At 53.0% G+C, this 53,471-nt stretch overlaps 2 protein-coding genes across 2 annotated transcripts; both read left to right on the top strand.

Annotated features, from left to right (window-relative positions):
* The first annotated feature begins 28,296 nt into the window (after window positions 1-28,296).
* Window positions 28,297-30,637, top strand: DUSP2 (dual specificity phosphatase 2). The gene is made up of 4 exons (XM_004277791.4): window positions 28,297-28,813; window positions 28,901-29,013; window positions 29,462-29,681; window positions 29,799-30,637. The coding sequence occupies exons 1-4, from the start codon at window positions 28,426-28,428 to the stop codon at window positions 30,011-30,013; spliced, it is 936 nt and encodes a 311-aa protein (XP_004277839.1). The 5' UTR covers window positions 28,297-28,425; the 3' UTR covers window positions 30,014-30,637.
* Window positions 30,638-33,374: 2,737 nt separating this feature from the next.
* ASTL (astacin like metalloendopeptidase) lies at window positions 33,375-49,059 on the top strand. Its single transcript, XM_004277827.4, has 10 exons — window positions 33,375-33,378; window positions 34,084-34,203; window positions 34,905-35,030; window positions 36,923-36,984; window positions 38,260-38,350; window positions 38,789-38,906; window positions 39,650-39,831; window positions 42,614-42,695; window positions 42,790-42,944; window positions 48,565-49,059. The coding sequence occupies exons 1-10, from the start codon at window positions 33,375-33,377 to the stop codon at window positions 48,894-48,896; spliced, it is 1,272 nt and encodes a 423-aa protein (XP_004277875.1). The 3' UTR covers window positions 48,897-49,059.
* Window positions 49,060-53,471: the final 4,412 nt, after the last annotated feature.

A 53,471-nucleotide genomic window follows, 5' to 3' on the forward strand; every position in this document is an offset into this window, starting at 1 on the left:
TGCTGGAATGTGGATTTGTGCCAAGGTGATTGATGCGTTAGAGACTCTGAGCATAGCATGAATTTTGAGTTTATGTGTAATTTTTGCCTGTGGGAGACAAGAGGTGAACACGGATGCCCATCCAAACTACGACAGCTCTTTCCTCCACAGTGCTCTCAGATAATCTCTGGAAAGAAATCTGTGCTGGAAGACTACTTGTCAGAGGTCGTATGCTGCCGGTGCACGTGTGTGTGTATAGTCTTACATTTGTTTCTTTGTTTTGTTTTGGTTTTTTGAATATTTATTTGGCTGTGTGGGTCTTAGTCGCAGCATGCATGAGGGATCTAGCTCACCGACCAGAGATTGAACCCAGGCCCCCTGCATAGGGAGCACGGAGTCTTAACCACTGGACCACTAGGGAAGTCCCTCTGTAGCCTCACATTTAGAGAGTTGGTCGCACTGGCCTTCAGCCTGCTGTGGAGGCCTCTGCTCAGCACCCCTGCCATTCTCCAGGCTCTGCGTGAACACTTCCACGGAGAAGCAGCTGAGTTCTTGACTGAGCAGCATTTCTGTTGGCGGATAGCTCCGGCTTTCAGAACGTTCTTTACGTTGAGACCAAGTGGGCCTCATACTGTCTACCGATGGGTCAAGCCCTGTCCTTGGAGCAACACTGAAAACTCTCCCATGGGATAGCGCTTCGTATTCTTTTTTTTTTCCCGTACACGGGCCTCTCACTGTTGTGGCCTCTCCCATTGCGGAGCACAGGCTCCGGACGCGCAGGCTCAGCGGCCATGGCTCACGGGCCCAGCCGCTCCGCTGCATGAGGGATCTTCCCGGACCGGGGCACGAATCCATGTCCCCTGCATCGGTAGGCGGACTGTCAACCACTGCGCCACCAGGGAAGCCCTAGTGCTTCATATTCTTGAAGACGGTGCTCATGTGACAGCTTTTCCAAGGCTTTATGTCACCAGCAGCTTCAAAAATCCTCCAACTTTTTATTTTGAACAATTTCATACATATAGAAAAGTTGAAAGAGTAATAAAAAAAAAACCTTATATACCCTTTCTGTACCTTTGCTGGTTGTTAACAAAGGCTTTATCTTCCTCTCTGTCTACACTTTGCTATGACTGGACTGTGTCCTAAAATTCATATGCTGGGGCCCTAACTCCAACGTGATGGTGGAGATGTGGCCTTTGGAACGTGATAGGTTTAGATGAGGTCATGAGGGTGGGTCCCCATTATGGAATTAGTGCCCTTATACGAAGAGCTGCCAGAGGCTTGTTCTCCCTCTCCACCGTGTGAGGACACAGAGGTTGGAAAGCCAGAGAGAGCTCTCACCAGGAAATGGAATCGACTAGCATCTCGATCTTGGATGTTCAGCCTCCGGAACTGTGAGAAATAAATTTCTGTTGCTTAAGCCACTTAGTCTGTGGTATTTTGTTATGGTGGCCTAATTAGATTAATACACTTTTTCATGACCATTTGAAACTAAGTTGCAAACATATTTCACCCCTAAATACTGAAACATGCTTTTTTTCCCCCCCCTGCGCCATGCAGCATGCGGGATCTTAGTTCCCTGACCAGGGGTCAAACCCATGCCCCCTGCAGTGAAAGCATGAAGTCCTAACCCCTGGACTGCCAGGGAAGTCCCCGAGCATGCTTTCTTATAATAGGGATATTCTGTGTAACCACAATGCCATTAGCACACAGATAAACAATGTCATAATATCTAATAATTCAGTCCATATTAAAATTTCCCGTTGCCCCCTATATGACTCTAGCAAACTCCCCTTAAGTAGTTGTGGCACGCAGGCTCAGCAGTTGTGGCGTACGGGCTTAGTTGCTCCGCAGCATGTGGGATCTTCCCGGACCGGGCTCGAACCCCTGTCCCCTGCATTGGCAGGCGGATTCTTAACCACAGAGCCACAAGGGGAGTCTAGGAAATTCTTTTCAAAATGAAAATATGCTTCATAAAATTTGAGAACTCTGATTTCTAATAAATAAGCTTGAAAAATATCTAAAAAATTAAACTATAACCTCTGGATGGAAGTGATTTTGATGTAAAATGTGCCTGTTTTTACAGACCTCAGTAGTACTTGATAGAGCATCATTCCAAAGGGACTCCCAGGCCACACACTGTCACAGTTGCTTTAATAACCTCATTCTGGTTGATTCTGGTCTACAAATGCATTTAAAATTTTTTTCAGACAGATAACTTATAAATGACCTAACGTCTATTGTTTTTTGATAAATTTATTTTTTATTTATTTTTGGCTGGGTTGGGTCTTCGTTGCTGCGCGGGCTTTCTGTAGTTGGGGCGAGTGGGGGCTATTCTTCGTTGCGATGCACGGGCTTCTCATTGCGTTGGCTTCTCTTGTTGCGGAGCACAGGCTCTAGGCACACAGGCTTCAGTAGTTGTGGCATAAGGGCTTCGTTGCTCCGCGGCATGTGGGACCTTCCCAGACCAGGGCTCGAACCCGTGTCCCTTGCATTGGCAGGCGGATTCTTAACCACTGCGCCACCAGGGAAGTCCCTTATCATCTATTTTTAAAGAGCCTCACCATACCTAAAAAGGTAAGGTGGATGTTTGAAAGTAGTAATTAATGTTTGGGTGTTTTTATGGTTAATGCATTTTACCGTATCTTAAAACTCTGCTGTTTACCATGTCTTAAAACTCTCTGCTCTAACATGAATTAGGATTATGTTCATCCTTGAGGGACAGAAACCCACAATATGGCCTAAACAAGACTAACGTTGATGTTCTTTCCTGAATGTAGCCGGTCCAGGGCTGGCACGGTGGCCCCGTGGTCATCCCAGACTCAGGCTCCTACAGTCATGTCCTGCCCTCATCACACAGAGGTGGATTCAGTTACATCAGAATCTCTGGGGTGAGACCCAAGCATTGTGTTATAATTCTAGATATATTATAGTTTGTCAGTGCTCTTCCTAAAAGGTGGAGCCCAGGACTACACTTGACTCTTCCCTGGCAGGTGAGCATCGTGAAGACGGGGCCTGTGTCTGCTCTGTGCCCGGTGGGGCCTGCTTCCCCTCCAGCCATCACGTCTGTGCTCTGCCAGTGGGAAGGAGAAAGGGGAAAAGAATGTCTCTCCCCTTGAGGATCCTTCCCAGAGTGGCACATCATTGCTGCTTAAAACCACAGGGACCAGAACTTAGGCCAAAGACCACACCCAGCTGCTGAGAAGTAGACTATACTTTGAGCAGCCATGTACCCAGTAAAAATTCAGAGGTCAGGAATTCCCTGGTGGTCCAGTGGTTAGGACTCGGCACTTTCACTGCCAGGGCCCGGGTTCGATCCCTGGTCGGGGAACTAAAATCCTGCAAGCCGTGCAGCGCAGCCAAAAAAAAAAAAAAAAATTCAGAGGTCATTTTGCTGAGGAAGAAGGAGAGAACGGAAATGGGGGCAGCTGGTAGGCTTTGCCAATTTACAGCTAAGACACATCTACAACTTTAAGTGCATCACTTCAAAGACTCTGGACTCAGTTAAAAAGGCAAAAATGCCGGGAGATATTCTAGTTTGCTAGGGCTGCCATAACAAAGTACCACAAACTGAGTGGCTTGAGCAACAGAAATGTGTCATCTTCCCAGTCCTGGAGGCCGGAAGTCTGAGATCAAGGTGTCAGCAGGGTTGGCCTCCCCCAGCTTCTGGTGGTTGGCACCATCCTTGGCTTCCCTTGGCTTCTAGATGCATCCCCTCACCTCTGCCTTCACGCTCACGTGGCATTCTCCCTCTGTGCATGTGTCTATGTCCAGATTTCCACTTTTTGTAAGGACACTGGTCATATTGGTGACAAGCCCATTCTATTCCAGTATAACCTCATCTTAACCTAATGACATCTCAATGGCACTATTTCCAAATAAGGCCACATTCCGTGGTGTTGGGGGGTAAGGACTTCAACATAGGAGTTTTGAGGGGACATAATTCAACCCGTAACAAGGAGAGATCGCAGAGAACTCCATTTCAGAATGACTTTTCAAAAGCAATAACCCCTCACGGAGTCCAGAACGACTTCCCTGCCTGGCCTGGCTCACCTGTCCTGAACTTCACTGTGGCAGCAGCAGGGGGCAGGGCTGCACTGCCCGCTGGGAGCCGTTTCTCAGGCCGCCTGTGACTGCTGGAAGACTTCACAGCTCATTGAAACCAATGGTTCACTGCGGTCTCCTTGGGCACCGCCATCCCTCCCTCAAAGCCTGCACTGGCATCAAGACCTATGAATAAACGAGAGAGGAAGTGGGTCAGACGACCACAGCCTGTGTGGGTGTGTGGAGTTGGTTGGTGGGAAGAGGAGGCCAAGGGCAAGTGGAGGTTTGCAGGCCCCAGCCTGGGCCGGAGTGTGCGCCTGGGAGAGACAGGTGTGGATAAGGAGAGAGCTCCACTTTGCTGCCCTCCAGGCTTCCTGCTCTGAGGGGCCAATACCAGTCCCAAGCTAGGAGGAGGGTTGGCTTCTCCAGACCCAGCCAGGGCTGGCAGGCCAAGTGGAGGACCCCGCTGTTTGATGTTCCATCCTCCAGCTATCATTCCTGCATTTCCTGTTATAATGCTTGTCCGATGGCTGTATTTCTGTGCCTAGAAAGAAGGCAGGATGTGGTGATATTCAGCAAGGAATTACTGAACGCCCACTATGTGCCTGTGACTTTGAAGAGAATTGTGAAGCAGCTGGGCAGATGGCATGGGAGTGGACAGAATTAAACAGCTCAGCACTGAGAACCAACGGTGGGCCTGTTCTGTGTGGTCTGTTCTGTGTGGCCAGTTCTCTGTGGCCCGTTCTGTGTGGCAGGGGCAGGGCAGCTGGTGTGGGTGGGACTCCATTCACAAGACCAACAGATGGTCTGGGACATATTTAAACCAGTGTCGTGCTGATGCATCACTGAGACCTTTTTTTTTTTTAAAATAAATTGGGATTTTATTCCTGGATTATTCTTAATTTTTACATAATATGACTTTTCTTCAAAAGCTTCTTTAGTTTCTTTTTGGTTTTGCTTTTTAATTGAAGTATACTTGATTTACAATTTTTTTTTTTCTTTTTGGCTGTGCCACACAGCATGCAGGATCTTAGTTCCCAACCAGGGATCGAACCCACAGCCCCTGCAGTGGAAGCATGGAGTCTTAACCACTGGCCCGCCTGGGAAGTCCCAAATTTGTTTTCTAACTGGAGTATAGTTGAGTGAGTCAGTGATACATATACTTATATCCACTCTTTTTTAATGACCTATATATATCCATATAGGTCATTACAGAGTACTGAGTAGAGTTCCCTGTGCCATACAGTAGGTTCTTATTAGTTATCTATTTTATATATAGTAGTGTGTATATGTCCATCCCAGTCTCCCAATGTATCCCTCCTGCCCACCCCCCTCCACTGAGAACATTCTTGACACTCCTTTGGATTTTGCCTTCATACTCTTTTATTTTCCAAAGTAATACCTATGAGACTAAAAAGGTAATAAATCTATTTTATACATAAAAATATAAAGAAAAATTATCTAGAATCCTTACAAGTTAGAGATTCAGTGTCTTTTTCCTACTTACTTGCATCTCTACATAATTTTGTGCAGTTTTATCTAAGCATTCATGTACACAGTTTAAAAAGTCAAATCTTTTTTTTTGCTTTTAAAATGTTTATTATATAAGTTTCAGGTGTACAGCATTGCAGTTCAACATCTGTATACACTACAGAATGATCCCTCACCATACACTTGATCCCTTTGCCCATTTCTCCACCTCCCAACCCCCCACCTCTGATAATCAGTAATCTGTTCTCTGTTATCTATGAGTTTGTTATTGTTTTACGTTTTTTTTAGATTCCATTGTAGATTCCATTGTACGAGTGAAATCACGCGGTGTTTGTCTTTCTCCATCTGACTTATTTCACCTAGCATAATACCTTCAAAGTCAATTCGTGTTGCAAATGGCAGGAGTTCATTTTTTTTACGGCTGAATAATATGAATAATGGCTGAATTATAATAATCCATTGTATAAATATACCACATCTTCTTTATCCATTTATCCATCAATGAACACGTAGGTGGTTTGCATATCTAAAAAGCCAAATAGTTCTTACAAAGTTTGTTGCAAAAACCTCTCTCCTATTACTTCCCCCCGCCCCCCGCCCGCCCACCCACCCAGGAACAGCCAGGCTGCCTCTCAAAGGGCATGATACTGGTATTTTCCTCCAGGTCTCTAAATAATGGGCTTATATTACCACACCCTGACTTTTTTTTTTATTTAACATCTTTATTGGAGTATAATTGCTTTACAATTGTGTGCTAGTTTCTGCTTCATAGCAAAGTGAATCAGTTATACATATACGTATGTCCCCATATCTCTTCCCTCTTGTGTCTCTCTCCCTCCCACCCTCCCTATCCCACCCCTCTAGGTGGTCACAAAGCGCCGAGCTGATCTCCCTGTGCTATGTGGCTGCTTCCCACTAGCTATCTATTTTACATTTGGTAAAATATATTCACCTATTGAGGGGCATTTGTATTGCTCCCAGTTTTTTGGCTATTATAAATAGAGCTGCTATAAACATTTATGTACAAGTCTTTGTGTGAATATGTTTCTGAGTTTTTGGGGTTATTTTGGTAAATACCTGGAAGAGGAATGGCTTAGTTGTATTGTAGCTGCATGTTTAAATATTCTTAGGTAACCACCAAACCATTGTCAAAATGGTTGTAATATTTTATATCCCCACCAGCAGTGTATGAGTGTTCCAGTTTCTCCAACTCCTTGCCAAAACTTGTTATGGCCAGTCTTCTCATTATACTTTTAATTTGCATTTCCCTAATGACTAATGATATTTATTTATTTATTTATGGCCGCAGCATGCGGGATGCGGGATCTTAATTCCACGACCAGGGATCGAACCCAGTCCCTCTGCATTGGGAGTGTGGGGTCTTAACCACTGGACCACCAGGGAAGTCCCTTCTAATGACTAATAATATTTAGTATCTATATGTGCTTATTGGCATTCAAGAATCTTCTTCTATGAAGTGTCATTTGAAATCATTTGCTCCTTTTTTATTGGGTTGTTTGTCTTATTACACTGTAAGAGGTCTTTTTTAAATGATTTTTTAAAAATATATTTATTTTATTTTATTTTTGGCTGCATTGGGTCTTCGTTGCTACGCGGGCTTTCTCTAGTTGCGGCAAGCAGGGGCTGCTCTTCATTGCAGTGCGCGGGCTGCTTCTTTAACCACTGTGCCACCAGGGAAGCCTGGTAACTCTATGTTTAACTTTTTGAGAAACGCCAAATTGTTTTCCAAAGCAGCTGCACCATTTTACATCCCCACCAGCAAATTATGGGGGTTCCAATTTCTGCACGTTCTGAACAACACTTGTTATTATCTTTTAATTCTAGTCATCCCAGTGGGTGTGATGTGGTATCTCACTGTGGTTTTGATTGGCATCACCCCAATGACTAATGATTTTGAGCATCTTTTCATATGCTTATTGGCCATTTGTATATCTCCTTTGGAGGAATATCTGTTCAAAACCTCTGTTCATTTTAAATTGGGTTATTTGTCATTTAATTGTTGAGTTGTATATTCATATATTTTAGATGCAAGTCCTCTCTCTGATATATTTGTTGGGAATATTTTCTCCTTGTCTGTGGCTGGCCTTTTGTGTGTGTGTGTGTGTGGCATCTTTTAAATGGCATCTTTTAAAGAGCACAAGTTTATAATTTTGATGAAATCTAGCTTATCAATTTTTTCTTTTATGTTTTGTGCTTTTGTGTTTTAAGAAACCTTTGCCTAACTCAAGGATGCAAAGCTTTTCCCCTATGTTTTCTATTTTTAAAAATTTTATTTATGTATTTTTTGGCTGTGTTGGGTCTTCGTTGCTGCATGCGGGCTTTCTCTAGTTGTGGCGAGCGGGGGCTACTCTTTGTTGCTGTGTGCAGGCTTCTCATTGTGGTGGCTTCTCTTGTGGAGCATGGGCTCTAGGCTCGTGGGCTTCAGTAGTTGTGGCATGTAGGCTCAGTAGTTGTGGCTCATGGGCTCTAGAGTGCAGGCTCAGTAGTTGTGGCGGACGGGCTTAGTTGCTCCGTGGCATGTGGGATCTTCCTGGACCAGGGCTTAAACCCGTGTCCCCTAAATTGGCAGGCAGATTCTTAACCACTGCGCCACCAGGGAAGCCCCTCCCCTCTGTTTTCTTCTAGATAGTTTATAGTTTTAGGTTTTTACATTTAGGATTGTGATCTGCTCAAGTTAACTTTTATGTATGGTGTGAGGTATGAGTCATGTTTGACATTGAGTATATTTCCAGTTATTTTTTGTTCTGTATTATTACATATCAACCCACACTGCATGTTATTTCATATTTCATATGAGGCAGAATGGGAGTGCCATTCCCCTTCTTCCCCTGCTTTTTCTCTCCTCCTCACCCTATCCCACCCTATCCTACACCTGTTATAGGGATGGTTTTCTAGTTTTGGGGGTCTTTTTGTGCATTTCTTTTTTCTAAGAGTAAAGATACATAGAGATTTTGCTAATTCGGGATATATTTTTGACTCAATCCTGCCACATTGCTTTCCCTACATCCTTCTCAACATTTGGTATTATCTGACTTTGACTTTTAATTTTTATTTATTTTTTGCCAAGCTGAATGGTGTAAAAGGATGCCTCATAGTTTTATTTATTTATTTATTTATTTGGCTGCGTCAGGTCTTAGTTGCAGCACGTGGGATCTTCATTGCAGTACACGGGCTCCTCGCTGTGGTGCACAGGCTTCTCTAGTTGTGGCTCGTGGGCTCCAGGGCATGCAGGCTCAGTAGTTGCGGCCCATAGTTTTATTTTTGACTTCTCTAATTGCTAAGGAGTTTAAGTATTTCTTCACAGACTTGTTAACTGTTCAGATTTCCCTTATGTGAGTTGCTGATTATGCTATATCCATTTCTCTATTAGTATTTTTCTGTAATTTGTCTGTTTTTCTCCTTGATTTACAAAAATTCCTTGTAAATGCTAAATTAGAATTCCTTAATAGTTTATTTTATTTATGATATTAAATATAATATATATACAATAACCATTGTCAGTTTTAGACATTGCAAACATTTTCTCCCAACCTATCCCCCATCTGTTAAGTCTAAGGTGTTGTTTATTGAACAGAGATCTGGTTTGTTTCTTGTTTCTTTTTTGGCTGCACCACGCAGCTTGCAGGATCTTAGTTCCCTGACCAGGGATGGAACCCCGGGCCCACTGCAGTGAAAGCACCGACTCCTAACCACTGGACCGCCAGGGAAGTCCCGAGAGCTTTCATTTTTATGTGGTTGAATCCATCATTTTTTCAACTACAGTCTGTACTTTTAAAACCTTTACTCCCTCAAAGTAAAAAAGATGTGTCTTACATACTCATCTCTTAGCTTTAGACTTTTACCTTTTACATGTAGATATTTACTCTGTTAGGTAAGTGCTGTGAATAGGGATCCAACCTTACATTTTCCAGCCTGGTTTCCCAACGCTAGGTGCTAAACGTCGCTAGCATGGCAGTGAGGCAGCCGAGGATCAGGAGAGGGGCACGGGGGTCAGGGGACCCCTGAGTCTGACCTGGGGGTGGTTTTCTCCAGCAGCACTTAGCTGCCAGGGCCGAGAGCTGGATCGAGAGGACATTAGGGCTTTCCAGGTGTCAGAGTTGGAAGGGCCGGGAGGGAAGGGTGTTCAGGGCTTGGTGAGGGCTGGAGTGGACCTGGTAGGCATGAAGTGCTGAGGGCAGCAGCGAGGGTCTTTGGTTCCTGCTGGGCAGTAACTCAGCGCCTGAATGTGATGGGGGGACTTTCCTCCACCCTCTCACCTTTCTTGGAGTTGGCACAGACCAGAGTAGACTGATGGCGGAGGAGGCTCTTAGGACGAGGGCAGTCAGAGTCAGGCCCAGCGGCAGCTGCACTTCCACATGGGGAAGGCTGGGTTGTCCTGAAGGCGCAGCCCTCAGGCCAGGCATGTGAGACCCCCTTCACCCCAGGATGGTGGTGGGCGGCAGGAAGCAGGGGGATTGGATAGACCCAGCTATGACCTGGAAGTTGAGGGGGCAGGGCACCAGGGCCACCAAGAGTGGGTTTGTCCCAGTGGAAGCAGATGTGGAGCTCGCCTGCTGAGGCAGACTGCCGGGCTGGTCAGGAGATGCCAACCTCCTAACACGGTGGCGGAGATGCTGAGCTCCTCGCAGACCTCCCCCGTGCAGCGGCACTGCCTGGAGAGCATCCTCTCCATCAGAAAGAGGCAGAGGAAGAGAGCAAGACTGGAAAGTGCCACCTCAGCCCAGAGGTGACGTTTCCTTGTCTGCACTGAGTCACGGAGTCACGTGGATCTCCCGACTGTGGAGGTTCGGGGGGCCGGGGGTGGGGGGTGAAGGGCGGGCTCTGGGCACCTGGCAGCGGAGGGCTTGTCCACGCAGGATGTTCAATGCTGGTCCCCAGTCAGGACTGGCCTCCCGTGGGCCCACCCTGGAGTGGGAGACATTGATGAGGGGAGACTGCAGGGGCCCCTGGAGGGGCTGGTGGGACTGGCTCGGGGGGAGGAAGGGGGAGGGGAGGGGAGGGGGGTCGGGTCCCTCTGTGCTGCCTGAGGAGGGGCCGTGCACACCGCCCAGGGCTCCCCACCGGGCCTTGTTTTCAGTAATGGATTCCCCTTCCTGCCCCTTCTCACTGAGAGCCTTGCCAAGGGCTCACACAGAGGGTAGAAGGGACCGCAAGAATGAACCAAGGTGGGTTATGGGCAGTGTTTTACTGTCTTCTCCCGTTTTTTTTTGGTCTTCTCCCTTCTTTTCTGTTTGTTCTATGTTGTTGGTTTTTTTTTTCTTTAAAAAAAATTTTCTTTTTGTTGTTTTTGGCCACACCACGCGGCTTGTGGGATCTTAGTTCCCCAACCAGGGATGGAACCCAGGCCCTCGGCAGTGGGTGTGCGGAGTCCTAATCACTGGACACCCAGGGAATTCCCTGTTCTGTGTTTTCTACAGTGTGAATAGATGTCTGGGACAGCTAGGAAAATAACAAATATTGTGTGACAAGTGCGTGCAGGGTGGGTGTGATGGACGAGGCCCCTGTCCCGGGGGAGACAAGACTTGGGCTCTCTTCGCCCTGACTTAGGTTCTCAAGGGCCTCCCAGGCCCTGCTGTGGAGGCCACCCCCTTGGATTCCCACTTGGAAGCTGAGGAAAGCGGGGCTTGGGTCGTTTAAGGGCCTGGCCCAAGGTCACACGCTCCTTCCCCCCGATCTGGGCGCTGGCCTCAGCTGAGCCACATTTGACATGGTAAGACCGTCCCTTCAGGACAGCAGACTCAGGTGTAAAATCCTTCACACCCCCGGGGGTTGAAAAGAAGAGGCCGGTGCCCCTAGAGCAGCGACCCAGGAAAGGCAATGTGAAAACCCAGGAGGCGGGGCTGGGGGCCCAGGGCTTGGGGCCCTGGGTGTCAGTGGGGTGGAAACAGGATGTGAGCAGAGAGGGGGCCGTGAGAACAAGGCGGCTCCCAGCGAAGGCGGCCACCTGGTACAGCGTGTTCTGATCACGGAAAAAGACCCTGGGCTCCGTGGCAGTCGTCACATCCTGGCCTCCACCCACCCACCTGGCTCCCTGACAGGCAGAGTCTGACTCCTCGGCTGGGGGACCGGGTGAGAGAAGCACAGGATTGTGGCCTTTTGGAAGGGTGGGGATTCAGTCTTATAACAAGGGCCCCCAGCTCCCCCAGGGAGGCCTGGTACTCAAGGGTGAAAGCAAAAATGAAGGAGGAACAGGGAGGACAGTTCACTCATCCACCCAGCCCACACTGATGGAGGACCTGCCCGGGCCAAGCCCGAGCCAGAAGCAGGGAAAGTGAAACTGCCAGGGCCCGCTACCTGACTTCAGGGAGGCCCAAGTATTGGGAGGGCAGAAGTGAGCCAGGGCTCTGGGAGGCCCTGGGAGAGGCCCCGGTTTCAGCCGGAGGATCTGAGAAGGCTTCCTGAAGGAAGCGAGGCCTAAGGGGAGTCTTGAAGCCCGGGTAAAGGCATCCCACTCAGGGTCAGCCAGCACAGGGTGCTGAGGGGACACCTGGCCTAAGGTGCGTGGTTCAGTGTCACTAGGGGCTTCTTTTGGCCCACCTGGCCAGAGCCCACCTGCTTGGCCTGCTCAGGGCCTGCAATCTCCCCTCTGGCCTGGCCACTCACCGGCATTACCACCAGCATTCTCTTTCCTAGTCAGCGCAACGCCCCCCTTCCCGCCTTCCCCCAGAAGTCTCTCCCCGGCCCAGCCATGGTGGTGTCACCCCTGAGGCTCTCGCCAACTCAACATCAACCTCCTGGTGGTTCAACGCTTTTCCTTGGTTTGCAACCAGATTTTTCTCTCCTAGAGTGTTTCATACATATTTATGTTTATACAGAATACAGAACTTTCTCTTTTTTATAGAAATGGCATCATACCGCACGACCTTCATTTGCAACTCACCTTTTTCCCCCCTTGTCTTGGAGCTTGTTTTGCATCAGTGTGGTCTTTTCAAAAGGTCTTTTCAAAAGTTCTTAGGGGAACTATACAAACTGTGTATCCCATTTCCCCCGGTATGGACAATGCTGCACTGGGAATCTTTGTATAATTCTCTCTTTCCAGAGTGATACCCAGAATAGGGATTGTGGAGTCAAAGGGCATGTGCTTCCCACATTTGGATAGGTCCTGCGCAGTGGCCCTCTAAAGAAGGGTACCAACTTACACTCCCACCAAAAAGATACAAGGTTATTCATCTACACAACCCTCTCAGCACTGAATGTTTGCCAACCTGATGGGCGAATAAACCCCTGGCATCCCTTCAGTGGGGAGAGCGTGAGTTTCGCATGCTTCCTGGACATCTGTGTTTCTTTTTTTTTTTTTAATTTAATTAATTTATTTTTGGCTGCGTTGGATCTTCGTTGCTGCACGCAGGCTTTTCTCTAGTTGCGGCGAGCAGGGGCTACTCTTCGTTGCGGTGCGCGGGCTTCTCATTGCGGTAGCATCTATTGTTGCGGAGCGTGGGCTCTAGAGCGCAAGTTGTGGTGCACGGGTTTAGTTGCTCTGCGGCATGTAGGATCTTCCCGGACCAGGGCTCGAACCCATGTCCCCTGCATTGGCAGGCGGATTCTTAACCACTGTGCCACCAGGGAAGCCCTATTTACATTTCTTGGTCTGTGAATTCTGTGTAGCTGTTCTTTGATTTTTTCTTACTCATTTGTGGAGGGCCTCACATCTTTGTTTGCCTTCCCCACACTCCCCCTCCTCCTTCCCTGTTTTATTTTTTTCCATGACTGGCATCCAACATATTATATGTTTATTTCTTTTTTTTTTTTTTTTTTTTTTTTATATGTTTATTTCTTCATTGCCTGTCCCTCCCTGCCCTGTTAGAATGTCAGAACCAGGAGGGCAGGGGTTTTGTCGTTTGTTCATGCTAACGTTTCCAGCACCAGGACAGCGCTGGGCACATAGTAGCCACCCCCTAATTAATCTATGAATGAATGAATGGATGGATGAATGAATAATAACCTTTTATCCGTTATTTGTTTTTCAAATATTTTCTCCATGTCTGCTACTTGCTCTTTACCTTCATTTAAGGTGAGTTTGAGTGTAGAGAAAATTTTAATTGATGAGGTCAAATCTTTCAGTATTTTCATATGTGGCTTTTGTGTTCTGCATTTTGCTTCAGGCTTTTTTACCCCAAAGTTATAAAGTTATATGGTGTATATTTTCCCTAAGACTTTTATATTTCGGTAGTATTTTGAATGATTTAGTCCATGTGGAATGTATTTTTGTGGATGGTATGAGATATGGATCAAAAATTTTTTTTTACTTGGACAGCCAGTTCTACTCTTGTTGTATATTGAAGAGTCCGATCTTCACTCTGTTGGTTTGAAATGCTGCCTTTATCATTACTGGGTGTTTGGATTTCTAATAGATTTCACTGATCCATTTGTATATTACTATACCAGAACCACTCTTTCAAAACCACTAGACTTTTTTTTTTTTTTTTTTTGCGGTACACAGGCCTCTCACTGTTGTGGCCTCTCCCATTGCGGAGCACAGGCTCTGGACGCGCAGGCTCAGCAGCCATGGCTCACGGGACCAGCCGCTCCGCGGCATGTGGGATCTTCCCAGACCGGGGCACGAACCCGTGTCCCCTGCATCGGCAGGCGGACTCTCAATCACTGTGCCACCAGGGAAGCCTAAAACCACTAGACTTTTGTAGTTTATTTTTCTATCAAGTGAGACGGGTCTCCCCTCTCTGTTCTTCTTCTTCTTTTTTTTTTTAATATTTATTTATTTATTTAGCTGCTCTGGGTCTTAGTTGTGGCCCGCGGGATTTTGGGGCTCTTAGCTGCGGCATGTGGGATCTGGTTCCCTGACCAGGGATCAAACCCGGGCCTCCTGCAGTGGAAGTGTGGAGTCTTAACCATTGGACTGCCAGGGAATTCCCTACATCTCTTTCTTGTTCCATTGAAAGGGCAGGACCCCCAGAACATGGCACAGCGGCTGTCCTGGGGGGCTCACTTGTCCTGTTCCTCCTTCATGGAGATGATCCCAGAGTGTCACTATTCAGTATGATGTTTGCTGGAGTTAAGAAGACTTGTATTTTTCTGTTTCTATTGTTCTAAGAATTTCCTGTTATCTTGGATGAGTGTCAAACGGTATCAGGTTTTTGACCAGCCTTCTTGGTGTGGTGGAGACTGGGGTGTTGGCTAGGCCCACCGCTGCCCAGGATAACCCAAAGCCTTCCTGGCAGTTAGGTGTGGCCAGGTGACCACGCTCTGGCCATAGGGGTATAAGCAGAAGTGACTGCAACTTCCCTGAAGTGAAGGGAGCCAGAGCAGAGGGAAGGGTGGCCTAGGAGGCCAGCCCACTTTGCCACACTCATGGGCCTGTTGTTCCGTACTTATTTACATTATTACACAGGGACAGCCCTTCATAATTTCCAAAATGCTTTCCTGGATGGCCGCTCATTCAATTCCCACAGTAGCCAGACCAGGGCCCTTCCCCAGGAGGCGGCTGAAGCTGGGGTGACGTGACTCACCAGCCTGCCCGCAGGGGGATGCCCAGCAGGGCTCGCACTGGGAAGGGGAAGGTGCCAGTGCCATTGTTGGTGTGTGAGCAGTTTCTGTTTCATTTGTTAACTGGGCCTGCAGGACCTCTTCCCCACTGGGATCTGTCATGCCCGCTAGACCCAGTCTAGGGGAGCAGCCCTGGCCCCCTGCAGGCTGGCCTTGCCTCAGGGCTTTCAGGCAGCTGGACACTGCCTTGCCCCGTGCCCCCCAGACCCATTCAGCCCCCCCACGTCTCTGGATGCTCCAGTGCCCATTCCGTCCACGGCTGCTCTTCCAGCCCCTGGAGCTCTGAATGGGGAGGTGGGATTTCACTGAGGATGAGCCTGGCGGCTCCTCTGAGACCTGCCCCTCCCCCACAGGAGCCCTGGCTATCAGCTGTCCACAGCCCATGGCCCAGCTTGGCTCTGGTATGGGGCACCTCTGTGGTCAGGAATGGGGCCCTTTGTGGGAGGCTCATGGGGCTCTGCGGTTGGCCCCGGCGCAGGAGAGTTCTGCAAAGGCGTGGGCGGGAAGGAGTGATGCTCTGGGCTGCCGGAACAGGATGGTCCTCACCACCGGCCGCCTGCTGTGGACTTGGCCTTGCAGGACTCACTTCCCCTCTCTGGGCCTCTGTTTCCTCATCTGATGAAAATCCCTGGGGTGAGGACTGGGTAAGGGAAAGGCAGGCAGGACTCTGCACTTTGTGAGGTCCCGCCAACGCAGCAGGGTGGGTGTCTTCCCCTTCCCAGTGAGCGCTGCTGGGCAGCCCCTCTGTGCGGGCGGGCGGTGGGCAGGTGTGGTGAGTCATGTCGCCCCAGCCTCCCTGACCCCGGCCCTATGCCCAGTGGCACCGGTAGGCAGAGAGGGCAGTGGGCTGGCGACAGCTGCGTGTGGGGAGGGGGGTGCTCCAGTGGGCAGCAGGCCCTGGGGGCTCAGCAGTGCTCCTGAGAGGGAGTCAGCTCTCCCCTAGGGTTACCAAGGGGGCTTCCTGGAGGCAGAGGTGAGGTGGGCTCCTCTCTGAGCCAAGGTGGAGGCGGTTCCCCAGCCCCTGGAGGATGGAATCTGGCCCCTCTCCTTTGTAATCACACGTGAGATCCTGCTCCCTTCGGGTGGGTAAGGGGAGTGCCTGCTGTCCACAGGATCAGAGGCTGCCAGGGGCCACGGGGAAAGACAGTGCATCAGGCCTGCTCCCATCCCTGGGGAGTGTCTCCTGCAGGCCTTGGGTCGGGGTGTCGGGGCCCAGGCACACCTTGGCTGTTTTTGGAGTGGCAGGGCCAATGCACAGAGCACAGGGACTTTGTGGGGAAAGAAAGGGCTGGCGTCCCAGCCCGAGCACACTGGGGATAACCTTCGAGCCTCAGTTTTTTCATCTGCAAAACAGGGAGAATGAGTAATTCCTGTCTCTTAAAGTGACGTAAAACTGATAAGGATGTGATGGAATGTGGCTAGTTAGCACATGGTAGGTCACAAGAAGTGTGAGTTTGAAAACATTGCCAAGTGGTTTTTTTTTGGCCTTGCCACGCCACTTGCAGGATCTTAGCTCCCCGACCAGGGATGAACCCAGGCCCCCTGCAGTGGAAGCGCGGAGACCTAACCACTGGACCACCGGGGGAAGGTCCCCACCAAGTGGTTCTTGCTTTCAGCCAGAATGAGGCAATGCCCAGATGCCTGGGGCTGCTGAACAGAGAGTCAAGGAAGCCCCTGGGCTCTCGAGTGGGGCTGCAGAAGGCAGGCACCAGACGTATCAAGCGCCGGTCTGGCCTCCAGGACCTGGGGAATGTGGGAGAGCTTCCGGGTGGCTCCCAGTGGGGCCCATCAGCAAAGTGGACATTCTGGTCTGGAGTCTGAGGCCTGGGCAGAGGGGCCTGGTGGGTGGAGAAGGGGCAGGGAAGGTTACTTCTGGGGCCTGGGGAACTACCAAAAACCGTGCTCTACCTGGTGAGCATCCTGTGCCGGATCCTGTCTAGGTCATGTTTGCCATCCCCCTGCCTCAAGGAGGGGCTTCAGTGCCCAGAGGGAAAAGGCTCTGGGGCAACTACCCTATGGGGGGGCGGGGAAAGTTCTGCATTCTGACCTTGGTCCCTCATGGTGCTGGTTTCCTCTCACCGCTTCTGCCTTAATGGACAAGTGCCTCAGGCTGAGCGTAGGCCTGGCTGGGGCTGAGCTTGGGGTGGACGCTGGTGCCCAGGGAGTGGTGGCTGAGATCCTGCTCTGGCCAAGGCTGCGCACCCGCCTCTGCCCACAAAGTGTGTGTCCCAGGCTGGAGAGGCACCTGTGCTGGTTCTGGAATGGGTGTGGAGCCACAGGGCAGGATGGAGGGTGCTCCCAGAGACCCTGGCACGAGGAGAAATCAGCAGGGGCTGGGTTAGGGCACAGGGAAGTTTTCCCGGAGAAGGTGGTGTCAGCGATCTGGGGACAGGGAACAGCAAGGGCAGAGTTCGGAAGTGGGGATGCAGAGTGGGATGGGGTCATGGTGAGCTCTCAAGGCCAGGCCCAGGAGTGGGGTCTGGCCCGTCACCGCACATGGTCTCTGTGCAGGGAGAGGTGGGCTCCACACCCAGGCAGGCGCTGCCATCAGGGGCCCCAGCCCTTCCTGTCCACACGAAGAGGCTGCAGTCCTGGGGGGAGGGGCTTGCCCAGGGTCACCCGCTGAGATTGGGGCCAGGCTGCCAGCACCAGGGGCTCTGCCTCAGCTCACTACCCCATCCACCTCCCTTGGCCGCCTCTGCCAGAAGCGGTATATTTAGTAAAAAGACTGAAGATGGGAAGCAGCCTGAAGAGGCGGGGAGGAGAGAGGGGCTGAGGGAGGAGGGGAGGGGAGAAGGGGAGGGGGGAGGGGGAGAAAGAGGGGGAGGGGGGAGAAAGGGAGGGGGAGGGGGGAGGGGTAGAGGAGACCCGCCTGAGAGGAGAAAGCCCGAGCATGGGTGAAGGGAGCCGAGAGAGAAGGAAGAGGGGCAGGTGGCTTCCCAGCTGCAGGCCCTTCTGGACACTGCAGGAGATGCCTCCCCGGGGCACCGCCCCTGCGCTTCTGTGGGTCCTTCTATGGGGTCCAGGCAGGGACAGTACATCCTCCCTGGCCCTCCTGTGTCCCTGGCGTCCCTCCCTCGCCCTAAGCAACCAGACCAGCAGTGGGGAAGCTCCAGCTGCCTGGGTTCCTGGCCTAATTACTGTTGTCTTTGGAGCTGCACCCTGGGGCCTGTGGCCTCGTTCTGGCCTCCTGCCCTCCCCACTGCCAGGTGATCTTGCAGCCGCATGATGGCAGGAACACTGGGCATCTGGCCGTGCCTGGCCCCTGCAGGCTCTGGGAAGCTGGACCTAGGTCACTACTGCCTCTGCCTGGCCTAGCCTCCAGGGGCCTTTCCTGTCTCAGACTAAATTGGAGGCCTGCCCCTGCCCCTGCCCCTGGGGGAACTGAGGCAGGCACTCCTTGCCCAGGCCTAGCTGTGTGTGAGTCATGCTGGCGAGAGTTACACTCCAGAAAGGAGCAGGGGCAGCAGGGAGAACCTTTCCTGGATGGGATGCTCGAGAAGGGTCTGCTGAGGACGCGGCCTGGCTCCTTGGGCAGCTCTGGCTGGGCCGCCCTTTCCCTGGAGCCGGGGTTCCTGACTTGGGGCAGTGGATGGGCTCCAAGGGATTGCGTTGGTAGGGATGACACAAAGCCCAGCTCATAGTGAAGTGTCCCTGGGACACCTAGCACAGTGCCTGATACCCAGCGGGGCACTTGCCACTAATATGGGCTGTCTTGTTTAACCTCAAGTGACATCCCCGCCAAAGAACCGCACTGATGATGGGACCACCTTGCAAGTTGTGTGTGAATGTGTGTGAGTGTGAATGTGTGTGTGAATGTGTGTGAGTGTGTGTGAATGTGTGTGTGTGTGTGTGTGTGTGTGTGTGTGTGTGTGTGTGTGTGCGGCTCCAGAGGAGGAATCGCCCCGCTTGGACCCTTGCCAGTAGGAGAGCCAGCTTTTTTCTGTGGCAGCGCAGACAGGGTGGGGCAGCCAGACAGGGAAGGGGACTGTCACATCTGAACTACCTGAGTGAGAAATGATCCTGGGCACTTGTATCCAGACCGGACCGGTGTTCCGTGTTAAACGGGGCGCGGCGCCGGTGGGCAGGGGCATGTCTTGGGGGGGCGGTCAGGTGTGAAGGTTGGCGGGCAGCACAGGCAGGTGGGTGTCTGTGAGATGATGCGGTAGGCCCCGGAGCCAGGGCTGTGGATTGGCCCCTGGAGCCACTGGGGCAGGACCGCTCGTGGAGGGGCTTCTGCGGGCTGTCCTGGGGCTGGGGAAGCCACTTCCCAGTGGCATGTGCAAGTGTCCATGGGTGATGGGAAGGGGCTTGGCTTTGAACATGTGTGATGCGTGTGACAACGTGTGTACAGGGATGGGGTGTGTGTGTCTGTGTGTGCCCGTGGACGTCCAGGGCGACTCTGAGCCGTGACGGCTTCAGCTTTATCAGGAGCTGTCATGTTCAAGGGCAGCATAATCCGATGTGCAGACCTAATCCGCCCTAATCCTTTCCGGGCATTTCCTCTCTGGCTTCTGACCCCCAGCCATCTGTGCTGCTCTGACCCCAGCCTCGGCCCACAGCTCCTCTCTGGCTGTGGCCCTGTGGTGGGCAGCTTCAATTCTCTGCTCTTTGCCCTCACAATGTCCCTCTTCCAGTTGTAAAACCAAGTTGTGGGGTGGCGGGAGTGCACGCAGCAGCCAGCATCCCTCGCCGGCTCCTGAGTCCCCGGTCGTGTGGAGTGGGTGCCCAGGCAGGGCCGGGGGCAGGAGGGAGGGGAGGAAGGCTTGGGCCTCCTCATTCTCCTAGTCAGCCCAAAGCCGGGAGCCCTCCTCTGCTCTGTCCATAATTCCTGTCCCTTCTCCCCGCACCTGACCCTGGATTCCACCTCCACTTGCCCTGCCACCGCTGTGCAGTCACGGTCCCCTGACCTCCCTGTGGCCACAAGCCATTCTCCACCCACAGCTGGAGGGGCTCTTCTGGTTGGGTTGCCCCACTTAATCAAGACCCTCCAAGGATTCCTATTGTCCTTTTAATCAAATCAGACTCACACAGGCCGACTAGACCCAACAGGAGCTGGCTGTGAGGCTGCTGGGACCTGTCTCTCCAGTCATCCGCCCAGCAAGTCTTGGGGCCTGCCAGCTTGTCCCACCCCAGGGCCTTTGTCCCTCCCCTCTCCCCGTACCTCCACTTGCTGGCTTGGACGGCTCTTCCCTGCCCGCTTCCTGACCGACCCCTTCTCATCCCTCAAGTTACAAGGCCACTCCCCCCAGAGGCCTCCCCCTGCTCTATCTCTTTCCCCTCTGGGGCTATATCCACAGCACCTACCCTTATATGATATTAGCTCTTTTTTTTTTCCTTCCAGTTTTATAGACACATAACTGACATACAGCACTGTATACGTTTACAGCGTACACCCTCATGATCTGACTTACATACATCGGGAAAAGATGACCACAGTGAGTTTGGTGACTATCCATCATCTTATATAGATACAAAACTAGAGAAACAGAGAAAATATATTTTCTCCTTGTGAGGAGGACTCAGGACTTACTCTCCTAACAACTTGCGTGTATAACATGCAGCAGCGTTAACTACATTTATCATGTTGGAGGTTACGTCCCTAGCGCTTATTTACCTTATAACTGGCAGCTTGTACTTTTTGACTGTCTTCATCCCCTCCCCTGCCAACTCCCCACGTCTGGTAACCACAAATCTGATCTACTTTTCTGTGCGTTCGTTCGTGTGATTTTTTTGGAAGTATGGTTGAACTACAACATGCTGTTCGTTCCTCTTACACAATAGAGTGATTCCATATTGCTCTGCATTTCAAAAGGATCACCACCCTAGTCTAGTTACGATCTGTCGCCCTACAAGGATGTTACAAAATTATTGACTGTGTTCCTCACACTGTTCACTTCATCCCCGTGACTCATATATTTCGCAACTGAAAGTTTGTACCTCTTAATCTCCCTCACCTATTTCTCTCCTCCCCCCATTATTTATTAAATTTATTAACATTTATTATTATTTTAGTTTATTATTTTTATTTCTATTATTTAATAATAAGTTTTATTTTATTATTAAATTTTAAATTTATTATTTAAATTTACCGGTCTAGTTTCTGTTTCCCCACTGGAAGGTCAGCCCCATGAGGGCAGAAAACTGATGTGTCCTGTTCGTGGTGCAGCCCTAGCCCCCAGAACGGAGCCTGGTTCTGAATACCCAGTGAACGTATGAGTGCTGGGACCCGGGGGAAGCCAGCGGCACTCAGTGAGCCCAGGCCCTCTGAGCTGTGCTGGCAGAGCTCGCCCTTTTTTTTTTTTAGTGAAGAATGCCTTTTATTTATTTGTTTTTTATTTAATTTTTTAAAATTGAAGTATAGTTGAGTTGCAATGTTATGTTAATTACTGCTGTACAGCAAAGAGATTCCGTTACACATATATACACTCTTCTTCGTATTCTTTTCCATTATGGTTTATCACATATTGAATATAGTTCCCTGTGCTATACAGTAAGACCTTGTTGTTTATTCTTTCTGTATATACCAGTTTGCATCTGCTAATCCCAAACTCCCAATCCAACCCTCTCCCACCCCCCTCCCCCTTATATGACAGAGCTCGCTCTTGAACCCAGGACACCTAGCTCCCTGCACAAGTTACAAGGGGGCTCTTCCCCTCACATGCTGGCATGTTTACTCTCTGGAACCATCCTCTGCTCTGGGGACCTCAGGGCATCTCTTCTGCCCTGGAGCAGGGCAAGTTGGGGGTGAAGGGTGCGGCAGGGCCCCATCCTGACACTGACCTTTGTCCAACGTTGTGGGTTTTCAACTGTAATCAACTTCCTGTTTGACGGTTAGCTGAGGGCATAGGGACAAGTCACCACATCTCCAGAGATGCATCATTGGTCTCCCACCGTGAGCTGTGCTCTGTGCTTCCCCATGGCCTGTGCATCCCCAAGGAGTCTGTAGCTGAGCTGAGGAGACAGCACTGATGACCTAAAAATAGCAAGGTCCCGTGAGAGCACAGCCCGCGTGGCCAGAGCCCAGCACAGAGATAGGAGGGCTTGGGTGAGGGTGGAAGGTGGATGGGAAGAGCCTGGGCAGGTGGGGTGGGGACCTGGATTCCAGAGGCAGGAGGGACACAAAATTGTGAGTTCAAACTCTGGCTCTACCACCTACTAACTGTGACAGTTTGGGTTAAGTCAGCCCCTTGGTGCCTGGGTTTCCCCATTTGTATTTGGGGTACCAATCATTCCCACCCCTTAGGGCTCATTGCAGTTTAAATGCAGTCACTCCTGTAAAGGTCTTAGAACGGGGCCAGGCACAGGGCAAGCGCTGATGAGTGTTAGTTGTGTGGTTGTCATGATAAAGAGAGACGAGACCTGGCAGGAGGTGTGCGCTGGTGGAGGGGTGGATGCAGACACAAATGGGCCCAGACACGGGGCAATCTAGTGGTTGAAGCCCAGGTTCCAAACCCAGTGCTCCCATTTACAGGCTGGGTGGCCTTGGTTCAGCCACCTGTAACCCCTTTAGGCCTCGGTTTCCCCATCTGCAAAGTGAGGGTAACGATGCCGCCCCCAAGCCCTGAAGCTTAGAGGCAGTAATGCCTAGAAGACACCTAGCATAGTGCTAGTAATTGCTATTGTTTAAGAAGGCACAGAGAGGTTAAATCACTTGCCCAAGGCCACACAGCAAGGAAGCAGCCCAGCTGTGTTTGAGCCAAGGCAATGTGGCTCCGGAGCCCCCATGGCTCCCTGATGCACACCACTGTTGCCATTGCCCCACTGTTCATGGTATTGCTGGTCTTCAGGGGAGTGGCCCAGCCTGGTCTTTGATGGAGGTAAAGGTGTCAGGGGTGATGGGGTGGGAAGGAGTAGTCTCTGGATCCTCTGGGCCTCGAAGTCCCCTTACTACCCCTCACACTGCACCCACTTCAGGCTGTGGGGAAGCCCTGTGACCGCAGTGTGGTCACATTTCTGAGAATCCCACACCACTTGCCCAATCGTTACCACTAGTGACAGAGCTCTTCCTTAGCAACTTATCCTCTCCCCTTCTTGGCTACCTGGGCCCAAGCCAAGGGCGTCTCTGGCCGACAGGTGGGAACGGGACCAGTTTAATTGCGGCGGTGGCCATGGGTTGGGGGCCAGGGGTGTGCTGGGAGTGGGTGCCTGACAGGGGAAGAGACCAGGGAGGCGGGGTCTCCTCTAGCTGCAACCCCAGGCACATCTAGGGGTGCAGCCAAGCCCAGCTCCCCTTGATGGACACGCCCATGGAGCAGGCAGGGACCCCAACAAGCAGAGCCATGTCTGGCCTTGGAATGGGTTGGGCTCTCCCAGATCCCCTTCCTCAGGGCTGTGGCCACCTCTCCCCTCTGCCTCAGCCTCCTTTCTTTTCTTCCTTTTTTTTTTAAGTTAAAATTATTTAGAATTTTATTCTATTTATTTCTTTTTATACAGCAGGTTCTTATTATCTGTTTTTTACATATTAGTGTATACATGTCAATCCCAATCTCCCAGTTCATCCCCCCCCACTTTCCCCTGCTTAGTGTCCATATGTTTGTTCTCTACATCTGTGTCTCTATTTCTGCCCTGCAAACTGGTTCATCTGTACCATTTTGCTAGATTCCACATATATGCATTAATATACGGTATTTGTTTTTCTCTTTCTGAGTTACTTCACTCTGTATGACACTGTCTAGGTCCAACCACGTCTCTACAAACGACTCAATTTTGTTCCTTTTTATGGCTGAATAATATTCCATTGTATATATGTACCATATCTTCTTTATCCATTCGTATGTCGATGGTCAGCCTCTTTCTTGATGGGAGACTGTGGCAGGAGAGAAAACCAGACCCCACAGAAGCACATCACGCCAAAGCTGGAAGGGACCGCAGGGCTGCCCTGCTGAGCAAAGGCTCTGGCGTCTACTTCCTGCATCACACTTTTTAACATCTTTGGGTACCATCTGTACCGTCCAACTCAGTTTTCACAAACCTAAAATTTATTTTTAAAGGAAACTATATCATTACTCTAGGTGAATAACCATGACTACAAGATGGTCCCCCAAATTAATATTCAAACAGTGACGTCAGCTCCCCGAGGGCAGTGGTTTGTGATTTATTGCTGTATCTCCAGAACCCAGAACAGTACCTGACATATAACAGGTACTCAGCATATATTTTTTGAATGAAGGGCCGGGTAAGTTAGTTAATATAGAAAAGGATGTGTGACCTGGACAAGGAAAAGCAGGGACTTCCCTGGCGGCGCAGTGGGTAAGAATCAGCCTTCTAATGCAGGGGACGTGGGTTCGATTCCTGGTTAGGGAACTAAGATCCCACATGCCACGGGGCAACTAAGCCCGTGCGCCACAACTGGAGAGCCCATGTGCTGCAACTACTGAGCCTGCATGCTCTGGACCCCATGCACCACAACTAGAGAGGAGGCCGCGTGCTGCAACGAAAGATCCCGTGTGCCGCAACTAAGACCCTACGCAGCCAAATAAATAAATAAATATTTTTTTAAAAATGAGGAAAAGCGAGTATTTGAGAGGCATGAAAGCCACACCAGCCCCAAATGGAGACTTTCTTCTTTTTTTTTAAATTTATTTTATCAAAGTATAGTTGATTTACAATGTTGTGTTAATTTCTGCTGTACAGCAAAGTGATTCAGTTATACATACACACACACACACACACACACATATACATTCCTTTTCATATTCTTTTCCGTTATGGTTTATCCCAGGATATTGAATATAGTTCCCTGTGCTATGCAGTAGGACCTTGTTGTTTATCCATTCTTTATATGAGTCTGCATCTGCTAATCCCAAACTCCCAGCTCATCCCTCCCCGTCCCCCCGCCCGTTGGCAACCACAAGTCTGTTCTCTAGGAGACTTTATTCTTCATGTATCCATCGTGTCCAGGAGAGGGTCCTCAGCAAGGCTGCCCCAGTGATGGGACACATGCGTGTGGGGACAGACGCCAGCCCCCTCAGCCACATGTGGCCACTTCTGAGTCTACCTTGCTGAGGTGGCTGCCTAAGGGGACTCTCCTTTACCGGCCCTCCCCGCCTTCCCTGCTGTGCTGGACAGGGCCGTCTTCGCAGAGCATGGAGTCACTGTCCCCGCCTGGCAGGAGCCTGTGGGAGTGGCCACCATGCCACTTGGGCAGAGGCCTGGCACAGGAAGCCTGACGTCATCCTGACTCACGGCTCAGGCGGGCTGGGGGTGGTTGTCACTTGTCACCCTCACCTTCACACCTGCCTTGACCTAAGGATCATAGTCACACCATTCATTCCTTCCTCTCTCCCCGGAGCATCTGCTTGGGGTATGGGTTTGGAAGGAGGAGGGAGGACAACACAAGAACACAACACAACGCTTTGGGCTTCTGTGGAGGGGAAGTCGCTCTGCATGGGGCTGGGGGCCGGGTGGGGGCAGGGAAAGACCCGGAAACCCAAAGGCAGGAGGCTAGTGACACGTAAACAGCCATCAGAATAGATGGTTACAAGCAAGAATGACACAGAATCATCATTTGTTCCAGTTGGGTATTTTAATTAAAAAAAAAAAAGCTGAGCCCCAAACTTGCTTGATAGTGTCGGCTCTGTAACAGCCAGGCCAGGGAGACAAAGCCCCCCAAAACCCGAGTATGGTACCATCCCCCCATCCCTGGCCCCTGCTGTCCCTTTACCACCTAGTGAAGAGGGTCATCCCGCAGCCAGTGCAACGGAGACCCCTCCTCACCCGTTTCTCCACCCACGTGTCCCGACCCCTGCCTCGTCTCTGCTGGGAAATGGTGGTCCTTGAGGAGGTGGCAGAGGGGGAGAGACATCCCGGGGCCATGACTCACCAAGGGTGAGGGCATCTTTAGTCAGAGGAGAAGTGGGGGTGGGACTTGGGTTCCATTTTCTCCCACTCTCTCCTTACCCCGAGCTTGGGCTTTCACCCAGTTATGAGGGTGGGCGTTTCTCCAGTTTGGGAATAGGGGAAAGAGGCCGAGGGGAGCCCCTCCTTCATGGCTAAGTCAGGCCTCCTTGAGCCTGTGTTCCAGAGCTGAAAAGGGGACACCCCAAAGCCAGTGGCATTGATGGGGGTACAAACATGTAGTCACCTTGGGCGGAAATCACTGGTCCTGGCCAGAGCTCTGGGCAGGGCAACTGGGCACTGTGTCGCTAGCGCAAACCTTTGCCAACACACTCCCACTCCCACGTGGGACTTCAAGGTGCACGCCATTCTCCCCAGGAGGGGAAGAGGCTCAGCCCGGTGTGGGAGTCCAGGGTCTGGAGCCCCTACGCAGCTGGACTGAATTTCACCCCTGAGCTAGGATCCCAGCTGGCCAGTCCTCTCTGCTCCTCCCCGTGGAGCTGGAAGCCCATGTCTCCCAGCAGAGCAGGTGACACCAGCCCCATGGGTCAGCAAGACTGGACCTGCTATCCTTTTGTGTGGTCTGTAATTTACCCCTGGAGTCAGCCATTAAGTCATTTGCCGGGCTGATGCCAACGATGAGGGCCCGTATCAGCCGCTGGGATCTGTGGCCCAGACTCCTCGGCTCTGTTGTGGGCTCTGCCGCATCAGCCTCCAGACTGGCCTGGGAGGGAGGGATGGAACACTGCAGGTGTCTGGGCACTGCCACAGCCTCAGAGCCTCGGAACCAGTGTAGGTGAGCAGTTGGTCTATTATACACTCCCATCTTACAGGTGGGAACACTGAGGCCTGAGAGGGTGAACTGCCCCAGGACTCTTTGGAGTCCTTGCGGCTTCTATCCCCCGCATCCCCTCTCCTTCGCAGCACACACAAGCTACCAGCTCTGTCTCCATCAACAGATGATGCTCCAACACACACATACACATCAACACACTACGGGGAACAGTTTACAGTTTACAATCCAAGTGCAGGGCTTGGGGGTCCACGATGGGTCCTAGTGGTAGCCCTCCAAGACAGTCTGGACCTAGGGGTCTGCAGTAGGGCTGGAAGGGTCTTACAAAGGGCGTAGAGTAGTGACTCAGGGGAGTGGGGGCCTTGGGGGTTGGGTTCTGAAATCCCTTAAAGCTAAGGTGGGGATGGGGGTGGCTCCCACTCCAGGGCACTGTCCCCACGTACCTGAATGTCCCTGCTTTGGAGGAGTTCAGCTGCCAACATCTCTTGCCCCCGTGCAGGGGCCCAGATCCCCCCACACACACCTGGGGCTCACCACATCCGGCCCCAGGGCTGGCAGCTGAGTTGGGGGCAGGCAGAAGGGATGTGGATTAACTAGCTTCCCAGTCTTACTGCTCATCGCCTTGCTCCAGTCCAGTCCTGGGTCCCTGCTGTCCAGGGGCTCCGCTGCAGGCCTAGGGAGGACTCGGGGGGGGGCGGGGAGTGGTGGGCGGAGAGAGTGGGGGAGGCAGATTCTGGTAGTTCTTCTCCCTCTTCCCCTTGGTGAGGCTCCTGAAATTCCCACAAGGCCCCAGGGAGAGCCCAGCAGCGTCAGCAGAGTTCCCCTTCAGAGCTGGCCTGCGACTTGGGGAAGTGCTTCACTCTGGGCCCCTGGGGTTTCCCTGGGCTCCGGGGGAAGAAGCCTTGTCCCGCTAATAACTGGAAAGTCGTCACAGGCCCCCTGCCTCCCCCCATGCCAAGGCCCAGAGGTCCTCCTCATGCCAGCGCTTAGGGTCTTGGGCTCAGAGGACAACGTTCTGGCCTAGCTTGGTCACTGAGCAGCTGCAAAACCCCGAGTGCTGGTCTCAGCCATGAAACGGGGGAGGGGGAGGGGAAATAAAGCCCCTCTGGCCCAGGGTCTCTAAGCAGAAGAGAAAAGGTACATCAAAGCACGGCTCCCCATCCTCCAGTGCGGAAATCATCCGTGGGAACAGACAGAAGTCAATTTTTGTTGTAGCAGATTCCTAGGAGGGGGGAAACCCTGGGAGGTTAAGGGAACAGGGAAAAGGGAGAGCAAGCGGGGCGAGGGGCACCACGGGCTCCGAGGTCTCCGGGGATGCGGACGTGTATCTATCTGAGTAGCCGGGTGCCCGAGGACCAAGCGGCGTGAAGCAGGTCCAGGGGTGAGAGCACTCAGGAAGAGTCCTGGGGCGCAAAGGCGGGAGGGGGGCGTTTGGGCAAACACCTTCCCTTCGGAGCTGGTGCCCGGCTTCCTCTCCCAGTGCACCCCCTCCCCCAAACCGGTCCCAGCCACGGGCCCGCCCAGCCTGCGCCCCGCGTGAGGCCGCGGGGGCGGCGCCGGCGCCTTCCTGCTTTGCCCATGTATGGTGACCCGGGAGGCCGTCCTACGGCTACTTAAGCCCTAGCGCTGGAGAGGGCGCCCGGAACAGACGGTTCGGGTAGCGCGGCCGCCGCGGGAGTCCGGAGCGCTCGCGGGGAGAGGGGGAAGGAGAGGAAGAGGTGCGGGAATAGGGGAGAGGAGGCTGCCCGGGGCCGGCAGACATGGGGCTGGAGGCGGCGCAAGAGTTGGACTGCACGGCGCTGGGCGCGCTGCTGCGGGAGCCGCGGGAGGCTGAGCGCACGCTGCTGCTCGACTGTCGCCCCTTCCTGGCCTTCTGCCGCCGCCACGTGCGCGCCGCGCGGCCGGTGCCCTGGAACGCGCTGCTGCGGCGCCGCGCGCGCGGCGCCCCCGCCGCCGCCCTCGCCTGCCTGCTGCCTGACCGCGCGCTGCGGGCGCGCCTGGCCCGCGGGGAGCTGGCGCGGGCCGTGGTGCTGGACGAGGGCAGCGCCTCGGTGGCAGAGATCCAGCCCGACGGCCCGGCCCACGCGCTGCTTGCCGCGCTGCTGCACGAGACCGACGCCGGACCCACCGCCGTGTGCTTCCTGCCGGGTAAGCGCCGGCCTGCCCTCGTCCCCCGTCCCGTCCCCGACCCGCGCCGAGCCCTCCCGGCTAACCGTGTCTTGGTCCTCCTTGCAGGAGGCTTCGACAGCTTTCAAGCCTGCTGCCCCGATCTGTGCTCTGAGTCCCCCGGCCCCGCGATGCCACCCGAAAGCAGCCGCTCCGACCCCAGGGTTCCCTCGTATGATCAGGTGAGTTGAGATCAGGGCTCCTTGTCAGTGTCATGCAGGGTAGGCGCCTCTGGGGAAAGAGTCTGCCATTTGTGGATGTAAGAGTCTGTCCATGTCTACGGTCACCTAAGGGTGTGTGTGTGTGTGTGTGTGTGTTTCCGCCCCCAAATGGGAGCACACCTTTGTGTGTGCCTGGCGGGCATTGCTGGTGTGCATCTCTGTGAGTCTGCGTAAGTCCTGTGAGCAGCAAAATTTGGGGGTTTGAGGGGAATGTGTGTATCTGTGTGTGTGTATCTCCGTATGTCCCCTTGGGTCCTCCTGGTATTCCGGAGTCTGATCCTTAGACAGGGATCCCTGGCTAAGAGCTCCTCTTGCCTGGGCCAGTCTGCCCTGTCTCTGTCCCGCTGGTGTTCAAGCCCTTCAGGCTTGGGCTGAGACCTCACCACTGTCCCTCCCCCTTCCCGTGCAGGGTGGCCCTGTGGAGATCTTGCCCTACCTGTACCTGGGCAGCTGCAGCCACTCGTCGGACCTGCAGGGACTGCAGGCTTGCGGCATCACAGCCGTCCTCAACGTCTCAGCCAGTTGCCCCAACCACTTTGAGGGCCTGTTGCGCTACAAGAGCATCCCGGTGGAGGACAGCCAGATGGTGGAGATCAGCGCCTGGTTCCAGGAGGCCATTGGCTTCATTGGTAAGAGGCGGGCCTCAGCCCCAGGACCTGTTGGAGCTGCAGGGGAAGGGGCTGGGGCACCTGTCTCCTTCCCTGCCCACCTTCCCGTCTGACCCCCCTCTCCCATTTCCCTCGCAGACTCGGTGAAGAACAGTGGAGGCCGGGTGCTGGTGCACTGCCAGGCGGGCATCTCGCGCTCCGCCACCATCTGCCTGGCGTACCTGATACAGAGCCACCGCGTGAGGCTGGACGAGGCCTTCGACTTTGTTAAGCAACGCCGGGGAGTCATCTCCCCCAACTTCGGTTTCATGGGGCAGCTGCTGCAGTTTGAGACTCAGGTGCTCTGTCACTGAGGCTGGGTCCCACCATGCTTGCTCCCCCAGGGCAGAGGCACACAGAGCTGCCTGATTCCTGGGGACAGTGGGGCCCCCAGTTCCCCACTGTCCCCCTCCCCTCAGGGAGATCTGCCCCTTCCTTGGAGTTCAGAAAGCCCCCCCGTGGGCACGCTGGGTGCAGGGATGCTGGACTTTCTCACCTGGTGCTCTTCTGCTGGGGGTTTGAGGGCCGGCCCTCATTCCTCATTCCGGAAGGAGGATGGAGGGCGTGTCTGCTTCCCTCCTCCCCTGTCCTCTGACAGAAACCAACTGGACTCTACACCCACGACTCCTGCTGGTCCGATCACCACGTTGGAGCCCTTGGCAGCCGAGGGCTCTAAGGAACAAGCTGTGACAACCAGGAGCTCTGTGTGGCGCTCGGGGAAGGGATGCGGTGCTGTGTCTGGACCTCTCGCTTGCGTGTGTATGTGAGCGTTTCACGCCTGTGTTGGCGCTGGAAAGTTATTTGTGTTCAACTGACATTTAACACTCCCTCCCCCACTTCCTCCCAGCCCTGTGGGCGGGGGTAGGAAACTCAGCACTTTATATTTATACGGAACATTGAGGATGTGTCAATAAAATATTGTTTTGTTTAAGAAACAACTTCTCAAGTGTCTGACCTCAAGTCAGTGCCTGGGGAAGTGCTCAAAAGCTGTTTCTTTTCTTTTTTTGATAAGTTTATTTATTTATTTATTTTTGGCTGCGTTGGGTCTTCGTTGCTGCGCGCAGGCTTTTTCTAGCTGCAGTGAGCGGGGACTACTCTTTGTTGCGGTGCGCGGGCTTCTCATTGCGGTGGCTTCTCTTGTTGCAGAGCGTGGGCTCTAGTCGTGCGGGCTTCAGCAGTTGTGCCGCACGGGCTTAGCTGTTCTGCAGCATGTGGGATCCTCCCGGACCAGGGCTCGAACCCGTGTCCCCTACATTGGCAGGCGGATTCCTAACCACTGTGCCACCAGGGAAGTCCCCCAAAGCTGTTTCTTAATCAGACCTTTCCTTCCCTTGTGTGGTGGGGTCTGGGAAATGGAAGGAGGAAGGTGCAGGGGTGACCTTACCGCGCAGCCCAGTCCTCCCTGTGCTGGTGTCCTTTCCTAGGCAGCCTTCTGTCTCCAGAGCTGAAAGTGATGGTTTCTGGGAGGCTGGCTCCAGCCTTATTCCAGTTAACATCTTTGGTCCTGTGGGGGAGAAGACTGTGTTTACCATTCAGAGCTGGACTCAGCACTGCCCTGGTCAGACCCCACTTCCTTTTTGGAACATGTGGATGGATGTGTGTGCGTGTGCGTGTGCGTGTGTGTGTGTGTGCAGCCACATGTGTGGCTCTTCCTCTGGGCGTGGGTGTCTATTCTTGGCCTGCACACACCTATGTGTCCCAGATGTTCCTACATGCCCGCATGTCTGCGTGTGCCTGTGCGTGTGGCTTCCCTGGGCTGTGTGTAACGTGCGCCCACGCTGGGGCAGTGCAGCCTGTCACCTCTTCTCCCACACCTCCGGACTGGGTCCCCAGGCCTCAGAATGCCTCTCCCTGCCGGGGGTCATGGCAACCCCTGATCCAGAGCTCCTTCCTGTCCCCAGAAAGCATGTGGCCTGGTGTCTGGTACGGAGGACAGGTCACCTGGGATGGGCTTAGTTGTTTTTCACACCCATCAACTACCATGTCTTCACTGAACATTGGTTACGTGGCCAGCGTGGACCGCCGATGAGACATGGGCCCAGCCTGAGCCAGAAGTGGAGGGTGCTGGAAAGGGGGTGCTGTGATTTGCCCGAGAGCAGGGGGTGCTGAGGCCCTTGAGGACAGCTCAGCGTGGGCAGGTCCTGCATCAGCCTCCACTCGGATGCTCCAGCCACTCGGAGTGTCATCTGGCTAACTCTGTTTTGTCCTTCCAAACTCGGTGCAGGCGTCCCCCCTGCAGAATGGCGACTGTTGCTGCGGGTGTTCTGAGCGCCTGGCAGGGCGCGCCTTAGGAGGGCAGTGTAGTTTGACAGTCAGGGGGCCTGTCTTGCTTTGCCTCTCTGTGTCTTAGTTTCCTTGTCTGTAAAATGGGGTTTTGTCATTAGCTCCCACCTCTTAGGGTGGTGTTGAGGGTTACTCCAGTCAATCCAGGTAAAGGCTTAGCCCAGGAAATGTTAGTTACTGAAGGTCCGAGAAGCGAAGGTTTTCAGGTGTGTGGTTGCCTGGACGCTGGTGAGGGCAGGGCCCGTGGTCTGCTTGGCCCTGTGCCCAGAGTCTGGCAGGCGTGGGTGCCCACTCCACAGGGCCGAACGAGGGACAAAGCCTGCCCGCTGTGCCTCGTTCCCTCTACTCTGGGGGTGTGTGAGGTGCTCCCTGGCGGGGACTGAGCAGAGCTAGGGGTTGTTATCAGGGCTTCTGCAGGCCCTGAGTGGGTCTGTTTGGACCTGTCCACGAGGCCCACACCCAGCTCGGGGAGGGTGGGGGGCCTCTGGGGCCCTGAGTTATCGGAGCCTTCCCGCGCCCCAGCTACTTCTCACACGAAACAGGACCGGTGGCTGAGGCCGCTGTCCATCGCCCCTCACCCCTGCCTCATTGCATCCTGTCTCCACCCCACCATACTGCACCCTCCCCTCTCCGTGTTTTTAAGTTGGCCTTTCAAGCAAACTGCGTTTCTTTCCCTTCCTCCCTTCCTTTTAAATTTATTTATTAACATTTTAAAAATTGTGGTAAAGAAGATGTAACAAAATGTGCCATCTTTACCATTTTTAAGTGTGTACTTCAATAACGTTAAGCGTGTTCCCTCACATTATCGTGAAACAGATCTCCAGAACTTTTCCATCTTGCAGAATTGAAACTGCCCATTAGACAACAACTCCCCATCTCCCCCTCCTTCAGCTCCTGGCAACCACTGCTCCACCATCTGCCTCTGCCTCTGGCTTCTCCGGATACCCCATGTGAATGGGCTCCTGCACCCTTTGTCCGGTTGCGATTGGCTTGTTTCACTGAGCACAGCGCCCTCAAGACAAACTGGCTTTCTTGACTACGAATCTGTTTCTCTACCCGAGCAGGGTGACTATGATTGTTGACCCAGCACTCCTCCGAAGCAGCCAGCTCTGTCCATCCCTACGAATGTTCACACCCTGCCTGGGCCGCTGGGCCACCTGTCTTCATCACGTTCTCCCCATGATTCTGACCCCTACCTTTTGAGAAACAGTGGATTCCAGCCAGGGCAAGATGCCGAGCGACCTCAGCTCTGTCATTTCCCTTCACTGGACGTTGGTGGGGAGGGTGTCCCCAAATCCTTCAACTCCAGGATTTAAATCCAGGGGGGCCCTTGGTGGCCAGGCTCCGAGGATGGGCCTTTTGAGAGGCCAAGGGGTACAGAGGAGGGGGAATATGGGTAAGGAGCTTTAATTCCTGCACCTGGGAAATGGGGCTAAAATGCCGATTTTGTAAGGCTGTTGTGGGAGTGACAGGGGTAGCACCCATGTGAGGGTCTAGGTACCCAGAAGTTCCACTTTTCCACAAGGCAGACTCCTCTGGGGGTGCTGGTTGTCCCTGGTGTTCAGTTTGTGGGTTTCACTGCTCCCGGTTCTTGTGATTGTCTACTGGCGTGTGTGTACTACAATAAAAGCTTATAAAAACGTAGTGAGTTTTTCAACAGTCAGACTGGGGGCGCCTCAGGGTCTCAGGTAGTCTTCCCCACATCTGAGCACAGGGCAGGGGCAGGAAAGGGGTCTCCCCAGGTTTGAGGATGAGGTTCCACCCAGCACTGCCGTCTCTCACTTTTCTGCGACGTTTCTCTGCCCCCTGGTGGTGGGAGGGGACCTGAGAAGAGATACACCCCCAAGTGGGACCCCCCCTTACCCGCAGCGTGCCTAGCGCGTGGCTTCTCCCCACCCTCTCGCCCACTTCAGCCGAGCAGGGAAGGATCTGACCAGGATCCAGAAGCCTCGGGCCTGGGCTGGGAGGGGAAGCGCAGGCAGCAGAGGGCGGGGCTGCAGGTGGGGTTGATTGGGATGCGCTGCAGGTGAGGGCTGGAAAAGCTGCTATTTAACGGGGGGGGGGGGGGGGGGGGGGGCGTTGACCATAAGTTTGTAATTAGGCTGCCTCATCTCGTGGGAATTGCTGCTCCTGCTAGCTGAGGGGCCAGAGCGGCCCATCTCCGGCAGCATGAGCATAGGAGGCCTCTGGCCATGGGTGCTGGCTCTGCTCTCTTTGCCCGGTAAGTGGGTTGCCTCGCCCTTCTGCCCCTGTCGTTTTGGTTCTAGCCTGCGGAGGCCTGGGGGCAGCCAGAGGGTGTGGCTGGAGCCCGCAAGGGATGGGAATTCATATGCATGGGTCAGAGAATGGGCTTCCAGGGATGTTCCTAGAAGCCAGCTCCTGGGGGGCCGGGGAGGACCTCCGGAGGACGCTGGGAGCAGAGGGCCTGCCTGGCAGGAGAGAGCAGGAGTGACGCTCCAGGCGTTCGTGCTCTGCTGGCCATGCCAGGCTTGCCCAGGCTGAGCCCGTTTCCAGACCCCTGGGCTGACGAGGGGGGCAGGGGGCAGGGTCTGAGGCTAGCCCGCACCCAGCTGTCAGCATTGGAGACTGAGGTCTGTCCCCATCTTCCTCTCTCTTGCTGCCTCCCCTGCCTCATACACACCCAGACACTTGGAGCCTGGGGCTGCTTTTTGAAGTCCAGTCTCGGTCCCGCTAAGGGAGCTCCTTCCTCAAAGTTGTCCAGGCTTCAGCAGCAGGTGGGGCTGACAGGGGAGGCCAGGCGGGCTCCCAGGACTCCCTCCTGGAGACCTATCTTTGTGAAGGGCCTGGGTTTTGCCGTCTGACACCCCACTCCCACCCCACCCCACCCCATGTCCTGTCATCCTGTGTCACCACTGGGGGCACTCTGGCCATCGTGCATATGTACCTGTGTGTCTGGGCCAGGTTTCATCCTAGGAGTGCCCTCGGCCTCTCGCTGCCCAGGAGTCTGTGGGACCAGATTCTCAGAAGACCTCACCCCCGAGGGGACCCAGACGTCTTGGGATAAGGACATCCCTGCAATTAACCAAGGTGAGGGCACTGTGTCTTCTCTTGGGGTTTGGGGTATGAAGTTGTCCATGTGGCACGTGAAAACTGTGCTGAATGCTCAGAGAGCAGAAGAAGCTGGGAGGAAACGTGCCAGCTTTCTTAGTGGGTCTTGGAGAGTAATGGTTCCACGGGCAACTTCTTTTTGTTTTTTTGAATTTTATTTATTTTTTATACAGCAGGTTCTTATTAGTTATCTATTTTATACATACTGGTGTATATATGTCAACCCCAGTCTCCCAATTCAGCCCACCGCCACCATCACGGGCAACTTCTTAAGTCTGTTTTTCTGCATCTTCTCTACTGGGTTGTTACTTTTATTAAGAAGGGGGAACACCAGAGGTTTATGAAACAATGGAGAGCCCCGTACTTTTATCAGGCCGGGTCTGTGTTGAATAGAGTCATTAGTGGCTGTTTGGAAACAGGTCAGCCAACTGGTTCAGGATGACCTGCAGGTGTGAGGCGCTGGTGGTGGGAGGTCCAAAGACCCGGAAGCGTGAGTCTCTGGCCTCCCTGCCTGGGGATTTCAGCTGAAGAATGAGAACATACAGATAACCTGGGACAAAGCTAGTAGAAATAAAGACTGGAGTTCAGAACGGGGCTGGGGGGTAAGGGGTAGGGGATGGGAATCTGCCGCATGTGGTCTGCGCCTCCCCTTCCTCTGTGAAAAGCTTGAGCAGGGCCGTTCACCACCTTTAGGTCACTGTGGCTGCTTCTGGCCATCCCCAGGCCAATCTGAGGCCTCCTTGGCATTGCTTTCCAGCAGCCGTGGAGGATTCTCTCTGCTAGGGCTGCTGGTGGCCCAACGACCTGGGAGCCTAGCGTAGTACCCGCCATAAAGCCCTTGACTGGGAGGCCCACACCCTCCCCAGCTGCTGGGAATGTTGAATGCTAAGGCCTCGCAGCTGGAGACCCTCGGCCAGGGATACCTGGGAAGCTATGCCCTGCCCTGCCCAGGGCGGCCCAGCCACAGCGACTCATACAGGACGTGGTCTGGCCCCATGCCTCCAGGTGGGATGAGTCTGTAGTGCCGCTTGGCGTCCAGAGGTCCTATGGGGTCCGGCTGGGGCTCTTCCCCAGCGCTCTCCACCTCTCCCTGCTCCCACCGTCAATCACCTGCAGGTGGATCCCTGGCTCAGGCTCTGCTTCTAGGGAACCCAACCTCCAGGATGCCAGGCGCTCTTCTAAGGTTCCTGCTGGGGCTGATATCCTAGTAAAGAGGCTGTGGAGAGGGCTGCCAGCTGTGGCAGAAAACGAGGCTGGGGGGAGGGGGAGGGGGAGGGCTGGAGCCAGTACCCACCCTCCTATGGTGGTGCAGGCTGGCGTTTCTGTCACTTGCCACTCTAAGTGTCCTGAGTATCACACCAATGGGTAGGGGGTGAGGTGGGCTGGGAGAGCCCAGGGCGTGTTCTGAGGAGTGTGGCTTGGGCTGGAGCAGAGGATGAAGACAGCTGGAACAAATGGCATCTTCCTGAGAGCAGAGGGCCTCAGACGCAGGAGCTGGGACTGGATTTTTTTTTTGGCCATGCCATGGGCTCACATGCGGGATCTTAGTTCCCTGACCTGCGGGCGAACCTGTGCCCCCTGCAGTGGAAGCGTGAAGTCCTAACCACTGGACCGCCAGGGAAGTCCCTGGACCTGGCTCGTGTGCACCTTCAGGACAAGTGCACCTTCTGAGCAGGGGAAGGGTGCGATCAGGCTGAGAAGCATTGCACGCGTTTGTAGACTGGGACTCGGGCTGTGTGACAGCCTCAGAGCCCGAAGGAAGATGGACCCTGGGGCTGCTTGGCCTGACAGCCAAGGTCTCTCCCGGGCCTGTCCTTGAGTCTGTGCTGTGGAGGGCATGGACCCACACACGCCCCTCCCTTCCTTCCCAGGGCTCATCCCAGAGGAAACCCCAGAGAGCAGCTTCCTCCTCGAGGGGGACATCCTCCGGCCGGTGCGTGTGAGCATGCGTACACACACGTGGGTGTAAATAACCTCACAGGTAGTGTCAGAGACCTTTGAGTCCACCCCTTGGCATCATGGGGGGGTGACGTTTGAGGGATCCCCCTTTGTTGCTCGTAGCTCTTCTTGCCAAAGTCAGAGCGAATGTTCTGCTAGGAATAAGCCAGCCTGAGGGAGGGTGACCTCTGGAGTGGTGGCAGCAGTCAGCCTGAGAGGGCTTCCTGAAGGAGGGGGTTTGGACTTTCAAGAGCCAGCTTGCTACCCTACCCGGGGGAGGTGCTCAGGGAGTATCAGGACAAAGGAAGAGGTAAGCACAGGTTGGCAGAGGGGCTGGTGGGGCTATAGGGAGGTGTTTGTGGGGAACATCGGTGGTGGGAGCGATGGCCTCGGGACAACGGAACAAGAAGTAACACAGGAACCATCCTGCCCAGGGGTGGGGGCAGGCTCAGAAAGGGAGAAGCCTGGATGGGAATCGGGGCGACTTGCATTGCCATCTCCTAGGAGACACTTGCCTAAATTGGGGCGAGGGTGGGCAGAAGACTCCTGAATAGGACAGTGGCCTGGTGTGAGCTAGGCTGTGCTCCTGGTCTGAGGCTGTCCACTGATGGCATAGCATAAGGCTGGGCCGGAGACTGAAGGCCAGCCTGGCGCAGGGCAGGAACCCCCAGGGCAGGGCGAGGCCCCTGTTCCCAGTCACCCGGTGAGTGCCGGGGATAAAAGCAGGATCCAGTAAAACCTTTGGTCCCAGTGGGGCAGGACGTGCTGGGGTGCTCTGGAGCCCAGGCTTCAGAGTTGGCAGAAGAATAAAGAAAGTCGCTAAGGCCACGGGTGTTGCCTTAGAATCAGCCCGAGGAGGACCGTGTCCCCATCTTCCCACCTGCACGTTCAGAGGAGCTCTGTGGGCTGCTGTGCTCCAGGAAGGAGTGGGGGGGGGGGCGCTGCTGGTGGAGCTGAGCCCCTCTGAACTAGGCCCCCTGGGGTGCTGGGATTCCTAGCCAGCCTCTTCATTTTGTCTTGTTTCTCCTCTTGATAGAGTAAGTTGTAAGTTCTATGTTATGTAGAAGAAAGGGCTGTGCTGTACGTCATAACTCAGGGAGCTGGCCCGCTGCCTTCCCAGCTTCTATCCCATTTCTAATGACCAGCTATGCTCATGTACCCAGGGGGGTCTGCGGCTCACATCTTTAGGGCTCCCATGGCTGGAGGTGTGGCACTTTTGGGGGCGGGAAGCTTGGCTGACCGGGGTCCCTGAGCCGCCCTCTCTCCTCAGAGCCCTTTCCGGCTGTTCTCGGCGACCAACAACAAGTGGCCCAAGAACGGCGGCGTAGTGGAGGTCCCCTTCCTGCTCTCCAGCAAGTATGGTGAGTGAGGCAGCTCCTCATTCCCAATGCAGCCCAGGCTCCTCTCTGGGTTTTTGTTCCCTCTTCCCCTGCATCTCTGCGCCCCTTCTACCGCTACCACCCAAGTAGCCCTTCTACCAGAAGCCCTTCTATTCCTGCTGGCCCCTGAGCTGGGAGGCTAAAATCCCAGAGGAGCTGATGGGAGAGGTACATCTAGGGACTGTCTGATCCATTTCAAGACCAAATGGTCCAGAGGACAGTTATCTGCTCAAGGTCACACAGCCAGGGTCTGTCTGGAACCCTGCTTTCTTCTCCCCACACCATCGCACCGCCCTTTCTAGACATTCCGTTTTGGGGGAGTGACCTGAAGCTTGGTTCCCTCCCCAAGTGCGGACTTCCAAGGGGCTGCGAGGGCTCTAGGGGCCGGGCTGGGGCGTCAGCCAGGGTGTCTCTCTCCAGATAAGCCCAGCCGCCAAGTCATCCTGGAGGCGTTTGCTGAGTTTGAACACTTCACGTGCATCAGGTTCGTTGCCTACGAGGGCCAGAGGGACTTCATTTCCATCGTCCCCATGTCCGGGTAAGTGCTTCTGGGTACGTGTAAAAGTGCGTGTACTCGTGCATGTGCGGGGTGAGAGCCACAGCTGTCTTCAGTTCAGCCTGGAATTAACAAAGCTGTGGTCAGAAACCTGTGTCTGGGCCTCTGTCCCGGGTCCAGAGGACCCCTGCCCATCTGAGTGGTTTGCCTAGTGTGAGCTGGACCTACGGATACTCAGGGCAGGAGGTGGAGGAGACGTGGGCAAGGAGGTGCTCGACTCTCCTTTAAAGAGCCCTCCACTCCATCTCTGGGGAGATGTTGTGGCCTGGGGACTGAGTGCAGGTTTCATGAGACAGACCTGGCCTCAGATCTGGGTTCCACAGTGCAGGAACCAGGGGACTCTGGAATGTCCCTTCACTTCTGAGCCCCTTCTGCCTTCTCTCTGCAATGGGGGTGATGGCAATACCGCACTCCTAGCTTGCTAGGGGCCTAAGAGAATGTGGGTGAGAGCTTCGACTTGGGGCTCCCCACATGGGGACATTCACGTCATGAGCTGCTTCCGTCATCCACATTAGTACTGGCTCCCGCCAACTCCTCTCAGTGCAGGCTGCAAAGGGGGTTCCAGGCAGTCAGGGGACTTGGGGCCAGCAGGCTTGGGACTAAAGCCCAGGATGGGGGCTAGCTGTTGGTGCTCACTTATCCCAGGTCTTGGGAGGAGGGGTGAGGGTCCTGGGTCTGCGCATTCTCTGGGCTGGTGCCCACCCAGCACTCTCATGGCCCTGCAGGTGCTTCTCGAGCATAGGGCGCAGTGGAGGGATGCAGGTGGTATCCCTGGGGCCCAGCTGTCTCCGGAGGGGCCCGGGCATCGTCCTGCACGAGCTCATGCACGTGCTGGGCTTCTGGCACGAGCATTCGCGAGCCGACCGGGACCGCTACATCCGTGTGAACTGGAACGAGATCCTTCCAGGTGAGCGGGGCTGTGAAAGGCCAGGCTAGGCCAGGGGACTAGGGGGTGGGGGGGTGGGAGAGGTAGTCCTGCTGGGAGAAGGTGGCAGGAGGCATGGTCCAGGCCTGAGGAGTTGCCTGGCTATTTGAGAGTGGTCGTCCATCTTCCTCACTCCCTGCCTGTCTCCCATGGGGAAGGTGGGGTTCCTGCTTGCCTCCGAGACCTGGAGAATAGTCCAGATGCTGCAGCTCTGGGCCCTGAGCCTTCACTGCCACCCACAGTTACCCTGAGCTAGGGCAGAAATTTGCTGTGCGCCTCGTTTCTCTTCACGGACACCGGCAGTTACCTGAGGATGGAGTTGATGGTCTTAGGAATCTCGCTCACTCATACTCAGCTAGCAGCCCCTCATGCTCTGGACACTGCTGTGTGGAGTCAGGGCAGGGACTGTGTTCCAGCCGGGGCGCTGAGCCGAGACGGAAGTCCTGGAGGTAGTGGGCCAAGCGTCAGACGCAAGAGGCGCAGGGCAGTCCTGTGCGGCTTGGTGTGTGTGAGACGGGTGCTGATGGGCACCTGGGACGGAAAGTACAGGGAGGCCAGGCTCTGAAAGGTGGTGGTGGGAAAGCTGAGGCTGGTCTGGGGTATGGTGCCGGGGATCTGACTCCGGCAGTGCGGGGACCCTGACCTTTGGCAGAGGGGGACAGCCTGCTGCAGGAGGTGAGGGGAGTCCAGACAATCGCTTTGTGAGGGAGGGGAGCAGAGGAGGTAAGTGATGACTTGGGTTTGGGGGTATGGAAACAGAAGATTTGGAAGGCTTCCTGTAAGCGGAGGCTTCTGGTGTGAGCGCCTTTGCTGCTGCTGTGGGGTTAGCCAGGTGCAATGGTCAGAGGTGGAGCTCAAGATGCATGCCTGGATGCCCTTCCACTCCAAGAAGGGGATGGGAAGATGGGTAGCACCTCTCAGTGGGACGGAGATTGGAGCTTGAGATCAGAGATTAGTTTAGGTAAGTGGGGAGGAGACAGTGACACCATAGCCTGAAAATAGACTATAATCCTTTTAAGTACTCATAGAGGGACTTCCCTGGTGGTCCAGTGGTTAGGACCCTGCGCTTCCACTCCAGGGGCACAGGTTCAATCCCTGGTCATGGTGAGACCAAAAAAAAAACCACTTAAGTGCTCATGGAATTCTTGTAAAAACTTATGATAGCCATAAAAACTTCAAATTTGAAAAAGTAGAGTTAATACAAACAGTTTGATCATGATGTAAAAAGTAGAAACTAATAAATCAAAATGAAAAACTTTATCCAACTGGAAATTAAAATTTAAAAAACAACAAATCTTTCTTTTAGTTATGAAGTAAAAGAAATTGCAGGAATTCTTAAAACATAAAAACACATTAGAACCAATGGTTCACAGCTAAAGCAATGCACAGGGAAAACGTGTAGACAAATACTTACATCAATAAACAGAGAGAACAAATTAGGCATTTCAGGGCTTCCCTGGTGGTGCAGTGGTTGAGAGTCCACCTGCCGATGTACGGGACATGGGTTCGTGTCCCGGTCCGGGAGGATCCCGCATGCCGCGGAGCGGCTGGGCCCGTGAACCATGGCCGCGGAGCCTGCGCGTCCGGAGCCTGTGCTCCGCAACGGGAGAGGCCACAACAGTGAGAGGCCCGCGTACCGCAAAAAAAAATAAAATAAAAAATTAGGCATTTCAATCCAAGTTAGGAAAGAAATGAAAGCAGGAGGGAATTACTGAAGGTAAAAGCAGAAATTAATGAGTTAGAAAACAAACAGCACTAATAAACTGAAAAGCTGTTTTGTTTTTGTTTCTTAACAATAAAACATGTTAAACACCAGCTACCCTAATGGAAAAAATTGCCTAAGAATGGACAAAAATGAGAATACATTTGTACTTAGTTAATACGTACAGAACAAAATGCTAAAATACGCAAACTAATAACTAATTAACTGGAGGTGGGGAGGCGGGGACTCAGGAGGAGGTGGAGCGGGAGATTGAACTAAGCACTCTACTGGGCAGGTATTTTCAGGCAGGTGATGGGATATAAAGGGGTTGGAATTCCATTTTAGTGGTAAGGAGGCTGCTGGTGACCATGGGTGGGTGTGGAGGTGGCTGGCTGGGTCTGGGGGGTTTGGAGGGTGCAGCTCTCCTTTCAGAGACTCACTGTGAAGGGCAGGACTTGACGGAGGGAACCTAGCCCCTCCCAGGCCTGGAGGAGCCAAGCGCCAGGGAGAAGCAGGTGCTCTGGCCGATGGCAAAGGACTGGACTCCACACCCGGGGGTGGGGGTAGGGGGTAGGGGGCGGGTGCTGTTGGCCCGAGGCAGGGAGAGAAGGTGGCTTTGCTTGTGGGAACGGGCTATCCCCACCGCACACGATGGGCTCAAGGGCCTCTAAGGCTGGGGTGGGGAGTAGGCACTTCATCTCGCCGGTAGGGGGCGTCCAAGACACTCTTTGCAGCGTGTGACGTCGTGGAAGCTGCAGGTGGTATAAAGATAGTCTCGTACAAGGTAAGCTTGAGAGGAGGAGAAAGGTGGAGAGAAGTCTTAGGGGGCGATGGCGGGCCACCACCAGGTCCCTGTGCTTGCACATCAGCTGGTGCAGGTCTGGAACCCTCCCAGGGCACGGAGGAGACAGGGATCAGGGATCAGTGGCGGGGGTGGGGAGATGCACATCTGGCTGTAGTTTGGGACCCCTAGGCTCAGGTAGGTTGTACATTTCCAGAAAGCCCCTATCACCTACCCTTCCTCCCCTGGCCCTCTGCCCACATCGCCAAGTATTTTTTCAGGCTTTGAAATGAACTTCATCAAATCTCGGAGCAGCAACATGTTGGTGCCCTATGACTACTCGTCAGTGATGCACTATAGCAGGTGAGGACCCCCTTTCCTTGCTTCCTTCCCTCTGCGCTGCCATGCCAGCTCCTGCCGTGGTCTGGACTCAGGCCCCTGCCTGCTTGGGTTTCAGGCTCGCCTTCAGCCGGCGCGGGATGCCCACCATCACGCCGCTCTGGGCCCCCAGTGTCCAAATTGGCCAGCGATGGAACCTGAGTGCCTCTGACATCGCACGGGTCCTCAAGTTTTATGACTGCAGCCCGCTTGGCCGTGATCCCCGTGCAAAAGGTGAGTGACAGGGGACAGAGTGATTTGGGGAGCCAAAGGAGGCTCCTGTGTTGAGGTGGTGTGAGCGAGGGTCGGGTGCTAGGAGGTGAGGCTGTAGAGGTGAGCACGGGGAGATCACCAGGGCCTCACCGCAGGAGATGCAGAAAACGCACGTGAAAAAATTAACCCTCACTGGTGATTATAAAACTGTTAGATATAGGAATAGAGGTCACTTTTTTAAGTTTAATGTACCTACCAAAAACCCAGAGCAAAACTCATTTTTAATGTCAAAACATTAAAATTGAGACCAAGACAAGTTTTTCCACTATTGTCCCATCTATTCAACAATGTAGTGAAAGTCTTAGCCATTGTGGTATGACAAAATTAAAAGTCTGAGGTTTGGGAAGGAAGCAAAAATTGCCGCTATTCATAGATGATTACATTGAAAGCAATCTATAAACAAATTACTAGAACTAATAAGAATTTTAAAAAGTAAATATAATCAATATATAGAAATCAGTTTTATTTCTGTATATCAATAGTTAGGAAACATAATTCTTAAAGATACCATTATAATAGTGAAGATAAAGTTCTAAGGAGTAAATCTGACAGAAGCTATATAAAACTTTATGGAAAAAAACCTTATTACAATCGTTAAAGAATACTTAAGTAAATACAGAGATGTATCATATTAAAAGGAAGACAATATAAAAATGTAATTCTCTACTGATCTACAGACTCAATAAATTCCCGCTGAAAATCCCAATAAGTTTGGAGATCTTGACAAGTGAGTCTAAAATCTGTATTAAAAATGCAAAAGGCCAATAATAGCCCAGACAATCCTGAAGAGAAAAAAGTGGAGGGACTGCCCTAGCAGACATGAAGTTATGTAGATTATAAAATGTCTTTATATATATATATAGCATATAAATGTATACATGCATATATTCATATATGTACACAGAATGTATATAAAATGCCTTTATATAAACGTGTAGCATTGGTACAAGGGTAGATAACTGCCCACTGAAACAGAATGGAGAGTTCAGAAATGAATCCTCCTCAGAAGTGGACACTTGATAAAAGGGCATTGATCACTAGGGAAAGAATAGGGTAGCCATTAAATAGCTCTAAAGACAACTAGTTATCCATTTTATTTTTTTATTATTTTATTTTTTTATTTATTTTTTATTTTTTTATTATTTTTTAAAAATTTATTTTATTTATTTATTTTTGGCTGCGTTGGGTCTTTGTTGCTGTGCATGGGCTTTCTCTAGTTGTGGTGAGCAGGGGCTACTCTTTGTTGCCATGCGCCGGCTTCTCATTGCAGTGGCTTCTCTTGTTGCAGAGCATGGGCTCTAGGTGCATGGGCTTCAGTAGTTGTGGCACGCGGGCTTCAGTAGTCGTGGCTTGTGGACTCTAGAGTGCAGGCTCAGTAGTTGTGGCACGTGGGCTCAGTAGTTGTTGCTCGTGGGCTGTAGAGTGCAGGCTCAGTAGTTGTGGCGCACGGGCTCTAGAGCGCAGGCTCAGTAGTTGTGGTGCACGGGCTTAGTTGCTCCACCACATGTGGGATCTTCCCGGACCAGGGCTCGAACCCGTGTCCCCTGCATTGGCAGGCAGATTCTTAACCACTGCGCCACCAGGGAAGTCCCTAGTTATTCACTTAAAAAAATGAATTTCTAATTCATCATGCACAGAAATTCTAGTTGTATACAAGACTTCCATGTAAACCAAAAAAACTAAAACTTTTTAGAAGAAAATATACTAAAATGTCTTCACGACCTTGGAATAGGTAAGGACTTTTTAAAAATAAGACAGGCAACATGAGACAAAGCTGGAACAATTAAAAAATCCAACTACATTGATCATAATAAATACTATTTATTAAAAGACATAAAAGTGAAAATACAAGTTACAGATCAGAAGAGAATTTTTGTAACTAATTGCACTCAAAGTATATTAAAAAAAACTTTTAGAACTTAGTAAGAAAAAACCCCACAGAGTAGAAAAGGCAAGAGACTTAACAAGCAATTCACAGAAGAAACCAAATTGGGAAACCCAAGATATTCAACATCATTAATAATTGGGGAAATGCAAATAAAGACCACAGTACCTTTTTATACCCCCTAAATTGGTAGAAATTTAAATGTCAGATACTACCAAATACTAATAAGAATATGAAGCAGTGATAACATTCATACTCTGCTATAGGAGTGTAAATTGCTGCAACCACTTTGGAAAACAATCTGATATCTTATGAAGTTGAAGTGTATATACCCCATGACCCTACTCCTAGGTCTTGTTGCATGTGTGTACCCCCAACTCCAGCCATAGGCAATCACTGATCTACATTCTGTTTCTATAGTTTTGCCTACTCTGGACATTTCATATAAATGGAATCATACAGTATGTGATCTTTTGTGACTGGCTTCTTCACTTAGCATCATGTTTTCAAGATTCGTCCATGTTATCGTGTGTATCAGTACAGTTGACCCTTGATCAACGTGAGTTAGGGGTGCTGACCCTCCATGCAGTCAGATCTGCCTATAACTTTACAGTCAGTCCTCCGCGTCCTTGGATACACCAACCACGTATCGTGTAGTACTGTGAATATTTTATTGGAAAAAAAAAAATTCACGTATACGTGGACCCATGCAGTTCACAGCTGTGTTGTTCAAGGGTCAACTATACTTCATTCATTTTTGTTGTTGAATGATATACCACATTTTGTTTATCCATTTATCAAAGGATCTTTGGGTTATTTCTACTTTTAGGCTATTATGAATAATGGTACTGTGAACATTCATGTATAAGATTTTATGTGGACATATATATATATTTTAGATGTTGGGGGTAGGAGTTTATTAATTAATTTTTTATTAATAGTTTATTTTTATTAATAGTTAATTTTTTATTAATAGTTTATTAATTAATTAATTTATTTTTGCTGTGTTGGGTCTTGGTTTCCGTGCGAAGGCTTTCTTTAGTTGTGGCAAGCAGGGGCCGCTCTTCATCGTGGTGCGCGGGCCTCTCACTATCACGGCCTCTCTTGTTGCGGAGCACAGGCTCCAGACGCGCAGGCTCAGTAGTTGTGGCTCACGGGCCTAGTTGCTCCACGGCATGTGGGATCCTCCCAGACCAGGGCTCGAACCCGTGTCCCCTGCATTAGCAGGCAGATTCTCAACCACTGCGCCACCAGGGAAGCCCCGGGCATATATTTTCTTTTCCTCTGGATATATACTTAGGAGTGGAATTTCTGGGTCCTTTGGTGACTCCATATTTAACTGCTAAATTGTTTTCCAAATTGGCTGCATTATTTTTCATTTCTACCGGCAACGTATGAAGGTTCCATTTTCTGCAAGCCCATGTCAACACTTATTCTTCTGATTATAACCACCGCAAGTGGGTGTGAAGTGGTATCTCATTGTAGTTTTTTTTTTTAATATTTATTTATTTGGCTGTGCTAGGTGTTCATTGCAGCACGGGGGATCTTCGCTGCTGTGTGCGGGCTCTTTTTATTTGTGGTGTGCGGGCTCTTAGTTGTGGCATGCGGGATCTAGTTCCCTGACCAGGGATCGAATCTGGGCCCCTTGCATTGGGAGCACAGAGTCTTAACCACTGGACCGCCAAGGAAGTCCCTCATTGTAGTTTTGATTTGCATTTCCCTAATGACTTTGAACATCTCTTTATGTGCTTATCGGTCATCTGTATATTTTTGGAAAAATGTCTGTTCAAGTCTTTTGCCCGTTTTTCAGTTGGCTTGTCTTACTGGTGAGTTGTAGGAGTTCTTTATATATTCCAGATACATGTTCCTTATCAGATATATCATTTGGAAATATTTCCTCACGTTATAGTTTAACTTTCTAGGTGGTGTCCTTTGAATATAGACATTTAAAATTTTGATGTGAAGTCCAGCTTATCTATTCTTTTATCACTGTATTTTTGGTGTCATATCTAAGAAGGACTTGCCTAACGCGAGGTCATGTAGATTTAATCCTATGTATTTTGCATGTGACTATCTAGTTCCAGCACCATTTCGTAGACTATTCTTTCCTATATATAATGTCAAATATTACATACCTTTTGAAAAATAAAAGGACACGTGGCAAGAGCTTTGTGGGTAACTATTTGAGGCTTGACTAACATGAGGAACAGAATTGAGAGGTGGCTAGAAGCGGTCATGGGTCAATGGAAAGTTTATCAAGATGGTGGACACACAGCAAGTTTGGATACTGAAATAATGACCCAGTGGAGAAGCGGGAATGGATTTGGGGTGGGGGGGGCAGAAAAATATCTAGAACATTCAGGGAGGAGTTGCTCTTGTTGGGAGCTGGGGAACTTCCTTGGACCTAACGGGAAGGAAGAAGATGGGAACAGATCCGAGTTCACATGCAGATGTTGATGTGCAGATGAGGGGCTCCATCCCAGGCTTTGGCGGCATAAAGAGTGAGGTGAGGTCTCCAGCCGAGAGGCTGGGGAGAAGAAGATGGATGTGAAGGAAAAGGTGTGAATCTGCTGACTGGAGAGCAGGAGAGGAAACCCGTGAGAGACACATGGCCGGGCCACGGGTGGCGCTGGGCTGCTGGCGGAGGCGTGGTGTAGGTTAGTCACCTGGTCCTCTAGGACTGGGGTGTTGTGGGCAGTTCTGACAGAGGGGGAGGTGCCTGGGATGTCTCCAAGGGAGGGGCTGCACCGAGGGCTGTGGAACCCATGCCAGGTGAGGAGAGGGGTTTGGAAGTAAGGAGGCTGTGGGGCAAGAAGAAGGGGTTTGGGGGCACAGCGGGGCTGAAGGATCGTGATAGTGAAGCGATTGGGCTGGAAGTAAAGGAGGCGGCCGTCAGAGGGTGGGCAGCCGGGACCCGTGACTTTAGCGGGTGTGGTCTTGGCAGGTCCAGGCAGGGAATGGGCTGTGAAGTCACTGGTTGAAGCGTGTCAGCTCAGATTGGTCAGTGTCCTTGCATGGAAAGTATGGCTCATCGGGAAGCCTTTGGTGGGTGGGCAGGAGTGACAGGGATGAGGGCGGTCCTGAAGGGGGGCTGGGGCCGACTGGCCGGATAACTTGGGCCTGAAATGAAGAGTCTTACGAAGCAGCTGGTGGCAGCGAGCTGTGGTCCGGGAGGGGCAGTGAGGGGCCAGCAACACCCACCCCACTGAGCACACGGGCCTGGTCGTGCTCACCTGTGTCCTGCTGAAGCCCTGGGTTTGGGCATAGCTGCAAGTGTAGGAAAAGTTCTGGAATAGGCCTCGGATATGGGTGAGAGCTGAGGTGTTGCCCTGTACAGAGCAGCCCCGGGTGGTCTGGGTGACGAGGGCTGCAGTGCTAGATCTGGGGTTTGACCATCAGAGCAGCCGGGGGTGTGGGTGGGAGGTCATGGAATATCCCAGTGGCCTGACCTTCTGCTGGTGACCTCTGGGGCCAAGCGGGGAGGGAATGGGATGGCTCTGTGGTCCTTGTCTCTAAGGGGGAGTTCGGGTCTCGAAGGCATTGGGCAGCAGCATAGCAGGAGCGTGGCAGGTTGTCGCGTCCCGTGAGCTGAGTTCTAGGTCACTGTGAATGAGGCTGAAGGGGGCTCTGGCTCTCGCAGCTGCCATGCACTGTCCCTCTGTGATGCTGGGACGTAACCTATCTTTCCTCCCCTAGGGCTCCAGACCCACAGCGATGGTAGGAGCCCCACTCCCGCGTCTAGACCGTACCTGCAGCAGCTCCTAAAGGCACTGTTGGCAGAATCCAGGAGCCCTGGCCCCGAGGGCTTCGGGGCTGAAGAGAGCCCACGTGTGTGGGAGCCCCCCGCCCTGAGGAGTTCTGGTGTGGAGGCCTCTGCAAGGCCCCCCCAGCCCCCAGCTTCTTCCCTAAGGTCACGGCCTGGAGCAGTGGTTCCTGGCATTGCCCTGGAGCAGTCCTGGCAGGCCCAAGTGCCCGCTGTACCCCCAGACCCATCTCTAGAAGCAGAAGACCAGCCAGCAATCGTCTAGGCTATTTTGGGGAACCCTGCTCTGCCAGGAGCCCGTGCACCCAGAAAACGCTTCATAAGGACACCCAGAGGTCAAACCTGTGGCTTCTGCCCCCAAGTGGGAAGGGCATTCTATGCTCAGGGTGGCCAGGTTGTACAACCCTTGGCCCCTCTAGGCAGCACCCCTGTCTAAGGCCCAGGCCTCTCCCTCTGCCCCTTGCTTGCCTGTCATGTTCCCCCAAGAGCTCCTGGGGACAGAGGGACCCTCTAGGTCTGTCGGGGGAAGGCAGGCCTGCCGGGGGATTTCTGACTCTGCCTGCTGCCATCTCCTGCCCCAGCCCTGGGGGAGTCTGGGAATGGGAGATGACCTCTCCAGGGCTCTAGGGACAGGGATCTGGAGGGGTGGTCCTCCCTGAAGGCCTCGGGGACCCCTCCTGTAGTTGAGGCCCAGCCCCCCAGCATGGGCTAAGGGTACCTCTCCCTCTCCCTCGGGTCGGCCCTGGGGGAGGGGCACCCAGTGGCTGGGACCCTGGGAGCAGCCTCGCTCCCTGATGTCCGAGTGCTGGGAATGTGGCTCTGCAGCCAGAGCCTCCAGCCCTGCTCTCCAGGAGGCTTTCAGAGCCCAACTTCCTCCCCTGCCGCCCAGGGAGACGAAGAGGTGGCGGCTCTCCAGGACTGCACGTGGGAAACGGCCAGAACCCGAGGGCCCTGAAGTCAGGGCTCAAAGCTGCTGTCACCCCGCGTTGCTGTCTCCAGGAACCTGGTCTCTGTCCGACACCCGCCCGCCGCTCCCGGGGACTTGGCCCGAGGAGGCCCCGGAAGGTGGGAAGGGGCTGTAGGGTCCCCCTGCTGGTCTGTCTTCAGCAAAGCCCACTCATCAGCTCCTGGCCTCCCCTGTGAGGGCTGTTCTCGGGGCAAAGAAAGTCTCCAGGGATGCCAGTGAGCAAGCTGGGGGCCCCCCAGTGGTGCTGTTCTCGGGGCCCGCCTGGGGTAGAAGGGAAGCAGGAGCCCGTGCCCGTCCCAGTGGGACCAGGTCCCTCAGGTGTCTTGGGAGAAGGTAGAAATAAAGTTGGGAACTTGCTCCAGGAGTCTGGTGCTGGACTGCTCTGACTACCTCATACCCGAGTGCCTCGAATCCTCCCGATTGCCCTGGGACCCTCAGGTGGTGAGACCCATATTCCAGAGGAGGGAAGAGACTCAGGGAAGCAAATGGTTGTGCCCAAGGGAACAGGGCTGTGCAGCCGTGCAGGGCTGTGGCGTGCCCTCTGCCAACCTCTTCACTGCGTCAGGGGGCCTGGAGCCCCTGTGCTCAGTCTATCTTGGATTTCAGTCTCGAGTCAAGGATTTTCTGAGACTGAACAAGGGCCTGATCTCAGGTGTTAGTGTCAGGGAAGGATCATGGTTGGGGGTGCTCTCCCAAGTCTTGCGCCCAAACGTGGGACGTGGGGTATCAGAGTTTAGAGTAGGGGAGCAGAGGCTCTGGCCACAGCAGGGTGACAGCTCCCCTGGGAGATTCCCAAGCAAAGACTTTGGGCCAACCCTAGGATAGAGACAGTACACATACCCATTTATCAGAAATAAGTGTGGCTGTATCACGACCTGTGGGTCTCTGATACCCAGCTGGGGTTTCTCGGTGGCCACGCTGGGTCAGAGAAGGCCATGTGCTTTGTGTGCTGTGAGGTCCTCCCAGCTCAGAGGCTGCCTCCATTAAGATGTGGCTTTTGATCTTGGACTCTAGGTTCTCCAGAGAGGGAGGTGGGGTTGGCTGATCCTATTGGCTCAGGGGGAAGACTGCTTACTCTTTCTTTGCGGGTGATCAGGGACGAAGCTGTCCTTGTCCTCTCCTTGCCTATCACTACAGAGCCCAGGCCCCAGGCCAGCTCCGGGCCCAGGCCTGTTCCATGAGCCCCATCCTTCCTGTGATGGTCCAGCCCCTGGAGCCCCAGCATGGAGGGTGTGATATGTATGGGGCCCTGGGGTGTCAACCAGAGCCCGGTGGATAGCCGCCACCTCCCAGAGTCTACAGCCTATTCTCCAATCCCCAACCACACAGCAATGTGGGCTCGCTCATCAATTTATTCACTCATCCAACACACATCTATTGTTTTTGTTTTGTGTTTTTTTTGCGATACGCGGGCCTCTCACTGTTGTGGCCTCTCCCTTTGAGGAGCACAGGCTCCGGACGCGCAAGCTCAGTGGCCATGGCTCACGGGCCCAGCCGCTCCGCGGCACGCGGGATCCTCCCAGACCGGGGCACGAACCGCGTCCCCTGTATCGGCAGGCGGACTCTCAACCACTGCGCCACCAGGGAAGCCCCAACACACATCTATTGAATTTAGGTGCCAGGCAGTCTCTGTTATAGGCACTGGGAATAACTTGGGAAACAAGGCATGTTTTCTATTCCCAGTTTATTCAGTGACAGGGAGAGGGATGGACAGTAAACAGGCAAATAAAGCATCTGGGACTCGTAAGTGATGGCGGAGGGCGAGCATTTCTATAGGCTGTTGGCATTTCACCTGAGACCTGAATGGCAGGAGGCTGCTACCCTGGGAACATCCAGGGAAAGCGCAGCCGGTGCAGAGGCCCTGAGGCAGGAAGAAGCAAGGTGTGTCAGGCCAGTGCGAGTGGGATGTGTGCGCGTGGAGCGCGTGGACGGGGGGAGACAGGCAGGGCCTGGTCAGCCAGAAAGCGATGGTTTTATTTCACGAGCAACAGGGAGCAGCTGCTGGAAGGTTCTAAGGAAGGGTGTGACAAGATCTGATTTAAAATTTAAAAAGTCATGCCGGATACTCCCTGGAAAACGAATTGGAATCGGGAAGAACAGCTGGTAGGCACTGCAGTTGTGCAAGTGAAGGTGATGGGGGTCATGGAAAGGGGCAGAAGTGGGTGCTTTGGGAGTACGTTTTGGAGGTTGAGGCAAGCGCACTTGCGGTTGGATGTAGGGGCTGAGGGCATCTCAGGGGAGAGACCTGGTTCAGGGGAAATGGGCGTGTGAAGTCTGAGGCTACTAGATGTCAAATGGGTGGGTCAGGGAGTGTGTGGGGCGGTGTCCTGGACCTTGTACGATGTTTGGTAGCATCTTTGGCCTCTACCCGCTAGATGCCAGTAGCAACCCCCTTCCTCCTGTGGTTAAAGTCAAAAGTGTCTGCAGATATTGCCAAACGTCCCTAGGAAGGGGCAAAAATCACTCTGTGAGAATCACTGATTTAGGATTTGGGAGAAGGAAAGGAAACTGAGAAGGGGCCTGTGAGGAGGGAGCAGAGTGTCCCCCAGGAAGGGTCCATCATATAAAACGCTGCTGAGAAACAGTAAGAACACGACTCAGAATGAGCCTGGCACTTGGCGCCGTGGAGTCACAAATGACCCGCCAGGAGGAGATTCAGTGGAGGGTGGGGTGCAGACGTCCTACAAGGGTGAAGGGGAGAATGTGAGGGATTAGAGACAATGACCAGGCAAACGAGAAGGTGGCAGCTGCAGGGGGGGCATGGAGGGCTTCTTAAGGAGGGGGCTGGCCCTTAGAGTGGGGGAGTGATAGCTGGTGAGGGGGTAATTGAAGGAGCAGAGTCCTGGGGGACATGAGAGGGGTTGGGGTCCAGGGCATATGCCAAGGACTTGCCCTAAGAGTGGAGATGCAGCTCGGATACAGGTGCGCTTGGGGGATGGGTGCCTGCCAGATGGCTTCCATTTTCTCTTAAGTACAAAGCAAAGCTACAGCTTACAGGTAGGGGGCGGGCAGGAGGGGGATGCCGATTGTGAAGCATGGGTTAGTGAGCCCACTACGGAAGTCTAGAGATTTGCGGTCGTGAATTTAAAGTGAGGCCAGTCGATGCAGTGCGTGTTTTGCTCTGGAAAAAGCAGCTGCTTGGTCAAAGGCAGGGTGGATGATTTAGGTTTGACCAGGGTTGGGGTTTTGTCAGGAGAGGTGTGATGGAGGGAGGGAGAATGATTGACTTACATCACACAGCGCACGACTCAAGGGTCTGGGGAGGCGGGGAGGCTGGGTCATACAGGGTGGTCTGGGGTAAGGGTCCCAGGGATTTGAAAGGCTGGAGCTTCTGGTGAAAGCTGGGGGGCGGAGTGAAGCCTGGTTGGGGATCATCCCCATGGGCCCTCAGGGCAGGGAGGGCAGCACCTTGAGCTGCTGGAACCCTGGCCAAGGAGGCAGAGGGGCCAGTGTCACCTCTCAGACCTGGAGAAGTGGTTCCAGGGCTTTCAACTAAGATGGCACAACTCTTGCTGGGCTCTCACAGCCAGGGATGGGACAACTGTCTCCCCTTTCTTTGGAAAAGATGCTACTAGGTCACCTTTCCCCCATGGCCCCTCTTTCCAAGGACATCCCTTGGGGGCACCTTCATTTGGGTACCACCTGTCTAAGAAAAACTCAAGTGTATGTCATCTGCTGATGCCTGCTACCATTACTCTTCACCTTTCAACAATCTTGGCTAGGTACTGGGGACAGAGAAGTGATGTCTGCTCTGATGGAGGGGGTGGTGCAACAAACCATCGGACTCCATCTCGCTCTGAGCATGAAATTGGCACCGAGGGAGGGCAGGGTAACTCCCTCTGCCTGAGAGGCGGTGACAGGTGAGCAGACCTT

This window comes from Orcinus orca, chromosome 13 (assembly GCF_937001465.1).
Source record: "Orcinus orca chromosome 13, mOrcOrc1.1, whole genome shotgun sequence".
In the NCBI taxonomy this organism is placed as follows: Eukaryota; Metazoa; Chordata; class Mammalia; order Artiodactyla; family Delphinidae; genus Orcinus; species Orcinus orca.

What these genes read in the sequence shown, in the direction of transcription:
- DUSP2 (XM_004277791.4), top strand. Translation starts at nt 28,426, where the DNA reads ATGGGGCTGGAGGCGGCGCAAGAGTTGGACTGCACGGCGCTGGGCGCG. An exon ending in CGCCGTGTGCTTCCTGCCGG is followed by an intron (nt 28,814 to 28,900) that starts GTAAGCGCCGGC and finishes TCCTCCTTGCAG; the next exon opens with GAGGCTTCGACAGCTTTCAA. An exon ending in GGAGGCCATTGGCTTCATTG is followed by an intron (nt 29,682 to 29,798) that starts GTAAGAGGCGGG and finishes TTTCCCTCGCAG; the next exon opens with ACTCGGTGAAGAACAGTGGA.
- ASTL (XM_004277827.4), top strand. An exon ending in CATCCCTGCAATTAACCAAG is followed by an intron (nt 35,031 to 36,922) that starts GTGAGGGCACTG and finishes CTTCCTTCCCAG; the next exon opens with GGCTCATCCCAGAGGAAACC. An exon ending in TCAGTGATGCACTATAGCAG is followed by an intron (nt 42,696 to 42,789) that starts GTGAGGACCCCC and finishes CTTGGGTTTCAG; the next exon opens with GCTCGCCTTCAGCCGGCGCG.